We start from the raw sequence: 72,089 nt of genomic DNA, 5'->3' as shown, positions 1-72,089 counted from the left end.
TTATACCAAAGGAACATTTAAGCTCTGAAACATGGTCATCTTGTGTTCAGAGAAGTTTGCTTTTGAAATGCAGTAAGTGATGATTGTTGGGACAGATGGTTTAACTCTATCTTGGTTTCACTAAAGAATGATGATTGGTGTGTAGGGAAATGTGTTTTTGTTTTGTTTTGTTTTGTTTTTTTACTCAGTTGCTTACTGTGAGAATAAATACTAGTAATTTACTTCTATTCTACTTCTCTTCAGGTCTTGGCCCCGTGTTCTTGTATGGTATTGCTGTTTTATTTTACCATGCTAGCAAAAGTACCTGTCCTGGGGAATGTTTGTGGTGACTTCTGTGAACTGCATGGGATTTTTTTCCTGTTGAAAGATACCTTATCAACACAAAAGCTCCAGTGCAAAGCTAAAGCCTTGTAAATCCTTCTAAGCAACGGGAGCTTTGCAGGAACAACAGACATTTTAAAGGAAACTTGTAATTTCCCTTTGGCATTCGTCAGGGCGAATGTTAGCTTATGGCAGTGTGTAGGAAGGAACCCCTCTGCTTTCCATTCCTGTTAGACCATTTTGAAAATATGAAGTACCACTTGCTTCTGTTACGTTTCCTTTTCTTGATATTACTCTGGCTTCTGCAAGAGGTCCATTGAGGAGAACAAGCGCTGATTTTTCTGTAGAGCAAACACCAGTTTTAAGGGTTTGGGCAATTACTATTTGCAATTGGTGATGTAAATTTGAAGCATGTTTAATGAGTTAGAGGCAGTTCAGTTGAGCAATTGTCAAGGCAACAGAAGCCATAGGTGTCCTGCACACCTAACAAAGTCCTTTTGCTCTGGGAAAAATCCTCCAGAGGTAGTTATGCAACTGGAATACCCCTGGTTCAGGAAACTGTTACTTTTTTTTAAGCACTTTTTCACAGTCACATACCAGAACAAAATCCTTAATAGGTAAGCACTGAAAGCAGGTCAAGTAACCTGACCAACAGCATGGTTATGATGGCAAAGTTATAGCAAAAGTCACCATCCTACACTGGCAGCTGTGACATACTTAATTACCACTGATTATATTCTGTCCTGATTAGATTCATACTTTCTGCTTGCTGCTAATTCCATATTCTTTGTTTCCAGCTTTTAGTCCTTTTAAGGTGTTAGGTGCAGTGTTAAACAGTTTCTGCACTCACTTGGACACTGGCACTGTTCTGGTAATAGCCAATCGGTTTGCATAGTGTTATAAAGCACTTTCAGTCAGCTCCAGATAAACTAGGAAATTAGAAAATATAACCGTCAGGCCTGTGCTGTCTTGTGAAAGTTTTCCAGTACTCACAGGGATATCGTGTGAGTATATTTAAATACCCGTATTTAATTAGGCCAATCTTGCTGTGTCCCTGGAGGCTGCTCCAAAACAATCCTGCCACAGTCCCCAGCTTCTCAGTGCTTTATATGCAAACAAACTGATTGCACGTAGTTTTTGACAAATGAAAACACGCAGCACTTTGTGTAGGGGAGGCCAGAAAACAAAAGCACTGATACGAGAGGAAGTTTCCCACTTCAGGAGACAGAAGAGGCTGAACAGGTTGAAGGTCCAGGAGATGCTGCTGGAAGGGAACCGGGGCTGGAGAAGATTTATTTGGCAGATTTATGAAGACCCTGTTCCACCTGCATCCGGCTTCTTCCCATAGATCGGTCCTTCAAATGCAACAGATAAAATAGCTCCCTAATTTCTGCACACAGCCAGGAAGCGGAAAACTTCTCAGGAAAGCTGAAGGAGTTCCCCTCTGAAGGTGTTGCTAGTTGCAGGAGCAGAACATGAACTCCGGAAGTGTCAGGGCCTGTACAGTGAAGACAGAGTGCAGGGTCTGACCTGAAAGAAACAAATTTGTAGCAGCTGGAGCTGACATTCCAGCAATCCTTCCCTTCAGTCTCATATCCGTCCCAAGGATCTTTAATTAACTTTAAATTCACATTACAGAGCTGTGCAGCTTACCTCAGCTGCTCTCTGCAGGAGACAGGAGATACTGCTCGTGGTGCAATGGAGAAAATTCCCTTTAAAAAAACCAACAACCTGCAAGCCTCCTACCCACAGAGGGGCAAATGCACTTGTTCTGCCTTGCAAGAAAGATGAGAGAAAACCAGGCTTTCCTGGAGTAGGGGAGTGTGTGGGTGCTGCAGACCTGCCACCTCCCCTCCTCTCTTGTATGGTGCTCTTCAAACAAATTTTGCACTTATGGCAGTGGGGTTTATTCTGCTGTTTTGTCACAGAGAGACAAATGAAACTTCATATCCTTCCTGGGAGGCAACTGCTACCACAGGCATGGATGAAACTGTGGTGTGGAGAGGTTGAATAATACATTTAAGGACATGTGTACAGTAAGTGCAGTAAAGACAGTCACAGCACTCCTGCATTGGGTTTAATATGTGACATTTTAAAATAATTTCTGGTAGTGCTACCACTGGTGGGAGGCCACAGGGTAAGTTTTGTAAAGCAGAAACCTCAGAATCATATGGCTGAAATAAAATTTGAATACAGGGCTATAGAAGCAAAACACCCTTCCTTTGGAGACAGTAAGTCATGCTGAGTTAGTTTTTTATCAATCCCATCCATCAAAATGCTTGTGATAGGCCTGGTTCCTTACCAGAGTCCTCCCCTGTTTCCAGAGGCATGCCACCGTATGTGTCTGTCTGTCCTGTTTGTACTCCTAGTCCAGCTCAGTTTTGTGACTCTGGTTTCCATTTCCCTTGCTGCAGTCCCAGACAACTGTTGCACTTGACCTGAGATACACGGTATAGTTGTGGTAATACAAGTATACTCTGGTCAGGATAGACCTGCCAGCAAATGATTAGTACCGCATTAACTGCACGTCTTCCAAGTGGGGCCATATGTGTTTGAAATGTTTAAAGTTCAGCCCTTGTTCAAGACAGGAGAAAAAAAGGCATTTTAAACATCCTGGAAAAATACCTAATCTTGTTTCTTTGCACTTGTTGTGTAAATATAAGATAAGAGCGGTATTCCCAAGGTTACTGCAAACAGCCCATCACTACAGAGTACAAGCTAACATTTACTAAAATGCATGTTGACATAAAAAGCAGCATTGCTGCAGTCAACCATGGTAAACAAAACCACAGGGTTCTTTGCCTTTACAAGTCAAAAGTTTGGGATGTAACCTATTCAGACCTGCCCTCACAAAGAAAAATCCCTGCCCTGTTACAGCATCCACTGTATGTGCACAGTTGTTCTGGAGTCTTACCTGCTACTTTCTAAATATGGTATGGAAAGGTAGATGAAGGTCACCCTGGTTTCATCTCCAGGTTTCACCATGGGGAGATCAGCAGGCAAAGAAGTTAGTAATTGTGGATTAGCACAGCTGTAACTGATTGACTTTAAAACTGGAATTTACAAGAAAAGAGGTTGGATTATTTGTCATCATAGACCCTCAACAGAAAAGGATGAAATCCTTTTCAGGGGATATTTTCCTGAGAAGTTTTCCATTTCCTGGCCGTGTGCAGAAATTAGGGAGTTATTTCATCTGTTATATTTGAAGGCCTGATCTATCAGAAGAGGCTGGATGCAGGGGAAACAGGGATTTCATAAACCTGCCAAATAAATCTTCTCCAGCCCCAACTCCCTTCCAGCAGCATCTCCTGGACCTTCAACCTGTTCAGCCTCTTCTGTCCCCTGAAGTGGGAAACTTCCTCTCTTATCTCCCTTATCACAGCTATTTTTTTTTTTTCTGGCCTCCCTGTTTTATTCCAGCTTTGATCTGTTCATCATCTGCAAATAGCTTTAGTGTTAGCCTAGCCAGTGCAATTTCTGTGGACATGTATATCTCTACAGTGTGCACTGCCACCAGCTCAACCAGCTCTTAGCTCTGTCAAGTCTTACACACTCCTGCAGAAGAGAGGACATGGAAGACCCTGATATATCCCCAGTTTCTTCTCTAGTACAGTTAAAACCCCAGGGCCAGCTTTTGCAGGTAAAAACCCTCTTCAGACTATTTAAGGTGGTGGCCTTTACTTATGTATGTGGCTTTGTATGGAGGCATTTAATGTCACTGAGGGTAGGATGTCAAAGATCTGATGAATCAACCAGAAATTCTCCACACAGGCCATGACTGACTAGACCATTACTAACAACTGAGAAAATTATCTATTAATAATGTCAGTATTTTCTCCTCTGGGACTAGAAAGTTCAAACCCAATTCAGACAGATCAGAGGTCAGGATCTGTCTCAGCATTGTCTTCAGTGGGAATTATGGCAGACCATCTCCGCCGCTCATCTGCGCATTTTCATCTAAAAGTCCCTAGGACATTGGTGACGGCTGTAGTCTTCACCTGCTCTCTTCCTGATGCACGTTGTCATTTGTACATTTAGTCTTTTCCACGTTTCTAGCTGGCTGTTGGGATGTGTTCTGGGTCAACAGCATCTGCACTCTCCTCTTCCTCCTCCACTCTACGACCACATGAGCAGTTGTCCCTACCCACCTCACTTAATTGGATGCTCATCTGCCTTCACCACCATTGCCTCCCTATGCCCAAGGGCCCTTGGCTGAACTCAGGGTCTGTAGTCCAATTACTGGCCGCACCTGCAGAGTCTAGTGAAAAAGACAGTAGGAAGCAGGATGATGTGTTATCCTCTGGCGGGCTGTATCTAATCTGTGTGGGCTGCAGCCTGGTCAGATGTTGATAGTCTTTTCCCATGTGAGAAAAATTGAATCCCCAAACATTATTCACTGGCAAAGGTTCTCTTTACTGGTAACACCAGGAGAAACACTGCTACTTCAGGGATCTAATACCTGACATTTTTATAATGATTCTTTTATGGTAGTAGAGAAAAAGAAGTTTGCAGAAAAATACTTCCTTTTGTTTCTCTATTTTGTTGAAGATGAAAGCTGGTATATGTAGCGTACTCAGTCAGCCTAGCAGGTGTCCAGTCTGAGCTAAAAGTGCAACTCCATAGCTTTCATCTTCCATGCCTCATGATCTATTTCTCCCCTTTCTCAAAAGGTTTCCATACACATTCATGAAACCTGGGAGCCCTCCTGTGGTCAAAATCATGAGCTATTCTTCTGGTTGTTACCCCAAATCTGATGTAGTCAATCCAGTTTTAAACTTTATCCTTGGAGTATTCATTGAGAAAAGTTTCGATCAATTACAAAAAAAAAACCAAACCAACTTTAGATAGTTTCCTGGGTCTTTGTGGGGGGTGACCTCACTATACCTCACTCCCCTTGGCCATTATCTGATGCTGTCCAGATCTCTTTTCCAAGGTCTGGGCATTGCCTGACAACTGCCTATTACTTCATCTTTCTTTCCTCAATACTCCTCCTCCCTGTTTGCTGTCCTTTGTAGGCTTGTCCTGTTCTGCTCTGATCTGTCCAGGTTCTTATCAGTAGGCTGTCCAAGGACCTTCCAGTTGTGCATTAAATAATGTAATTAACATAAATTCCATGTTTATTGTCTCATTGTCTTCTGAGTTGGAGAAGTATGTGATTCAGAGGGCTTTGGTGTGCTTAGTTTTAATGGTGCGCTGAAGTTGGAGAAAAGGTTTTATGCTTCCTTGGGGACTTCATTTTGTGGTCTTTGTCCAGCTCCCAAGGGAAATTCTGTTTCCACATCGGCAATTGCTTGCTTTTTAACAGTGTTTCATCGTACACTAGAAGCAAAATTTCATCATCAATTGAGTAGGTCTCACAAGGCTAGCCTAGGATGGGGCAGAGTTTGGAGCTTTGCTTGTATCATAAGCATTACCTGACAGAGAAAGAAGTACCCCAAACTCTACAGTCTTAGAGGCTGCACTTCTGAATTTCACCCAAAACAGTGCACAAATACTTTCAGTAGTGAGACTTTTTCAGGTCATTGCATCCCAACTTGACACTGGAGGCAACTGGTCTAGGAAACCACTAGTAAGAACTGCAACAAACTGTAGCTCCAGCAGAGTTAAGCTGTTGGCCTCACTGCTCTAGCTGTAAGCTTGATCTGGAACAGTAATGATAAAAAATGACAAGCCTAAATGTGTTCATGGTCAGATTGTATCTTCCTATCCCTTTTGTGTCAACATCATTCTTATCTTAACAAGCTCGCCTTCCTCACTGGTATTTAAATAATCCACCCACTCTTTCCCAAAATGGTGGTGGTGGGGGGGGTTGTTTTGGTTTTTTTTTTTTTTTAGGCTGCAAGCACATCTCTTCTGAATAAGAAAAGAAACTGTTACAACTGATTCCTGGAAAAGAGGCTTGTTTAATTTTTGTATGTGTTTTATGGATTTAGATTTATGGAAGTACATACCTACATTTTATGCCCTGGGTTCCTTTGCTTAATTCTAGTTTTACAATATGGATGTCACAGAAAGGATTGTATTTTCCATTCTCATAATTAAATGTACACCAGCAAATAAAGCTCGCACAAAGATAATAATTCTCCAGCAGCCACTTAGTCCATCCCCACATAATTTAGTGTTGGTTTTTGCCTAAGGATATATTCTTGTGGGACTTTCTGGAATGGTTTAACAAGTCACCACCTCTAGCAGAAGGTTAAATTTCTTGGCGTTGCAGAAGCAGCTCATGTGATGTTCCTGGGCTTTGGACACGGACTCTTTCAGCAGCACTGAGCTGGCTGAAGAAATTATTGCCTCGTCTCCCTGCAAGGGTTATTGTTTCCTCCGTGCCTGCAGAATTGCTCCCCACTAACCCACTCCAGTTGGAGCAACACTGAACAGTTTAAAAGCTAGAGATCTACTCACGTGGCTCATTTTACTTGGAAATGGGTTGGGAAGCAACACAGGATATGCCTAGTTAGAAAACCAAAACGAGTGGTAATTAGTTATGAAGGATTGAGTTGATCTAGTGGGGACTATAGATATTTTCATCTGACACAGCTGGAATTAGGAGAGCTGATCCTTCACAGCCCTTGTCTGCTTCAGACACAAAGCAGCCCGATTATTTTAAATCACCTTTACTAATGGTTCAAACTAATTCAATTACGCATGTTGGTGCAGGCTTGTCCTGTGGTGCTACGAGGCAGCTGAGCCTGTTAAACAACACATTGCTTCCCAAAGGTAGGGCCTTACCAACCTTAAGCTCCTCCGTGCTCTCAGCTCAGTCCAGTCCATCTCCTGGCACCTCATCCTGGGGCTGCTCTCAAAAGCAATAACTGGGGGCTCAGCTGAGGGGCTGTCAGGTGTTAACGAAGTAAACTTCTACAGCTGTTCATGAAAAGTAAAAATGAGTATGCCTGTAGAGTATATCCATGTATCAAAGAGTATGTCCATACCTGCCGTGGGGCAGAGTTAAGCAACTTTTTTTTGCTATGCTTTCTTCTAACTAGCATGTCCCTGCTTGTTGTGGGGGGGGTGGACTAGATGACCTTTAAAGGTCCTTCCAACCCAAACCCTGCTGTGTTTCTATGATTCTATCTCTTCTTTAAGAGAACTTCAGTCCAAAGCATGAGGACTTTGCATGTGCTGAGGTCATTATTTTACAGTGTTTTAAGGCAGTTGCCTGTCTACTTATTTGCTCAGTTGGCCACGTGATTTTTAATGGTGCTGGCTGTTTCTATTGACTCCAGTAGGATTCCTTACTTGCTCATAAGCCCTGAAAATAAGGCCCTGACTTTGCTGAGCAATCTATTCAGCAAAGCATTTCAGGAGCTGGCTAAGTCCAGGTATGTGTCAGTGTTTGATGCAACTGCTGGGAATGCTCTGTGTGTGAAAAACACACTCCTCTCCAGAGTGCCAAGTATTTCTGGCCTGGTAATGTGATCACGCCATTTGTGTGATCTCCTCCTTTCAGCAACCTTCATCTCTGTGGACCTATTTCAACCCATATAACCACTGGGTAAAAGTCTGAAAAATCTGGGTCCAACAGGTGTCATAAATATGAATGATGGTCTACCCAGTGCTCTCCTTGGGAGGGGACCTTTGCAAATTAACATGCATAAACTGGTGGATTGCAGACCTGCTAGTCAGGAGGAAGCAGAAGATGCAAACACTGGGGTACGTTTTGGCATCTATTCACTCTTATTTGTCCTGTATAAGCCACTTTTCTGAAAGAAAACAACCAGCCATGAGGAGAGGTGGGTCTGATAGGATGCAATTTCAGCCTCTTCCACTGTTCCAGACACTATGCATGGAAAATCCCTGTTAGATGATCTTATTCTTGCCTGTGCAGTGTGTTCTCACTTCATTTCAAATGACCCAAGGGCTGGGGTTTAACCACTTCCCTGGCAGTCTGTTCCTCTTCCCCACAGGCCTCCTTCTTGGGATTTTTTTTCCTGCACCCAAGGTTTTCTTTGCTGTTTCACACCTTGCTTCCAGCTGACGATCCTCTCACTGAAACGTCCCAAGCCCGCTTTAGGCAATGCCATTTTTTTCTGTTCACTTTTTACCTTTTCAGTGGGTATATTTGCAAGGCTGAAAGAACAGGAGAAGCCATTTTGGCAGCACTTCACTGCAAGCATCAGTGTATGCAGGATCTCTTCTTCAAAATGTGCTTAACATTTGAATAAAAAAGCTCCTATTATTATCTGATTCATCTGTGTTTTCTTTGATACCCTCTATTTGCAATGTAAAGAGCAGTATTTCCCTCTGAAAGGTGCTTAATCTCTTTCTGCCTTTCATCCTGGTCTTATGCTGAACTATCTTTAGATCACAGCTCTCCACTGTGAATTATTTTTTGTCCTCCTTACCCAGGTAGAGCATTGCCAAGCCATTTATTAACCACATTTATTGAGGGAACAAGGAGATTAGTTTTACATTGGGTCCAACATGTGGTTAAAACTTGGGATTGTCCTGGTTACCCAAGCTGTACAAATTAGTAAATTTATAAGTTTAAAGCAGTTCCAAAAAGTTCCTATCCAACCAGAAGGGATTTCAGTGCTTCAGGCCTTTCTAGGAAAGATGAATATTTAATCCCACACAACATAATTTTTTGCAAGGACAGATGAACGCTGACTTACAGCAAAATAGATCAAATCATGTTAAATAACAGTTACTTCTTTCTGGCCTGGCCAGTTATTCAAAACTCTGCAGTCTCAAAGGCTGGTTAAGAGGAAGAACTGGTCATGGTCATGGTTCTTCTGATACTGTTCATTTCCAGGGTAGTCTATAATTTAGCCTGGGATTTGGGAAGATGGGTGCAGTGGGGGACAGACTGTCTATGGCACACCCAGAGCCTGCCTGGGACTCCTGGGTGCTCTGAACATGCCAAAGCCGTCAGCGCAGCACCCCGCTACATCCCAGGGCCCCAGATCAGTTGCAGAGGACGAGCACGACACATCTACTGTCTGCTGGGACCAGAGCTGCATCCAGAGCCTCTGAAAGCCACGACTGAGAGGCAGCAGTGACCAAGTCTTCAGTATGGAAGCTGTCTGAATAAACTTCCCAGCTGGAAAAAGAAGAGGTGCTGCAGGAAACATGGCCTTAAGGTAGCTCTAATTAAACTGAAATTTAAAAGTTGGTTTTTACTAGATAAAGCAGGATGCTAGCAAAGGAGAAAACTCTTCTCAATGTCTCTACTCTTTCCTCTTTTGTATAGACACCTACCCCTTCACAAAACTACTCCTGGGCAAAATACTGGGGTATTGTGCAATGGATATGTTGTACCATGTGACTGCCTTGGCTTTAAACATATGCCTGTAATTGGAATGTGAATTCAATCAGTCATATCAAATCTGTGTCAGTGTGTAACCCAGCAGGATACTTAAGTGTGTGCTTAGCTCACATCTGTATATGTAAATCCCTTTGATTTTTGAGGGCATTTAAGCACGTGTTTAAAGCTGTAAAGCATTTTTCTGCATTGGTTTTTACTTTGGGGGAGAAGTACATTTGGGTGTCGGAAAAAACCACTTATAAGCTGTATATCCTTTCATATCTTTTGGCTTGCCTGCTGTTTCTGCCTTCCCCTCTGCAAAGCAGAGTAATAATCTCATGTACTTTTTCTAGAGTGCAGTGAGGATTAGGCAGTGCTACACTGCACTTTTTAAGTGTAGAATGCTATGTCCTACTGTAGTTCCAGTGTAGGTCCCAGATCTGACTAAAGTCTGCTCAAGGATAATTCCTGTTACCGTGGTAATAGGAGGCTTTGTATTAAAATATGTTTGGTCTCTTACACCATGAATTATAGGACTGAACTCTTCTACATAGTGATACCAGCTGTGACTATGATACATGTTCCCTTTGGAAAGAAATCACAGTTTCCAGTTTTCCAAGTCTCTCTAATCGTGTCCTTGGCAAATCACTCAATCATTACTCCAGTTCCTAACCTGTACTAAAAATACTGTAGATTCATTTTCCAGAAATGGTAATGTTGAAAACAACCTTGATCTTTACAAGTAAGTACTATGTCTGTCATCTACATAAATTTACTTGCCCATTGCATTTCTGTATAAAACTTTTTCATGCTGGTATAGTAATTGTTTGCTCCATTAGCTTGAGTTTATTCCAAAATGCATGGGTTTAGGGGCTTCTTGTTTGTTTATTTTGTTGTTCTTTGAATATGCTGAACTGCAGTAAATTCTTATATTCACTGATGATGCAAAATAGCATATAAAAGGAAATTAAAAAATAATTATATATCTCTAACAGTGCCTGCAAAACAGCAGTGATTAAAAGGCTGATTAGTGTGCAGTGAGCTTAGTATTTCATGGCCTACCAGGTAGTGAGTTTTCAGTAAAAACAAACAAAGCAAGCAATCTTTGTCTGTTGATGAGATGTTTGGTATTATAAATTATTGAACAATGTAAAAATTGCTTTTTATTTTGGTTAGATAAAGTGCCTTGGCCTGAGGTTGTCCAGGAAGTTGAGAAAAGTGTTTCTGCAAAGTTTGGAGGGGGGGGGGGGGAAAGACAAAATAGATTTTGGCATTTTGACTGCTATCTCAATATGAGCCATTGACTACCCTGTAGTGTTTGTGCTGGTTCTGGTTTAGCTCACAAGTTTCAAAGCTTTATAAAGAATGTCTTTAACTCCTCTAAAAAACACATTTAACTTGCAAATGCCTTCCAAAATCTGTTTTTTCCCCTGTATTTTTAAGTGGTACATTCATCTCAGCTGATTTCTTCTCAGTATAGCTGAAACTTTAAATGTTGAACCATGGAAGATCTGTAAGCACTTAACACTCAAAATAGTTCTTAAATAATCTTTAATTGTTGAATTAAATTTTCTGTTTACAGTGAGGTAAAAGATAAAATACATGTGTAACAGGTATTAAAGTTGCAAAATGTTAAGTAGCATCTAGGCCAAAGATAGAAATATCAAGCTAGTATCTTTTCATATACCAATTAACCTGTTTCACATATACAGCTCAGTCTATTTTTGATCTGTTGTGTTTTAAGTCTGTTCAAATATATCAGTAAAGCTAATGTGTTAAGAAAGCAAGATGACCTCAAAACATGAAAAGTCAAGCAGCAGCTCATGGGGTTTTTTTCTTAGTGGGGAGGCTCAAATCAAGCCCAATTTTTTTCTCAGGTTAAAGGAGGAATTCAGAACACAAAAATCCTTATTTTTTTCTAAACTTTTTAGTAGAGCAAGTCTCCCAGCTAAAATTTTCTTAAGCAATGCAGGGCATAATTTAAGGTAGTAAATTTTCATGAAGCAATGTTCCTTGAAATAACTGCTAGAGTGAGAGAGAATTGTATGCCTAAATAGGACTTAAATCTGGGAGCATGTCTGAAAGGTTTCCAAAGAGATGCCCAACTACTTCGCTCCCCCATCTCGTTGTTCTTCTCTGGGAAATGCTGTTGCAGCCAGCTTGGCAAGGTAAGAGGGTAAGATGAGAGACCTCACAGAAGAGACCAGTCATCAAATAATCTAAGAAGGGAAGAAAATCCCGAGAGGTGAGGGAAGCCCCTGCAGCAGTCCCCACCAGCAGCATCACTCCTTGAAGCAACACAGTGGTTGCAAATAAAAGCTCAGCGAGTTTTTTCCCCAGTCTCTATTTCTGTGTAGAAATATATAGAAGTAGGGTTATATTTCCAGTCCCCCTTGTTTCTGGGTCTTGCGTGCCCCTCTGAGCAGTTTGCCCCACTGCCTTCCAAGGGTCCCCATGGGAGCTGGCTCATGTTCCCCCTCTGGGGTGACAGTGGCGGGAGCAGCCCTGGCTCCTGGACCAGCTGGGCACCAAGGCAAGGAGCAGGTGGATCAAGCCATGCTGGCATATGCATTTGCAATTTATTTCTACAGGTACTTGTACTATGGTTTGGGAATCCCATCTTGTATACAAAAGAAAAAAGGGACCTCGCATCCAACCTGTATGAAATCCACAGCTCCTGGCCAGGATTGCCCGAGGGTGTTTCCAGGGTGGAGAGCCAGGGCAGGGGCTCCAGCCAGCTGCAGCCTCAGCCGCAGCTCAGCCTGGCATTGCGGGGTCATAGAATCATAGAATTATTTAGGTTGGAAGACAGCTTTAAGATCATCGAGTCCAACATACTGGTCATTTCCCAGTAGCTCTTTTCTCTCTGGGCTGTCCCTTAAATGTGGCAGAAACAGGCAGCAAAGCCCTGTTTTGCAGAAATGTGTCTGTGGTTGCATTTCTTCCTTTTCTAGCCAGCAGCTATCTTAATAGTCCTTTGATTGTTCCTCTCTCTTTTTTTTTTTTTTTTTTTTTTTCGTTCCTGAGGAGGATGGGCCACGAAAATATTATTTTAAGGCTTCTCATAGAACTAGGCAATACTTACTTTTTTTTTTTTTTTTTCACTTTTGAGTAATATTCAATGCAAAAAACGTGTCTGGAGAGGGTGGAATTGTGGCAATGGTCTAAAAGCCCTCAATCTGGGTTTGAGCCTTGGCTCTGGGTGATGTTGGCTGTGAGAAGAGCAGGCGATACCCAGTGCTCTCTGCAGGGTCTGTGCCTTTTCCTGAGAGTGAGCACACTGGGACACCGGAGGAGCTTGTGAACTCCACAGCCAGGCTTGACTGGAAGAGAAGTTATGACAAGAAAGCTTCAAGGAAATTTGGGATTAAATTAAGAAGGTTTGTAAACAAAGCTTGTTCCTGCTCATTGTGTCCTTACAGACAGGTCCTTTCCTTCAAGCCTGGGCTTAGTCCTGCCACCTCATACTGGCTTCTCCAATTGCATCCAGCCCTCTCAGTCCCCTCTGGACATCTGGAAGAAGCACCTCACTGCATGTTCCACTTTCTGCTCTGTCAAAGGGCTCCCCCTTTGCCAAAGGAGGGACATTCCCTCTGCTCACCGCATACTCCCGTCTGACAGTTTTCTTCCCTTCCCAGGATTTTCAGGGAAGATGCCATCTCCCTTCCCCACAGATGACTCTGCCTGACCTGCAGCACAGCAGCCAGGATGAGGCAAACTGGTAGCATTTCTCTCTGTTGCTCAGCCAAATCCTTTCAAAAGAACGTAACGTATTCACATACAACCAGCTGTGAGCAAAACACATACCATCTGTCACAGCAATTTAAAACCACTGTTCTCATGGCCTGACTTCTTGGAAGTCATCATAAATGCCATGGATCAAGTTAGCATTGGAGTCTGGTCCTTACAGTCACTTTATGGATGCCTCTTGTAGAGCAGATGAGCATATTTCCAGGGAGCGCTAGCACTGACGTCAATAATCTTTCAAGGCTGGGGTGTCAGGCTGCATTAGAGGCTAAATGGACTGGCAGAAAGCCTATAAAACCCAAGAGATCATGTGCCTGTGTAAGGTCCCAGGCCCCGCCAAGTCAGAGACTGTGGGAGCTGGACATGAAGGGTGAAGGAGGCTTTGTGCTGGCCCCACTCATGCTGTCCACCTCTGCCTGATCCGCTGCTACCGGCTGTGGGGACCAGGCAATGGCATGCAATTCAGAGGCCTGGGGTCAGTGTTTAACACATACGGCCTTGGGTAGGTCATACTTAGATTGCTTTTGGGGCTCCCGAGGTACTCGGAGACCAGCTTGGTAATTAAGCACAGTCTGTGCTGCTGTGGGTATGGTGCATAAAGGTGGACAAATCTGCAGCATGGGAGAGGGTTCTCCTGCAGAACTTCTCCATCAGCCTGCACAGCTGAGTGATGTGGCCTTTTCCTCCTAACATGCATCCTCCGAATCCCCAGGGGCACTGTATGTCTGACTTGGCATCTGTGGTGGGACAGGGCTGTGTATGCAGCCAGAAAAGGTCCATCTTCACACCTTCCCTGCCGTGCACTGTCCCCTGGATCCTGCTGCCTCTCTCAGAGGCACTGAACAGTGCTCCTTTGGGCAGGCATTTCTGAACATATTTAACATGCAGCAAACAGAATTTCTACTGTTGCATTACTTTTCGCCCATTCTTCAGTTCTGAATCAAAATCTCCTTATGGAGGTTTAAGTACACAGTGACAACATTATGACCTTTATCAACAACATTCGTAACTTCAACAGAAAGAATATGTGTGTTTGTTTGAGAAGTTCTGTTTCTCATGTATCTATTGCCACTAACTGTGTTTGTTGCCTCCTCTTCACTCCCAGTTTTTTACTAACTCAGCCCCATCACAGTTATTCTGTTATTTTGCCTGTGCTCAGTGCCAGACAGATAAATCTGTAATTCCTTCAGTTGCCCTTGGTCACCTCCTCTGAAAACTGGCCGAACTTAAACCTTCTTACTGTCCTGTATGTTTCTCAATACTCTAACAAACTGAAAATGACTATTTAAAAACTTAACTCCTGGGTGAGACACTTGATTGAAAGTGATGTGGGTTTGCCACTTTATTTAGGTCTATTTTTTATACCCTTTTTTGTTATTGCATTTCACCAGCTCCCCAATCAGCACAGTACAGAACTAAAAATTTTCCTCCAAATGGAAAAAAAAAAAGAAAAAAATCCTAGAAGCATGATTCATATTTCTTCCACTTTTACCATCTAACAGTGAATAATTACTACTCTTAGGAGACCTTTTTCCTCTGATATAGCTAGTTAGGAGAAAAAGACCTTTCCTCCTGTCATTCCGATGGCCATACACCCCCCCTTTGTATTCTGTTTCTTCCCGTTCCCATCATCTACCTTTGCTGGTGTCTGATACACAGTTGTTATCAGCAGTTCCTTCCTTATTCATTAAGATATGTGTGGGTTTGGTTTGTTCAATACTGTGTTGCTGGGAGAATGGTGGAAGGGGATTGTTTGTGGAGGTTTTTACAAAAGCTGATTTAATTTCCTCTCTAAGCCAGCTTGTGCTTTTGTTTTGTTTTGTTTTGCTTTTGTTTTTAACTCCACTTGACCTCTTTTGTGCAATATGAGAATGTGCCTTTTGGGGCACTTAGTAAATTGTGTTTAAATAGTTCCCAATTATCACTCACATTTTTCCTGTTTAAATTCTTTCTCTGAAATAATTTGGCTCATAATTGTTTTCAGCTTTGCGTAATTTGACTTCTTGAAAGCACTAAGTATATAGAATTGCTGGTTTGGATTTCATTCTGGTTGCATGCAATTAATGTAAACCAGCCTCACAAATTCCCTCCTTTCTGACTGTCAAGACAAGTCTAATGCCAGTACTACCTCGAGTTGGGTGCCATATTTCTTATGTAAGAGTTTCTGTAGGTGGTGTTACATGTCCATTCCTGTAAGAACTGTGTGCTCTCTAGTCCTTCACATCATATTTTTCTACTTGTCCTTGGGGATTCCCCTTCTTCCTTCTCAAGCCGAAGGTGTTTTTTGATGCTCTCTACTATGATCAAGTGAGTAAGACATACCCTTCCGCCTGCCTTTTTTCCATTGCCAGTAAGCAGCACTGAGAGAAGAGTGGAAGATTTGTGATAAAAGCCAAATTAATATTTCTCATTGCCTTATTGTGGACTAAGTAGAAGAGGAATTGTGAATTTGTGACTCACTGCTTTTCGTAAGAGTGCTCCGGTTTTGCACAGCCCTTTGCTGCAGGAGAGCAGGGCCTGCCATGAGACTCACCAAAGTGATTATTATCATTATTCTTTAATCCACTAACTTAGTTTGATTTTGGGGCTGAACCTTCTCCCCACCCCCATTTTGAGCATCTATCACAAAGAGGAACCACAGAAAATGTGTTCTGGAAGGACACACCCCACGTGAGGCAGGAAAGGGGTTAGTATGGGAGCCTGTCCCCATGGATTGGTGGTGGAGACAACTGTAGAGGCTGTGATGACCCACATTCAGTTCACTCTTCCATTTGAGGAGGTCTGTACCTCCTCCGTATAGGTGCCTCTCTCCAGGCACATACACCAGCCCCCATGGTATGGGCAGACCACTGTGGGATGTCCCCTGTACTCCTGCTGATGCTGGTTCCCACTGCAGGTAATCCTACAGGATTCCTGCAGTGAGAGGAAGCAATAGTCATTCCTCAGCTTAGTAGCTGTGGCTACTTGGGTTCAAGACGTAGTGAATATTTCAGTAAAATAAATTGAACATGTTTTTAAAGAAAAGATGAGACCCCGTTCTAGAGCTCCATGTGGCTGCCTCTGAGTTAGAAGGGAATTTAAATCGGCACTGCTATGCCCATCTTGGGCTTATGGTCCTGAAGGCTAACACAACTTAACTTGTATCCAGCCACAAAATACTCATTTGCCTATTCTTTTTGCCAAGTGATTCAATTGTTTCTTGTGTGCTTTTAAACTTCTCTCCTCAGCCGTATTGCATTGCCAAGCATCCAGGATTTTAATTTAATGGTTCTAATTTGGTCCGTAAAAATCTGCATGTTTCATGGGAGAAAAATTTTATACCAAAAGGGCCACTAATGAAAGATGATAACAGCCTTGCACAATGAAAGGAGGTATGGTACAGAGTGAACAAAAAGCCCTTTTACAACCTTATATGGTTGCTCCCTTCTGTTTTGCTTAAGGCTCTATTCATTTTAAACTGAATGGTGTCTCTAATTCCACACTCTCTAATTTTTCCTCCTCCGTGAAGGCATTGATCAGTATCGTTGCCTGGGTCACCATGCTGGATCCCAAGCACTGCTACTGTTTACTCCTTCCCCAGAATGCTAACTTTGGTTTATTTACCTATCATTAGTAATCCCTGAGGTTTGGCTATTTTTTCCAAACCATATGATGAAAGTAATTTTCAGTCTGCTTGGAGTAAGAAGTCCACAATGTCTTTAAAAGCGCAGCTGCTGAAGCAATCTATCCTACATTTATTTGCACAGATGAATTTGTGTGGTTTAAACATCATTACACAGCACGGGCAATTGTCATAATAGTTGCAAGTTGGTCTGTCTCAGAGTTTGTTCTTGGTTTCAAGTTTCTGGACATAGCTGCCTCTGACAAGTAAAAATATATAACTCATTCGAGCACATGCTAGGGAAACCTTCAGTGCTTGCTAAACACAAATATCGGCAGCAGTAGCTTCTTAGAGAGTGGGTTAAATAATCAACAGCTAATATGAACCACGATAAAGGGAACTATGAAAAAAATCTGTGTGATTTAAGAAACGTCTCAGTTATGACTGTCTCTGTTTCAGAAAAAGCCTTTGGCTTCCAGTCACCAAATGTCCCCACGTCCTGATAAGGCTGGTGCAGATACGCAAAATCTGCTATGAGCTCTGATTTCCTCTTGCCCAGTTCACTCTGGTTTCAGGCAGGGGTGAGCTGAACCAATGTAAACTGTGGTTTCAAGCACATTTTCCTGTGTAATTAAGAAGATGATTTAACCACAGCAGCTGCAGGGGCTGAATCTTGGCTTTTGAGCTCCTGACTGGCCACCAAGCCACCCTGGCAGTAGCAGTAGCCGCTGAACTCTTCTGCCCGGCCCGGAGAGGCAGACCACTACTGCTATTTCTGGAGAAGGCATGGAGGGATGGGTCCTCTGTCGCACCCGGGGTCCTCCCCTGCTGCCTTGGGCTGCCGAGGCCCAAGGTGAGACGCAAGGTGAGGACAAACGCAAGGCAACGGGGGCAGCCTGGGGGCAACCTGCCCTGGAGCTGCTGCCCACGGCTTTGCTTGGTGGGCCCAGCCCGAGGGATGGTGACTCCCTGAGGTGGACGTTCAGCTGCAGCATCTCTCCTGGACACATGGGTTGAAGGGCATTTATGTAATTTAGCACACAGGAGGAGGTAAGTGTAAGCAAGGCCTGAGCAGTACGTGCGGCAAGGTGTTTTAACCTTGGTAGGTTTGCTTGGCTGTTTTGCATGGCTGGTGTGCCTCAGTCTGCCTTAAGTAAATCAGGAGAAAGGGTTGAAACTTTTCCAGCAAAAGGCTTTTCTCCATTTTTCCAAATTTCAAAATAAAAAATGTTCCCTGAGCACGTGACCATTTTGAAAAAGTTTTGCTTTGGGGAAATATAAATTCAGCCGTTGTTTAGATAAAGCTTGATATGTATTGCTTGACTTTCTTGGAAGGGAGCATTTCACTTTTTAGTTTAAAAAAGGCTGCTTTAACATTCATACCATGTTTTTAAAATGTGACATGCCATTATTAATTGAATGAAGCAAGGTGATTTTGTTGAAAAGAAGTATCTTATGGTTCCAGAATGACTTTTTAAAAATCTTTTTTTCATTTAAATATTGACTTTTTTTTTTAATAATACGGAAAGGAAACCTGTTTCCAGATGTCAAAACATTCCTTGGACTAGGCACTTCTTGACTTTACATGGCTGTACATTGCAGTTTACACTAATTCTCTTTAATTATTGTAATATCAGACTGTTTTTTCACATTTACCGTAACTTGTCTTCATAAGAGAAATGGCAAGACAGTAGTGCGTTGTTTTGATTCCATCCTCCTTGGGATTCTTTCCTTTTTTATTAGAAAAAATTCAGCTGAAGCTTACTGCTATTTCTCAGCAATTAATTGTTTTAGGCTTTTATTTTTTAGAACATTTTAGCCAAAACCCTCCTCTCTAAACCTCAAAATATTCAAACAAAATGTTTTTTTGAAGCAGCAGTTGATTTGAAGCCAATATGAAAATTCATGGATGGGAAAAAAACAGTAGTTTTAGCATGGGAAAAAGAGCCTTTCACTTTTAGGTCAGTGGTTCAGTTCCTGCAAAAACAGCCTGCCCTCAGCTCCAAGTCAATTAAATGAAGACTGATGATGCCTCACTTATTTGAGCCAGGTGCCTGGCCCTTATAGCATGTCATAGCCTGCCTTACATCATAACATATGATAATATGTTCTGGTCTGGTCTCTAGTCAGGTGTCACTGCATGCCGTTGCACTGCACAGGACTGCGGTTGTGAGGGCTCTAGCCTGATGAAGAAGACCACATTGCATGCCATCTTCAGCCTCCTGCCCTTCCACAGGCCTCATGTGTGACCCTCAGCACAACCGCTGAGGTTACAGCAAGCCGTGACAAGGCCAAGGGACTTGCCCAAGACTGACGAGGAAAACCCAAATGGGTGTTCAAGTGTGTCCCTCGTCAGTGGAGGGAGAGAGCAAATCACCTCCGGAGCTCGGTCCAAACGATGCATGGAGTGGGGGGCAGCCTTGAGCCAGCCCTTGAAGAGCAGAGCACCGTTCTGGGTCTGACACTAGGGGAGGCCTGTCTCCTGAACTGAGACTTGCAAGGTCGGTTTTTCTGTCCATTCAAACCTAGCATGCTGGTGGTGAACAGAGGTGACCTCAGTAAGTTGCTTTAGTTTTTAGGCTGATGTCAGGGTGACTGCTTTTTAGTAGGAGCTCTGGGTTTTCATCACTTCAGGTTGAGGAAGGTCTCCATACTCAGCTCCCACTTCCTGGACACATGCCTTGTCCTCTAGACAGAAAAGGTGGGTTGTGGTTGCACCCCATGAGGCAGCTGCTTCTTCAGAAAAAGTGGCTGTAGCAGCATTTTGTGAAAAACCTAATCCTGCTGGTGTGCATCAGAGCCCAGATGTCCCTGCTGAAGGGGCCTCAGAAAGAGCTGTCCCATCCAGGTGTTTGTGATTTTTGGCTCCTGGTAGGGTTTACATAGGAGCTCAGTGACGAGCAAGCAAGTCTGAGGTGCCAAGTGGCAGAGCGTGGGCAGCTCCCTCACCAAACAGGAAAACTGCTGACTTGAGTTACTCGAATTGGGATTTTGGACTTAAGGACAGAAATCTCTCTGCCTAGATGGGACAATTCTATGAGTACTCTCAAAGATGGCCTTTGCTTTTCAGTTGTCCTGTGGAGTGGGGGTTGGTATTTCCCTACTTCACAGGCATGCTGTGCCATAGGGAGCAGAGAGAGATGAGGACTCAGGACAGTATGCTGTTCCCTATATGAACATCTCATTGGTATTGTTCTTGTGTTAGAAGTAGGAGGTGTATCTGAAGACCCCTGGCTACACTGATGGGGACAGATAAGTCCCACAGAGGGACTTTAAAAAGAAGGTTCTTTGTTAGCTCCCCAGTGGAGTGAAAAATAACTGCACCTTGGGAGTTCAATATCTTTCTTCTTCTGAAATTAATTGATTTTTTTTTTCTGGATTAAAACTTATTCAAGAGGAAACTACTGTAAAAATTTGTGACAGGCTTCAGAGGCACTGGTCATGGGGGAGGAAGTGTGGGGAGACCCCACCGTACACTAAATCAGCTGCTGGGACAGGTTGGAGGAAAAAAACTCATTTTTTCCTGTGAAAGTATCTGCATTTGCGGACCACTTCTTAATCTGACTCCCTCCCTTTTTCAGCAGATGAACCTCCAGATGTGCTGTGACTGGATGGTGCCACTGCTATTTTATGGGCATATGACTTTCTAATGCACAAATAATGCAGCTTCAGATACACCCATTAAGTGCACTGGAACATGAGAAGTTTACATTAGAAAATGGGTAGAGATAACAGGCTTAGTGGATGGATGAAAACAACAGTGGGATCATTTGCTTTACGTTGTCAAGAACAAAATCAGTACCTTTTACTTGACTTCGGTAATTTGAAAAATAAGGGAATGGAAATTTATACTTTCTTTTGGAAAACAGAGTGAATGCTTGCATCCAAAACCTGCCCTGAAATGAGGAGATAAAGTCATAGAGCAAAAAACCAGTTTGTAAGTCTCCTTATCCTGAAAGGTCATGATGGGCATAGTCAGAGATGGAAGGAGTTACTGGTCAGGCAGCTGGGAAAAGTAAATAAGGAGAAGAATGCAAAGGGAGAGAGATGAACTAAATATGCACCACTTAGTGCCCTAACAAATGGCAAACATAGTTTATGTAGCTCTGTGAGTCATAAGACATCTGAGGAAACATCATCTCAGTGAGCAGTGCTGTGCAGTTGAGAAACATGTGTTTAGGGGAAACCCAAATAAAGCTGGATGTCTTTGTCTGTGGGTTTCTTCTCTTTTCTTTCTCTGTTTGTTTTTGGTTTTTTTCACAGGCTTTTTGAATTCCTCAAGGATCTTCCAGGATGAAATTAGATGAGATTAGGTCTGGTCTTCTTGCCGTACTTCCTCCAAGCAGAAGCTGAGGTATCATGAGAAAAACAGACTTTGGGTTATTTCAGACCCGTAAGCTCCCAGATTCCAAAAACAGTCTGTGAAAAACATGGAAAAAAAAAGTATAAATGCTAATTCACATGTATACCCCTGTCAGGAAGATAAGAACTGGCTATCTCCTCCCGGAGAGCTGCAAAGCTGCAGAAGGACACAGAGCCATTGCCTCCCTGGAAATTGAGCTGCCTTGCCTTCAGCTCCCCCGCAGAGGTGTGCCAGCCCAGCCTGCGGGAGCTGGCGAGCAGGCAGGCATGCTCCTGCGCTGTGCCACATGTGCTAACGCAGCTCCACGTCCACACGAGCAGCTTGCTGCAGGCTGGCTCCGAGCACGGGAAGCAGGGCTTGTGCACGCCTCTGAGCATCGTTAGGTTCACATGTGCTTGCACTGGAAGCAAAAGAAAAGAAATCCTCTTTTTTTCCAGAGCGGCTTAGGATTGTTTCATTAGATGTCACATTCATTTCTCAGTCACGGAGGCTGAGCAGTGTTGGAAGAGCACATCGTGGTGAGGTGCCATGGGCAATGGCAAGCATTAGCATCAGCACAGTGTTTGCATGAACCAAGTATATCTACACGATCTTCCTTGTATAAAAAAGCAAATCTCCATGGCCGTTCCATCTCATGAAGCCATGTGCTGCTGATATATTTTTTCCCAGAGTACAGCTTTGCCCAGCTCTACTTTCATTTTTTCCCCAATAAAAGGTCAGGGATAAAGAAGAATAAGGCAAGTTTCTGCTACAACCAAACAAAAATGAGTTGGTTTACTGGCTCAAGTGCATTCTTGAAGTAACTTTGTCTCTGTCCTTCACTAATGTTGCACAAGAGATAAATTTGTCTCCACAGGCTTGGCCTGGGAGAACTGCTGCTGTTTCCATGTGACAAACAGCTTTTTAAGGGTGGTATGCAACGTCTTCCTCTCTGCAATCTCTTTTCCAGAGTTTCTAATCTTACTCTTCTCTTGCTCCCTCCCTCTCTGTGTTTGTCTAAGTTAGAGACGCCTTTTGCAGCACTGGGATGCAGGCATAGGGTCAAGAGAACAGAACATGTAATCAGTGCTCCTCGCCTCGTTTTTTTGGCCCTGCCACTGATTTGCTGTGCAATTTAGAGCAACTGACCCAACCTTTCTGTATCCAAATGATAATGTGCCATTTGCTTCCCAAGCAGCCATAAATACTGTCCAAAGAGCCTTACCAAGTCCAAATCAGAAAGTGCCAAAGATGAATTTTACATAAAATGTCTTTTGAGCCTTTAAACGCATTTGCAAGTGTTCACCTTAGGGGTGGTCAAGGAGCTCCAAAGAGGCCCACTCACCCCTTCTGGCAGATTGAAATCCTCCTTTCTTGCCTCCTTGGACTTTGCATAATCTAAGCCTGTTGCTACCTGGGGACTATGCAGCTTCACGGTGCTTATTTACCTTTCCATGAGAGAGTAAGGGCTGAATGCGAATTTTCCTTTCCAAAGGCACCATGGAAGCCTCAAAGTGTGTTAATAGTAAAGAATATGTCACTTTTACAATATACCTACACTGCTCCATGGGGTCGTGGCAACACTATTTGTAGTATCTGAGTAAGCTTGTTTAGAGACAACTTGGTCTTCTCCACCTTGTGGTATCCACCGACACAAGAAACAAAAAGGCTGGCCTTTAAGGTCCACCGGGTTTCTGAGCACGGCTCTATGCAGTGCTGTGCAGTCCTCAGCAAGGTCATTTAGAGATAGTTAAGGCATTTCTGCACAACACCTCACTGTGTCCTGTAGATAAACCCTCTGTGTGTGTGTGTACGTGTGTGTACATGTATATTACAGCAGATTAAACAAGTATCTGCTATTCAAAGATCAATGTGTATTTAGAGTTTGGATGGACCTAAAAACATAAACCAAGAATTCAAGAATGCCCAAAACATATAAGAAAACTGTATTTGGGCAAGACTCAAAGTAGTCATTTGTGGCTAGAGATTTCTGGTTTGCACTGCTCCACCTCCTCTGTGTGAGGAGGAGAACCAGGCCTTAAAATACAGACCCACAAGACTCAGGGACTTTGAAAAAGCAGCTCAGGCCTGTAACTAGTTAAAGAATGAGGCAAACAAGAAGGAGCCCAATTAAACTATTTTATTAGATGTAGGAGAACCATCGATTGTGAAATTTACTGGTAGCCAAGTTTTCCTCTTTGCCCTACCACTTATAATTATGCCTTAATTGTAGCTACTGGCTGTGGCACAAAGCTCATGCGTATAAACAAGTCCCAGGATGTGCTGCAAAAAATACGCTGTATGGGAGGCATTAGCAAGAAGACAATCAGGAGCTGGAATTGCGTTCCCACATGGAAAGCTGCGGGTGGTATAAAGAGCTCTGTATCCATATGGTTAGTTATGTGTAATATCTTTGTAATGACATTAGTACCCCACCATTGCTTTTTCTGGCACATTTCTAGCCTTGAGTCACTTGGACCAATAGTTACCAAACTGTGGTTTGCAGACCACTGGTGGTCCACGAGCTTATGGTAAGTGGTCCACAGCTGGCCTGCAGAACCAAACTGAACAGCTTTCAGTCGTGTTTTCAATTAAAAGTTTGATGATACAGGGTACATGGTGGTCCACAAGAGGGTCTTAGCGTTAATGGTGGTCCCATTACCCCAAAAGTTTGGAAACACTGGCTTAAACAATCATGCAGATCAACAGTCTATATTTGTGTTATGTTGTTTGAAGTTAAATGTTACAGCATGTCCTCTCCTTTCATGTGTTAGGAGCTGCGTTGCCAGCTCTGCTTGTCAGTTTTAAAAATAAAAATATTATGAAGCAGTGGCAAATAATTCTTAGTGGTCTGGTCTTCCCAGTTTATGATTTATTTAGTTCTTAGTTCATCATTTCATATATATTACTGCAGTCACATATCAGAAGTATTTGCCCAAAACCCGGTAGTATTTTGGGAGGAAAACAAGAGAGGTGTTTTTCACGTTTCATTCACTGAAGTGGGAGTTGAGCAGATGTGGGGGGTAGAGCTGAGTAGCAGAGAGACTTTGAAGAGACAGTCATTGCAGTCTGTTCCCAGAGGTTAAGCTGAGATGAGTAAATAAGGAGATGAACCTTATTTTCTTTGGGAAGTTCTCTTGGTCCTTTTATTGCTTCCTTAGGTTAAAAACTGGGAAATTCTCTAAAAGGGAAAGTACCTCAGTTTAGCCTGGATATTTAAGATTAGGCAAAGGAAAGAATCTGTTCACAAGGTTTGTTTGATCTTTATAAGCTCTGGCTAGAGGCTTACAGCTCTTAAAGAAAGCTATTTACAGATTTGTCAGCTAGCAAATATTAGTAGCCTAAGGCTATACCTCCAGCAAAGGCTGGTTCCCCTCCCATACCTTGGTGGTTACAACATTTCTCCATCATTCAAAACCATGGCTCCCCTCAAACAGCAGCCTCTTAGTCACCAGCCCTAGACTATTCTGGACCGAGCAAGCTGCATTTGTCCTGGGGGAACTGCAGGGGAGAATTCAGGATGCATTGGAGGAGAGGAAGAGCACAAACATGACCTTTTAGTTCAGGGCAGAGGGCATTTAGCTGGGAAGGAAGTGGCCTGGCTTCTCCTTTCTGCTCCCGGAGCTGTTTTCATATCTTATCCAATGTCTGGTAATGTTACAGAGAGACTCCTGGGAGCAGGGATAGGACCTATGGTTTTTTCTGCCCACAGACTTCTGACCTCCTCTTGCCTCCTCTGTCTTGCTGAGCCATGTGGCACTTCTTGCCCATTGAACATGGGTCACAGTGAGTTTCTGCCAGGTCCATGTATCCTGCTTCCCAGACAAATGTTTTCACTGCTAAGATATAACACAGGGGAGAGCAGCACTCCTGCCATTGTCACCTGAAGGAAAGCAGAATTGCAATTGTGTGTGTATAGGTGGCTGATACTGCCAGCTGGCAGTCCCAGAGCAAAGCTGGTACCTCAGGCTGAACCTCTGAACTGGTTTAGGAGGTGCAAAAGACCAATTTTGGCTTCCCCGTTAAATTCAGGTGTCGATGAAGTGCCCAGCTGCTTCTGGTAAGACTGCATAGCCAGGACCATCCAATGTCTAGGTCTGTAAAGTAATCCAACCTCAACCTCAAGCTCTTTGCCACTGCAGTAAAACATGATTCAAATGAATTTAACAAGCACTGTCCTAGGAAATAAGTTGAGTTTTATGCTTTTTCCCTTCCTACTGGAATATGTTGCTGACTTTCTCCTTTACGAGCCCTTTTTAGATTTCCAGCCCAAACTTCTTCATTGCCACTCTGTGCTCATGTGTTCTTGGATGAGCTTTTCTAGTTTACTGTATTAGCTCTTTCCCTTCTCTGTTTTTGGTCTACTTTTCTGTGTTTATAGAGAGTAATCACAGTTTTTCTCCAAGAGCATTTGCTTCAGGCTAACCCAGACTCTTCTAATAGTGTCTTGTAAGGCAGGCATTCCCCTCCTCTGTTTCTTTCCTAGCTCCTCTAGCTTAAATTCACCTTTACTGAAAATGGGTATTTAAGAAAAAATGCATATTAAATAATGTTCCTCCAAAAAAATCCTTTACCTGTTCTGGGTAAATCCTGGAATATCAGTTATATTCTGTACTCACAGAAATACCTCTCCTTGTATACGCCATGACACATCCCTGGCTGCCCTACCCTGACAGCTAGGATACATGTCAGTCACTCTCCTCTGATATTCTCAAATCACAATCCCATGTTTTCTGTCAAATATTCTTATTAATTCCTGAAATCATAGAATCATAGAATATCTCAAGTTGGAAGGGACCCATAAGGATCGAGTCCAACTCCCTGCTCCTTGCAGGGCTACCTAAAACTAAATCACATGACTAAGAGCACCATTCAAATATTTTTTAAAAACTGTACAGATGCTTCTTTGTAACTTACCTCTTTTTATGACTAAATCCTTGCTCTGTAGGATTGTTGGTCTCTCTGTGAGATCAGAGAAGGCTGTCTTGGCACCTCAGGCCCATAGTGGTGGTGTTACCCCTTCCGAGATCACAGATGTAGGAGCAAAGATGTGTTTGGAGAGGGGCACACACTAGTATCTCAGAAAGCTGCCTGGAAATTTTTTTAAACTTTTTTTTGTCAGAAAATGTGTATTGGTCAAAACACATTAACATGAAAATGTATGAACTACTGGTCTGTGGCAATCTAGATGTCTTCTTCTTGGACTGCTTTTTTCACTAGAACTTAATTAATTTTATGGTTCTACAGAACTTTTTCTGATTAGTGTATTTTTTGTGTGCTTGTACCATAAAGTTTAATCCTGTTTCTGCTCCTCTAGCCCCCAGGTTCATCCAACTCTCCCTTGGTACTGCTTTGTTCTTCCTGTAGGCTGCTACCTCTGAGCCATCAGCCAGGCTCACTGGCACGCTCCCCATGAGCATCTGCACCTTACTGCGATAAAGAGTGACATGTCCTAAAAACACTAGCATTTGGGGATGGTAAAGCAAAGCCGTATGACATCACTTTATATGGACTCCCCATGCAGACCAATACCCTGTTTTAATTTGGCCCAAACCAGAATGCTTTTTGGTTAGCCAAGAAGGTGAAGGGTTGGCCAAAACACAGTGGTTATCTTGCTGGATCTGAATGGCTTTGCAACATTCAAACTCCCAGAGGTTGGATGGTTTCAGTTGTTGGTGGTTAGGCACAAGTGCTATCCCAGTTACAAGAGCTCCAGGTGTTTGTGTGGAGGTTAATTCCACATTTGATCTATTATTATTATAATTTATCATGATATATATTGCATCAGAGCTATAAGTACAAGCACTGTCATGCTAGGCACAGGTAATTAGGTTTGTTTCCAAGTGGTGACATAAATATTTGAAAAATACCTGGAGAAAGTTTATGCTGAGATTTTCATCTCTCTCTTATTCAGAAAGCTTTTTTTGTAAGTCTTCTTACAATTTTTGTTTCAGGTATGCACCTGCTTTATGTGTGCTGTCTGATACTGTTTCTTGACTCTGTCTGAAACAGTAAAATTCAGAACTGAGACAGTAAAACTCAGAGCCAAAATGGTTCAAAGTTTAGAATGTTCTACAATGTGGTCATCTTGGGCAATTTTCTTCTGGTGGCAACTTCACTGTAGTCTGTGAGATGCTGTGGAACTTTATTTTGGCTAAATCTTACAGGTACAATTTAAGAGAACACAGATTTTGTTGTTTTGTTTTGTTTTTTCATGCTGTTATCTTTATCTCTAACACAATTAAAATACTGACTTTTTCTATAAAGAAAAAATAATGTTTGTACAATTGGCTTTTATTCAGAGCTCTCAAGACCTACAGGAAGCAGATCAAAACAGTACTGCTCTGGAGAGAGATCGTAAGATGCAGTGACAGGGTTGTGCTCAGGCTGGCTTGCTACCCACAGCACTGTGTGGGCATCAGGAATCAGGTTTTACATTTCCTTTTGATGTAGGTCAGATTGAAAAACACAGTCTTTAGAGGCTGGGCCTGGGCTACATCACATTAGAGATGATTTCACAACCCTGTTTCTTCTTTATGTATGCAGTATGATTCTGGGACTTGGGAAGTGGATAGAAAGACTGCCTGGAAAAACAGTGTATTAAAACACATCTTGATACAATTTTCCTGTAATGATTTTCTGAATGCAAATATCAAACAACTTCAAAACCATGAAATCAAACAGTGGAAAACAGACCTGCAAACGGCACACAACAGAGAGAGCCCTGAAGGCTGGAGGACTGGTCCTCACTACATGTATGTCAGCTGCCAAAGTAATTTACAGGAAGTGTCCCCTATGCATACAGAACAATTTGTGAAGATTCCTGTGGTCCTTGGGATCCTTTCTGCTGGGTGATGACCCAGATGATACCTTATTTATACATTTCTATCACTTCTAGCTTCCCAGACTCCTATTCTTGAATTATGCTGTCCTGTTGTATTCCTAGAAGTGAAATGTAAATGACATCTTCATCTGAAACATAGAAACATCTAAAAATGACCTTGTGAAAGCAAAGGCCCCAGGCAGGCCCTATGAAGAGCTCATGTCAAAAAAAGCAAGAGGGTAAAAAGAGGCTCTGAGGGATCACAGGGGCTAAGATGTGACTGATGTTATAAGTACAGGAAAGCACTTCCTGTGACACAAGCCGTCAGACTACAATCCATATAACCACTGCCTATTTTAATGATTGTCAATCATTGCAAGTAATTTTGGCTATTTAAATGCAATAAAACTGTCTGAAGTTACTTAATTCATTCATTTTTCTAAAGGGACAAATTCAAGACTTAATTCATACTTCCATGAGAGAACGTATGTCTCAAAGCTGTAGACACTAAAAGCGCTTTGAACCAGGTAAGGTCCATGTATGAGTCCCGTGTTGAGGACGATGAGAACATTGTAAATGAGTTGTTCGCTCCCTTCCGTTAACCCTTCCTTTAAGGGTTAGTAGGAAGTAAAGACCTTGGAGATACAAAATGTGGATCTGGCAGAGAGAAAATGCCCAGAGGAATCAGGATGGTGTTCCTATGATCACTCAAAGTGGCTGTGGCGTCCACTGACCTTTCCCATATTTGGTCTGTAGTCAAGAAGGACATCTCCACTACAGCCATTCCATCTCCTGCCCGGCCGATTTCACCTTATTTCAGAGATAGCATAGATTGTTTGGCTCATATAGCTTACTTCCCTGCCTGTCTGCAAGGGAAAACCAGCTCCTACTGCCTTGGCCCTTGTCATCTTGGTTTGTCATCATGGAGCCTCCTCCAGTTGCTATACCCAGTACACCCAGTATCTTCAAAGGGGGCTCTTGGGTTTCACAGTAGTTGCTTTGCCCACAGATCCCAGGTAAGATGTGAGTTCCTGGTTACTTTCTGCTGTGGGGATTGTAAGATCAAGATTCAACTCTTAAAGCAAATAAGGGGTGAGACTGATGAGGGATCTTGTTTGAATCACACCTCACACAGGCAGTTTTATTAGTGGCATTCCTAGATTGGAAAGGCTTGAATTTGCAATAATGTTAATTGTTCTCTTTTAAAATGGGTTTAATTTTTAATACAGATACTTCCTTCTGTGGCAGTCATTTTTTTGCAGGCTGACTACCTGATGTCCTGTGCATTGGAGAGGCTCTGTTGACTTTCCTCCATGTGATTTGAAGTAAAGTTCAATCAGAATAAATCCCAGTGTTCTGCCGGGATCTAGCTCTCTGTTGTCCCATGTTCCTACATGCCATCTGCATGCCCTTTGCCCTTGGCCACAGCTCTCTTCCCACAGGCTTCCTGCAAATTCCTCTCTGTGTGGTTATGTATACCTCCATCAGAAATCGGGCTGGATGCGGGACTTTCATTTTGTGGTAATATGGGAAATGACTGTGCCTAATGGAATAAGACCTTGCCAAATGACATTATAGATCTGCACTAGGGTCTGAGAATTTCTTCCAGGATTTCTTTTCTATGAAATTGTGTTTACCCGAGGCCATGAGACACCATCTGTAAACTGTACAGATCACAGGGGGCATAAAATGTGCATTGTTTGGGGTTGGCTCTGCTGCGGATGGCGTCACGTAACTGCAGGGGTGAAGATACCTTTTCAGTGGTGACATATTACAAAGGTTACACAGTTGTTCCCCGTCATAGCTGCCATATGATATGGTCCCAGTTCTGTGTGGCTCAGCAGGCTGCTCCTACAGCTGCGGCTTGAGCAATTCATGGTCACTAATAGGTGGAAAACACAGTCAGGCAGCTCAGTGGGGTACTGAGGGAGCACAACCCCTTGTCCGACCCTGTTAGTGCCATGCTGTGCAACATGGCCTTGAGGTGCCAGGATGGGGTGCCGCTGTGCAGTCTCTCCTCACCATGTCGCTTGGCATGCAGGCACGCCAACCTCCTGCAATTATGGAGTGCCACATCTTCCAGCAATCACTTAATCCACCATCCATAGAGCGAGGCTGGTCTGAAAGCCATCCTTCTGTGCCAGGAATCCTAAGAACTCAAAAATATGTGATGGTGAACACCTAGAAACTAGCACTTTTGACAGTGGTTACCCCCCCCTTGACCTGGCAGGTGTGTGAGCAGCCCTGCTCTGGGCTTTGCAGCATCATCCTATGCTGCAGCACTGTTGCAATCCCTGATTTTTTATACTGTGGAAACTGAGGCAAACAAAGTCTGAGTAAGTAGACCAGTGCTACACAGCAAGCCTGTGGCAGAGCTGGGAACTGAACACAGACTTTCTGACTCCCGGTCCTGCTCTTTAGCTACCCACTGAGCTCTGACGTGGGATGAAGTGAATCTCACCAGAGACATCAGATAACCACAGTCTAATTTGGTTTCTCTGTGCTCTGTACCCTGGGGAGATAGCAGACCTCTGGCCACGAAAGGCAAGTTATTGAGAGATTTACTGTTAATTCCTCCTTATGAGGTCCATCTTGTTATGTTTGGAGTTGCCATAGGTTTCTGTTTGTTTTGTCTGTTTTTTTGCGTGTGGGGCTTGTGTATTTTATTAAGCCCTTGGCTAGTATCTTGCGCATGTTTAAGATTTTACAAGGGTTTCTTTCGAGGTTATTCATTATAGCTTTCAAAGGTGGCCTATTCTGCAGGCTTGCTATTGAATGCCAATCTTTGATAGACTCATGTCTCACACAGGGGAGAAGACCATTTCTCATACGCTCATAATTAGTGTTCCCAAATGGTTCCCTAGCTGCTTTTCATAGCTCTACATTCACGTTGACCTTGGACTTTGAATGCTCCATGGCTTGTTGAAGTACAGTCATCAGAGAGACCAACAGAGAAACCTCCTTTTATTTTTATCACTTAAAAAAGAAAAGTCATCCAAGAGATGCCTTGCTAATACCTCATACTTTTTGATCTTCCACGGATCTGCTGGAGTCCATGGGGAAGGGAGTTGACTTCTCTCTGCCTCATCTCACTTTTTTCCCTGCCTTGTCTGCTGGTGCTGTGGGCAGTGGAAGGCTTTTAGTGACCTTAGTTATTGCTCTAAGACTTTTCGTGTTCTAAGGTTTTGGTAGTTATGTCCTTAAAAATTCTGTTTCAGACACACAGCAAATTAATTAGGTTGGGGAACAGATTTGGAGTATGTAGAATATTCTATGAGAAAGAGAAAACAGCTGCTTTTTTAGTACAAGTATGTATTTTTTGATTCAATGTGTAGTATAACACACCTGAAATTTAGAAAGATTTTTTCTTTGATCTACTTCATATTAAACATGCAACATGCATTTGCTGGTTGGTTTAAATTCTGGAGAAACTATTTCTATTATTTCGCTCTATATATAGAAGCAAGAACATTGTCTCCATTAGCAGATTTCCTTCCTCTAGGAAATGCTGAATTTTATTCTAACTGCAATTAATACGATTTAAAAAAATAAACCTTACTTAAAAGGACGTGAATTGATAACAGCCATGAAAAGGTTAATATTTTCTCTAAGCTTGCAGACAGATTTGCTTGCACTCTTTTTGCAGATGTCCCTGTGTTTTTCACAAAAACCCCAGTTTTAAGAATGGGTGTCTGATAATTTTTCAGCTGCCTCCCCCTCGTGGTAAATCTGAAAAACCTGTTTTCATGGAAATACTGAAAAGCTGGGTAAAGCTCAGCACTTGCATTTCAACAGATTTTTTTTGTTTGGTTGGTTGTTTGTTTTTTTCCGGAGGCGGGGGGCTTTCAAATGCAGAACAAATGTGAATTAAGGCAAGAACATATCAGCTCTTTCCAGGAACCAAAAGCCCAAGTCAGCTTAAATAAAAGAGCACAGATACCTCAAAGAACTTGGTGTAACAGCTGCAACTGGCTTGAGGCTTTTTCTGTCTCTCAAAACCATGCTCTTGCCCTTCCCTCTCTCCTCCCACTTCAGGCAGGCCTGAAGGTTGCAGCAGAAACTTCTCCTCTCTTCTTTTTTTGTGTGCCAAGTGCTCGGGAAGCAGGGCAGGGACTCACTCCCCAGCCCTGGGGCTCCTGGTCTTCCATGTCTCTCTCCAGAGTCGTGGTTCTGCCGCTGTACATTAGCTGCAAAACCTGATCCCTAGGCTTTGTGGTTTTGTCACACTGATATGGAAACAAAAATATTCACTACAGCTTGGAAGAGGAAAGATTCAGCAACCATGTTGACTAATGGTCAGTGCAAGTGAGAGATGAGCATTTCCTCCACAAGCATCCCAAGGAAGAGAGATGCAAAGCCATACTCCACCAGGTAATGTGTAACCCAAAACATGGTGGTTTGCAATCAAATGAAGTAAGACTGTCAGAAAGCCGTCTCTTCATGATGGAGTGAATGGTCACCATTCCTTAGACCATCATTTTCCCTCAGCTCGTTCTCCTTCTAGTCTGTAAAGGTCTTATGTGGTGCCTGAGTCCCCTCCGGTTCTCTGAAAAGAAAGCATATTGCTTCATTTCCTCTGCAACATGATCCTCTGAAGTGCAGGATGGACTTGAAAGGGTAAAGCTAAAAGGAGGAGGACAGCTTTTGTGGTTAAGGCTGTAGATGGTGACTTAAGAGAAATAGCCTCATTTCCTGGTTTTACCACAAATTGTGTGTGGTGGGGAGGAAGCTGCTCATATATTCTGAGCTTTTAGTGCCTTGTGTGCTAACCAGAGGAAAGGGCCTCTCCTTCCCTTCATCCTTTGTGTTTTTCCCATTTAACTGGAAAGTCTCTGGGATGAGAAATTGTCTTCTGCATTGTATATCTACACCAAGCTAATAAGGTCCCCGATGGGGCTAGGGCCTGTCAAAATGCTAATAATAATTTGGATACATTTAAAAAATCATACACCTATCCAGGCTTCTGTCCTCCCTCCCTATTAATGTCCCCATAACCAGTGACAGTTGTCATAATTAACATCAGTTGGCCTCATCCTTCCAGATGCATCCCTACTTTCAGGAGCAGGCCCAAAGAAAGTTTATCATCCTTGACAAGACAAAATGGCCTGTAGCCACCAGGTGTCCCCCTGCTCCATGGTTTGGAGGAGAACTGGGCCCTCCCACAGAAACCCATATTTTATTGTAAATTTGAAGTGAAATGCTGCTTGTAATTCTGGCCCCAAGTGATGGGCTCTTTCGTCTTCCCTCTAAGCAATGCAGTGGTGGCAAAGGCAGGCCTTAGCATGGCCCTTGGCGTGGTCCTGGTACGAGAACGACGGAGCTCAATGTACAATCACAAACTCACATCCCACAGAGTGAGAACATTAGCTGCAGAATGCTAAAGGTATATATTTTCAAAGTGTTGAAAGTCTGATTCTTTTCCCCAAAGAGGTGTTTTTTATTTCTGAAGCAGACACCCTAATGTGTTACAGTCTGAAGATATAGTTTTTGCAAAGTGGTAAGGGTACAACTTTTCAAGTATTTCAGTGATTGTAGTTGTTTATGAAGGCAGTTCAGAGGATTTAATTCTGCCTCAATCTATGCAGGAATTTCTGGGATTTGCTTCTTTTTGCACAAAACCCAGCTTTCTATTGAAGTGCAATTCTTTAATTAAAAACAGAGGGGGAAAAAGACAAAACAACCCAAAATAGCAATCCTCCCACAAGGGCTAATGGGCTTATTTTTCCTGTCCTGATTGTCAGAGCACAGTCCTGGGTTATGTGCAGGCTCAAATCTCTGTTTGGCCTAATGGATAGATTCTTTCTTTCTGAATTTCTCTGAATCAGTCAACATGAGGTGCTGAGCCTGGATTTCTCATGAGCCAGACCTAGTGGTGCAGAAGAGTAAATCTTCCCCCCCGCCCCCATCTTTTCCTCTTTAGAATATCCTTTATTATATGCTTTAAAATATCCTTTATCCTTTACCTTCAGCAAAAAGACATTTGATATGCTTCAAAAGCTCTGATTATCTCCAAGTGAATGTTTTTGCAAAAGCAATGGACTTAACATGTCCCCTGAGACTGCAAGACTCATGGAGGAAGGGAGAAGGCAGGATGCACAGGGTGCATGGGGAAGGCGTCTGGCAATGGGATATGCATATTTATTTTACCATTTGGGGTAAATTACCATTTGGGGGCACTGTAGAAGTGGATAATAAGTGGGCTTTGAGAACTGGGATAAAAAGAGCATTTTGTGAAGGAAAGCATGGGAAAAAATATGGAAGAGGGTGGAAAACAGACTCAGCACATGCTGATAGAATGAGAGGCTAAAGAAGAGGAGAGACAACCTAGGAGACCAGAGATACAGGTCTCCCTGTATGAACTGAAATGCAATATTTGGGGGGCAATATTTTATTCTAACATTGAGAATAACAACAACCAGGTTAACATCCATGAACACTGAAGCATTTTAAGTCAGTGGGGCACATTATTTTAATGTGAAAATTTGCATGTCCAGGGCAGATAAATCTACTTCCTGGGATATAAACAAGTATTTTTTCCTGTTTGCTAATCTACAAATAGTTCAATTAAATCAATTGATCAGCAATGGCTATTCCCTACTGTTTCTCTGAGTGTGAGATTAATTTCATGTTGTTCTGGAAAGCTCACCAGCAGGCAATCTTCTGGGCTCCCTCTACAGTCCATGGAGAGAACATGAGGATTTAAAGGTGTGCTTAATCATAAAGAAACAGGCTGTTAGCTCTAACTACACATTTATAGGAGTAACAGTGTTAACTGCAGGGATTTAAACAAATATCAAACATCTTTGCAAGCAAACTGCTCCTCTCACAGCTGCATGGTAGGTCTCTTGACTGACATCAGTGTAGTATCTTGGGTCATAGAACAGGTGTTCATACCTGTGTAATGCATAAACTGGGATTGGTAATGGGAAAATCAGGGCAGAATTTTTCCTCAGGTCACACTAAATTTCGTGCCGGCACTAGACAGCTCATATTACAAAATTTAGCATGGTAGACATAACTAGAATGGCTTTTTGAAACAAGAGTTAATACAGAAAACTTTGGTATAAAAGAATTATTTTATTATTGCTTAAAAAAATTGAGAAGAAAAATAAATTCCAATGTAGTAAGTTGTCAGAGGAGAGAAATACAATCCTATTTCATGAAGTTCAGGTTTGTCCTAAGGTATAAATACTACAACTAGAAACAGTAACTAAATTTCTTCCCGTCCATCTCCCCACACAGCAATAAATTAATAAAAATAGAGTGAACACAAATTATAGCTTGGACTAGAAGGAAAAAAAATAGAGACAGTCCATTTTTCCTGAATTTTTTATTGTACTACTCCTGGAATTATACTGGAAAACAGAAAGGGTGAAACTGTGATCTTACTGAAATCAGCTGTAGAATTTTACTCACTGTGAGGTTTTCACTCTAGTGTCAGGCATCAGTTGAGAAGACTCACAGCTGGTCTCCTTACATAGTCAGTGAAGGCAAAAAAAAGACATATTTGCAATAAGTCTTTGCTGCGTTAGACAAATTCATAGCAGGTTAAATGCAGGAAGCATGTTGCTTTAATGAAGTCCTGCAGATGAAACAGTCCTAGAAGTAGCTACAAACACCTCTACTGGGTATATGTCCTGCAGGGCGTAACACTGGCTCTCATCAACATCACTTATTGAAGGTGCACTTAGCCTACCAGTTACTAACACTGAAAGCTGTTAAATTAAATGAATAAGTAAATAAAAAAAAGGTTTCCAACCAGCTTATTTTTGGGACAGTCCTCGACTGGTACTAACAAAGGAAAGGTAAATTTGTTCAGAGAGTATGGGAGGAACAAGTCAACCAGAATATTTTGTGCTTGTTCCATCAACATATCATGCTCAGTACATATCGCTGTACGGACCCATACATTGAATGTTGAGTGATGTTCCCTGAAACGCTCAGATGGAATCCTCAGAGATATGAAAATGAATTGCCGACATCTGAATAATTTAATTTTGCTTAATCTGAATAATTTAACTTTGCTTGTTTGGGAAAATCATAGCCCTAAACCAGAAACGTTCAGGATTTTGTCATTGGAGTTTACTTATACAAATGTCACAGGTTTGATACACCACTGTTGTGTTTTAATTATATCGGTGTCATGACCTTTTGCAGGAACAGGCTAAAATTGGCCCAAATACTAAGCTAGGAACTGTCCATATTAAAGTAAAACAAATTTAAATGAACGTAACAAAACTGATACCAGATGAAAAGCTGTATCAACTGGGTTGAGGTAAAAATAGCCACTGAATTGGTATTATGTATATAGTCTAAAAGACAGTGGAGAACTGGGTCAGATCTTTGGCTCCTTTTGTCCAGAGGAAACATTTGTGTTCCTTTCCAAAAGATTTTTTTCCTGCTGAAATGCTACAGCATTGTAAGAAGACATTGAGATTGCAATAGTTCCGGTGTTAATAAAGATAGCTAATAAGGATTTGAACACTGCAGCACTTTTCTTTCATGAAGGTTGTAGTGCTCATAACAATGCAGCTCCCTTCTCACAAAATGGGTTGAAGATGTGGAGATCATGTAGAGCAGCGTTAAGGAAGATTATAGGGAGCATTTTGGCCCTAGGTGTTCTGAAGTGGAGACCATAGTTTAAAGTGCTGGGGGAATGTCTACAGACAAAAGGAGTTACTCAAATTAGAATTGAACTCATGCCATAGTGCACATAATCCCCTGTTCAAAGGAAGTGATGGACGATCCACAAGAAGTGTGTTAGCAGGAAGCTGGGTTTATGCCTCTTCAAAAATATCAGAAAATAAACTCCTGCCTTTGGAGGAGAAAAACCCACAAACTTAAGAGTGGTGGATGATCTTAATGTACAAGGGGTTGCGGGTTCTTATCCCAGATGAGCTCTTCAACTTGCCTGCAAAGTGGAAGCTACTTATTGAACTGCTAGGGAGAAGCAGAGGGATAAAGGAGAAGCAATGCAACAATGATAAGCTGATGCACAGGTATAAATGACTTTGGGTGTGAAAGGGGCAGAGGAACTGTCAAAATAAAGTGACCGAGTGAACCATTTTACCTCTTAGGAAATCAGTGGTTGACTGCATTCCTCTCTAATTACTCCTGGCTCAGGATTTGCTGGGTTTTATTAACCCAAAGACTGTTTAAATTTGTCCAGACAGTAAAATGCTGCATTGCTTGGTAGTTGATGCGTCTCTTGCAAATTTGCAAGATGATCCTGAGAAATACGTGATAGCTTGTGTTATATTAGAAAAGCATTGCACAAACCAGCCTGACTCTCAGGGGGCACATAGAGATGTGGGGTGAAGGTAGTTTTCAGTAGTCCTTCCCCCTTTCCTAGATTCTAACCTGCTCCCTAACCACTCCTCAGCCACCTAGAGGAGTCCTGGCCTCATGCTCTCCAGCACTCAGCATTTCCTACCACATAAGGTGGCTGGGGTGCAAAACCAGGAAGAACTTTACAAACTCTCTACGTTAGAGAGACATGGACCTATCGGAGCAGGTCCAGGGAAGGGCCACAAAAATGATCAGCGGGATGGAACACCTCTCCTATGAAGAAAGGCTGAGAGAGTTGGCATTCTTCAGCCTAAAGAAGTGAAAGCTCCGGGGAGACCTTATGGCAGCCTTTCAATACTTAGAGGAGACTTATAAGAAAGATGGGGACAAATTTTTAGCAGGGCCTGTTGTGGTAGGACAAGGCGTAATGGTTTTAAACTACGAGAGGGTAGATTCAGACCAGATAGAAGGAAAAAAATTTTTTACAATGAGGGTGGTGAAACACTGGAACAGGTTGCCCAGAGCTCAGGCTGCACGGGGCTCTGAGCAACCTGATCTAGTTGAAGATGTCCCTGCTCATTGCAGTGGGGTTGGACTAGATGACCTTTAAAATCCCTTCCAACCCACACCATTCTATGATTCTAAGATCAGGCATTAATCAGTGCAGGGAGTGTGCATGTATGCATGTGCATGGTCCTGATGAGGGACAAGACTAGTCTTGTTCCAGGTGTTTGAACAGCGTAAGGCAGGGAGGGATGTGTTGGTAACAACAGCAATGACTACAAAGGAATTTATCACTGGCACAGTTAGTGGGGAAAGCCATGCAAGAGTCCAGGTCTATCCAGATAGACCCAAGATCGATCTAACCTTAACTGAACCAGTATGGATTTTAGCATCAGGGCCTCATACTTTCAAGGATGACTTAAAAGTTACTAAAAAACCTTCAGTCGTTGATGCTTACTCACAGTTAACTTTACTTTAGTCTTCATTGGCTAAACAGGCATTTAGATGTCTACTTGTAGACATCAGATTTAGGAGTCTTAACGGGCAGCTGAATTCCATCCTGTGTGTATCTATCTCAGGAATTGCCAGACTGGAGGTTGCTAGCTCCTCCAGAGAAGGAGGATGCTAGGCCAAACACACTAAGATTTGGCCTTCTGCCTTTTTTTCTCAAGAGAGAGTTGTTTCCTACCACATGGTTACAGAATGGTTGTGGCATAAGTACTGCTCTGGTATCTCTAACAGAGAGAGACACACACCTAGCTAAGCTTGGTCCCACAGTCTAGGCAGCTGAATGTCTGCACAACTGTACTTATGACCTATTTGCACTGTCCTGTTACATACATGATTTAACATACATGAAACTACCACCCTCAGGCTCTATATTCCTTGGGGATATTGCATACAATATCTAGGACAAGCAGGGTCACAGGCTGCTTTTGTGAGGCTGAAATGCTGCAAGACCCAATTAAATACTTTGTTAGTACTTCAGACCCAAACCCAAACTCCAAATCACATAATTATTCTTCACCACCACCACTGTGTTTCAGGGCACACCACATCCAAACCTAACTTTATTTACATCATCCTATCTCCCAGGCTAACTTACTCTGAAGGAAACCTCCATTCTAATGTGTGCCTCACAAATTATTCATCCTTTCCTGCACCAAGACACTGCATACCTGTTAGGGCAGCAATTAGGATGAGGTACTCTAAGAACATCACAAGATAGGGTCTTTCGATTTTAGGAGTCTGCAGACCCTTTTTCTTCCCATTGCTTTTAGCTGTTAAAAGTTGGTAGTTTAAGAAAAGCAACTTTAGGAAAAAATATTTTGAATCACATAAAGTTTATTTACTTAGTAAAGTTATATTACAATATATACAGTTTCTATTTACATATACACCTTTCTAAGAAATGAAGCACCATATGATACAGTTAGTATTTTAGAGGAATTTACAGAAATTTTATTTTTGCATCCAAATAGTTATATCTACAGACACACCTTGGTTAGAACCGAGTTCTCCTAAGACACTGACTTCAGTGGGTTTTGGATTAGACTGCTAGTGAAGTTACTAAAGAGAAATTTAATTGCTGTCAGTTATCAATCTGCTGTGCTTCAGGATAAGAGCTCTTAGCTATGTCATTGCAGGGGCTATATGTAAACTTACTCCTCAGAGAAAGTCAGAGGTATAGATAGAAAGTGTTTTGTAAGACAAAGAATGCAACAATTTCATCAGTAAGATTTTTACTGTCATCAGAAACAGAGTTTCATTAGAATGGAAAAAAACACTGCTTAAGCGTTTATATGCATTATGTAAAGTAAAGAACCTGGAAGCTTATGTAACATGGTATCACGCATTCCCCAAGGAATCCATTTACTCTTGAAGAGCCCAGTCTTACAGCTACTGAAACTCGTGGCATGATCCCCTTAACTCAAGGAGAAAGTCGAGCTGTTCGCTTTGTAATCTATGCCACTGTCAAGAAAAAAGAAGGCTCTGTCCAAGGTACAAAATTTCCTTCAAGTGAATAAAAGACATTTGGAGAGGGAAAATGTAAAGTGAGGTATTTAATAAGCTACAGGAAAAAAGAAAGCACCTAGACTGTTTTGAAAAACATCTTAGATATTTTACATAAGTAATTGTTACATTCACCTGATTGTGGGTCAAGTTTTGTATAAACTATTTATACCTTTCGCGCTACCTAATTTATGCTTTTCATATTTTTGCTTCGCTAGATGTCAGATCTAATGGCTGGAAGAAAGCATTGTTACTCTGAGGACAGTTGTTATGACAGACACAGGTGTTGATCAACATCATTGGCTTTTTTAGGACTTTGCCCTGAGGACAGCGAAACTCAACTTGAATCGTTTTGGTGTTATGTGGCGTACAGCATCGCCCATCATTGCAGACGCCACAGTAACGAGGTTTGTATGTCTGCACACTAGTGCAGTTCTTGTATTCAAAGCGAACAGCTTTCAGGGACTTCTTTGTTCGGATACATTTCTTCCCTTTCTAAGAGAAATATGAAGAGACATTAGATATATCATTGCATAAGACAAAGAAGTTAGAAATTGACATGCAAGGATATATATAGGTCTACTCTGAAAACTTAAATTTGTTGTCTTCGCTCATTCAACAGTGATAAGACTCTGCAACTACTTCAGCAGTTACTTACGGTAACTCCTGCAATATCTGCCCTTTGACACCAGTGTGTTATTAGGCCAGTAATAAATGACAAATAATTAAAGCCCACTCTTGTCATCTGAGACAAGCCAAACCAACATTAATTATGAAACTATACTCTATTGGAAAACTTCTCAGGCTAGTGCAGTTCCGTCAGAGAATCAGGAAGCCAAATGAGCAAGTTACAGGAATAGATTCAGGGGAAAAAAAAGAGGGCTAAAATGAACCTTAAAAAATCATAGCCCATTCTCGTGACCCAAAGCAGAACCAGCTTTATCCATGTTACTCTTAACAGATGGTTGTCTAACTTGTCCTTGGAACTCTTCAGTGACAGAGACTCCACATCTGCCCCAGACAATCCTAACAGTTCACTATTCTTACTGCTTGGAAGGTTTTCACTCATGTCTTAATTTTTATACAGTCTAAACTCACCATTTCTTGTTATATCCCCCATGGACTCAGAACACGCTGCAATATCTGAACACAGTTATGAGAATGCATCTCTGTTCTCTTGCATTCAGAAAAAGTTCAGTTCAATCAATTTTTCCCTAGCTGAACATGTTTTCTAGACCTCTCATCATTCCTGTTAGTCTCCCCAACTCTTCCCAAATGCTTCATATCCTTTTCAAAACACAGTATTTAAAACTGCGCAGAGTATTCAGCAAAGGCCTTAGCAATGCTTTTCAACACTCAGAACACTACATAAAGTGATGGTCCTCTTACCTAGCTAGACGTTACTGACAGTAACACTTGTATAATGTGTAGAAGCAGCAAAAAAGTCAGCTCCCTTAGATACACATTTATTGCACCTGAAGTATCAGTGTTGGATTTGCTTTTGGAAAAAGCATCATAAGGATTAAGATAAGGTTTCATCTACCCAAGCAGATTTTGCAGTGTTTCACATATTTCTCTGCAGTTCCAGATGCTCAACAGACTAGAAATCTGACATACCCATTCTGCATGATTGGAGCAGCTCTGAAGTACACATACAGGTAGTACAATGGCATTTGTGGGAGAAGTTAGACTGCATGAGCTGTCAAAATAGTCTGCACATGAAACACATCTGATCTGTTTGGGATGGCTCAAATTATCATAGACTTATAGAATGGTGTGGGTTGGAAGGGATTTTAAAGGTCATCTAGTCCAACCCCACTGCAATGAGCAGGGACATTTTCAACTAGATCAGGTTGCTCAGAGCCCCGTCCACCCTGAACTTGAATGTTTCCAGGGATGGGGCATCTACCACCTCTCCGGGCAACCTGTTCCAGTGTTTCACCACCCTCATTGTAAAAAATTTTCTTCCTTATATCTGGTCTGAATCTACCCTCTTGTAGTTTAAAACCATTACGCCTTGTCCTACCACAACAGGCCCTGCTAAAAAGTCTGTTCCCATCTTTCTTATAAGCCTCCTTTAAGTATTGAAAGGCTGCCATAAGGTCTCCCCAGAGCTTTCACTTCTTTAGGCTGAAGAATGCCAACTCTCTCAGCCTTTCCTTATAGGAGAGGTGTTCCGTGCCTCTGATCATTTTTGTGGCCCTTCCCTGGACCCGCTCCAACAGGTCCATGTCTTTCCTGTGCTGAGGACCCCAGAGCTGGACGCAGTACTCCAGGTGGGGTCTCAACAGAGCGGAGTAGAGGGGCAGAATCACCTTCCTCGGCCTGTTGAACGTGCAGCACAAAGCTACTAAGCAAACACAGCATGTCTAATGCTTTCCAAATACACTGGGCTTGCGGCACACATGCTAGAAAGTGTATTTACATACACTTGCATCTGGAGCATTCTAGACCATAATATCGTAACCTTGGAATTGCAGCTGAAGAGTCCCTGCTCCCCTGCCGCTCTTTGCAGCATACCTTATCAGATGGCTCTTCATTTTCACAAGGTCTTATCGTGCAAAGCCGTGTCTGCTTCACCATCTCACACTGTTGATTTCTGTTGGTAACACGGGTAGAGAAGCCCATTCCACAGCTTTTGGAACAAGCACTCCATTCTGTTGTCTGCTCAATACAATTGGCACTTGAATCCGACACATCGATCCCGAGTGTGGCCTCTTGTCTGTAGGCTGGAGACAAAACCCCACAGAACTTTATTACAAGAAAAAATCATGTGAAAACCCAGTATCTAACTGAACTCCACCAGTTCTGGGAAGAAACATGAGACAAAAAAAAAAGGTCCAAAATTCATGCTTTTGATAGGATTTACGAATTTTAAAAGCTTCCTTTTTAGGAGCCCTGGATGGCAACTTCCTACATCTAAAAATAACAGAAAGGTGCATATCAGTGGAATCAGCAAAGCATTTAGATTCAGTTCACTCAAGTCCACAGCTGGAAGAATTACTGCCAATTCCAGTTTAGAACTCTAATAACTCTTTATTCCTCACTCTTTCCAATGGAAATACATCACAAATCTCTTCTAAAGCTACGTCATAAAAATATTTGTAGCAGATGATATGATTTGAGAGAGGCTGAATGATTTATCTAAACTAATAAACAGCATGAAAGTAAAGTCCTTTACTCTGAGAGTCATAAAGTCACCCGATCTCGTCAATTATTGACATATTATAGCCAGGGTGATGGTGGGGAGAGAGGAAGGAAGTAATTTCCAGGAATTTTCACAGCTATTCAAAGCCATAGCCAACTCTGATCATTGTCCTTCCCTCATGGCAGTGTTAAGTTGTATTATGCAAATATTGCTAACTGTATAGTTTGGTTCAGCGGTTATCACAGGAGTAAACAGAATGAGGTAACACGACTGAGCTGTCAGTCACACCTCTTGCTGTGAAGCCCCTCTACAACAGCATTTTTGCCTTTTGCATGGTAAAGCTCTGAAGAGGTGGCCTCCCAAGAGGGATGGCCATTGCTAGAAAGAATGCAGATAATCCATCTGTAGGCATTTTACAGATTAGCCTGTCACCGTCAAGCAAATCAAAGAAAAGGAAAAATACTAGGAAGGTGGCAAGCTTTTTGTTTATACCTTATGTGCCTTACAACTGACTCTTCATAGCGCTCTGACAAGTTATTAGGACATTTCTTCCTGGATCCTTCCTTACTTGTTTTTTCAAATGGATTAGCCGAGTTTCAGCATAACTAACTGCTTAAGACCACAAAGAGCAATGACTGGAAGAGAATGCAGTGCCCTCAACTCTCAGTAAAAGTAGCTTATGAAAATTCATGTTGAACTAATAGTTTAATTTAAAAGGGATGGGGACATAATTCAGTAAGAAAACAGGGAAAATACTATGCAGCTTTATTTTTTTCAATTACAAAAGCAGTTTGAGTTCTGTATTTTGGAATGGGATTTTTTTTTTTTTCAAATCCACTCACTGTGTTTATAACCACTGCTTCTCCAAGTACTTTGTAATGCTTTTGATGCCAACAATAATGATGAGAGCTCTAGCACAGACGAGCAGGAATTTGTTGGCATTTTAGCTACCAGGCTGACCACTTGTAATAGCTGGGGAATTTAAGGGGGAAAAAAAGTCTCTTGTATACTAAGCTGTTAGAGTAGTATTTATGATGCAACATCTCCTTGCAGAGCAAGTAGCAAGACTGCAGCTTTGATCTGGGGGTGGAAATAATGTCTGGAGGATTACGAGCTTGCCCCTGTTTTGTTCCACTCACCGAACTACCCTGTACCAGATAAACAGCAATTTCAGAACTGGGAACCAACTCAGGTTAACCACCTTTTAAAACTGCTATGCGCATTCATCCTCTGAATATCTTTTGTTTTACCTATCGAGCTCTGCCTTTACTTGTAACCACTGCAGACTTGCTAGTGACTCTAGATGAGAAAAAAGAGCAGAACAAACCGACCGCACAAAGCAATGCATCTTAGCTTTGGCGACCCCATGGGTATTTCCAGCACGATACGACCTCCTCCTCCTCCTCACAATGACCGCGATAATTAGTTTGCATTTCCTCACCAGCCATAGCAAAACCTCCCAGAATCACTTCATCTTTAGGGTCACAGATCCACTTCTCACAGCACTCGCCAGGGACTTCGATTTTTCTGGGGAAAGGACAGTCGGGGCCGGGAAGCAGCAGGTCCAGGTTACAGCGGGGCAGACAGCCGATCTGTCCGTCCCGGCAGGTGCACTGGTACTTGCAGCTGGGCTGGAACGTCTCCCCGTTGCGATAAATCATCCCGTCAAACACGCAGTTGTCTCCCTCCAGCACTAGCGCGGAAAGCGAACGCGTTTCACTCACACAGAGAGCACTCGGCGCCCTCCCCCTGCCTCCCAAAACACCGCGGCGGAGCGGGCCACGCTTGCCCCCCCCCCCCCCCCCCCCCGCAGCAGCGGGAAAGCCCCCGGCCCGCCGCGGCGCAGGCAGTCCCGACGAAGGGGCGCTTGGCCCGAGGGCAGGCGGGGGGACAGCGGGGACGGGGACAGCGACAGCGCCAGCGGACGCCGCGGCGGGCCCCCGCCCGGGGAGGGTCGCCCCACCGCCCCGGGGAGGGCTGCCGCAGGCGGGGGACGCCCCGCCGGCCTCCCAGCCCCGGTGTCCCGTCCCCCCCCCCCGGGGGTGCCCGCCCGCCACCTACCCATGCAGATGCCGGCGGCCCCGCCGCCGTCCTCGGGGCCGCGGTCGCAGTAGAGGCCGCTGCTCTCGTCGCAGGGCAGCAGCGGGGAGCAGCTCTCGCCGCGCTGCCGGGCGCACACCAGGCAGCAGGAGCACCCGTCCAGCACGGCGGGCACCCCCGGGGCGCAGCGCGGCGGCTCGGCCGGGCAGCGCCCGCCGCAGGGCCGGGGACACGCCGGCTCCCGGCCGCTCACCTGCGGGGACAAAGCGGCCCCCAGGGCCGGGTCACGGGGCCGGCCCGGCCGCCGGCTCCCCCCCCGCCCGCCGGCCCCGCCGGGCGCCCCGCACTTGCCTCGCACAGCCGGAGGAGGAGGAGGAGCAGCAGGGCGGGCAGGCCCTGCCCGCCGCCCGTCGCCATGGTCCCGGCCGCCGCCTCCCCGCCGCACCGCTCGGCTCTGCCGGCAGAGCCATTGCGGCCGCTTATATAGAGGCCGTTGGGGACCCCCCCCCCCTCCGCCGCCACCCCCCCGCGGCGGGCAGCGCGGGCCGGAGGCGGGGAGCTGGAGCCGGGCCGGGCGCTGCGCTCCCCCCGCTCCTCCCGCCACCTGCCCCGGCGGCGCCGAGCCGCTGCCCCGGCCCCGCCGGGCCCGCACGACCCCGCGCAGGCCGCCTCCGGGCGGCACGGGCGGGAGCCCTCTCCCCGGAGGCGTTACGTGGAGAGGGGCCCGGAGCCCCGAGGGCAGAGCCGGCCCCTTCCCGGGCGTCGGGCCGGCCGAGCGCCTGAGGCGAGGGGCTCCCCCGGCCGGGGGCTGCCGCCCTCAACCCGTCCCCACGGCCGCCCCAACCCGCCCTGTTTGCCTGCAGGCGTCCCCCGCTGGAGCTATGCTGCCGGTCATAAACCGTGGGGAAGCGCGACGGTGCCTCTCTGCTGTCGAGGGGCAACGCCGCGGTCTCTGGCACGACCGATGCGGCTGGGCAGTGCTTGGCGTCCGAGACCGGCCGCCCCAAACGCAAGCACCTCTCAGGGCTACACCGCTTCTGGCCCCGGCGTGCGGCCTCTTCAGCTCTGCGGGCGTTCGGGAGGCTGCAGATTGACCCCGTGAAGATAAGGGGTTGTGGGGGTGACGTGTGCTCCTCAGTAAACTCCTCGGTTTCAAGTCACGGGCACTGTTCGTTACCAGAGGGGTGCGAGTATATCGGCTGGCAGGGAACAGAAGGTGTACGGGGAGGCCTGATGAGTTGAAACCGTAACAGATGCCCCAGTGCTCGCATGGCCTGGGAGATGCAGAACCGACGTGTCAGGCCTCGGGAATGCTTCGGAGAAGTAACTGCAGTGTTCCGTGCTGTGCGGTTATTTTAGTGTGTGCAGGGCGGATTTAGGCCAAGCATAACGGAGACTAAATCTGTTAACAGGTTTTACTTGTCAGGAATTGCCTTCTGCCCAAGGCAGGCCTTCTTGGGTCTTGCTAGGATACGGATATTCTCTATTCCTGGTTGTCTGGGGCAGATAATGTGCGCTGGATTCTGTTGTGGCTTGTCAAAGAGAAAATATTTGAAAAATAAACAAAAATTGTAGACAGACTAGTGAAAACAAGATGCCTTTTAAGCTTACGACATGATACAAGTGCTACTCATGAATTTACAAGGCTGCTGTAGCTCTATGCCAAAGCAATACTCAGCACAAAAACAGAAATCACCAAATACAAGTTTTGTTTTAGACAAAAGTCACCGTTCCTTTCTTGATGCTGAGTGGCAACAGCGGGGTTTCTGGAGAAGCCTGTCATTCTGGGGGAAGCAAACTTCACCAGCACAGAAACACGTAATCTCCGGTCACATAGTGGCCCTTTCGTTTTCTCATTCACAAACACCAGGACCAGCCAAGGGGAACATTGGAATGTTCAAACCTTATTAGCAGCTTGGGTATGGGTTTGAGGTTGTTTCAGTCATCCACGGCCTTACAGGTCATTTCACTTTCCTTGTCTCCTTTTTCTTTCTTTTTTTTTTTTCTTGCTTCTTTGCCTCTTGCCTCTGATTTAGGCAGTCAGTGCAAAGTCACTTTTTACACTACCTTGCTCGTGAACAGAATGACCAATGCTCTCGGCTAGGCGTTAAGACTTGCTAAAGAGAAGCAAGGCTGTTCCTGTAGTTTTCCCAGAAGCAGGGCTGTAAGCCAGAGGGGCACATACAAGATCTGTTTTTGCCTGTCCCTCCGTATGTGAATCTGATGAGGTTTTCAGTGCCAATAATCATTCACGGCCACTGAAAGTTACCTTCCCTTTCAATGAGGTTACTTCACACCACTCAAATATCTTCTGGTCTATAAAAAAGGTTTCACCGCATAAAACTGCAGAGAGAATCAAAGAAATGAATATTTACCAGCATACTTAATTTGGAAAAAAAATAACTGGTTTACATGCATTTAATAAATTTATTAAGGCCCTGTTTGTTTATAAAATACCAGTTATGAAAATAAGGTGATGCTGCAGTTTAGTACAATAGGGCCAAATACCTTTTCCCGGACATTTCAGTCCCTCCAAAGCATGCATAATTTGGAGTCCATAGGAACTACCAGTTCTAGGACGCTGCTTCATCTTCCTAACTGTGAATCTTTTTGTCTGTACTTGTTTTACAATTTTTTCAGGGGTGACATACTTTTCTTATCATGTGAAAGTATACTTTGTTACTCCTCATGGAGTAAAATAATGATCAGGTGGAGGGGTTTCATGCTGGCTCAGCTGGCAATGAATAGCATTTATTCATGATATAAAATTAGTAGGTACAAATAAATATTTTAGTTTCTCTGGGTTTGCTTTTATTAAAGAACTGTATTTAAGTGAGTTAATATTTGGGTCACCACCTTGGCTCTAGCTGTTGCAAAGAGTAACCCTTCCTAATATGTAAAGAAATTAACCTCTGCACTTCACTCTGCAGGGAGACACAGTTGGAGAACAGTGTCGAGAGGTGTAAGTTCAGGAACAGAGTCCAGCAGCAGAGTCCCATGATTAAGAATATACTTAAGGGCTTTCCTGCACCAGGGTTGCAGGCAAGGAAAGTGTCACATGGTACCCAGTAAGAGGAAAACAGGTCAGTAATCTGAAATTTCTGACCATTAGGGACATAACCTGTATAGGTATATAAAAGGCTTACTAGGGTCTGTGGAGGAGAACGAACACTGAAGTGTTCTCTAATTTTAGCTTTAAAATTCAGCTTCTAATTGCTGTGATTGCTTAAGGAAGCCAGGTAATTTGTCTCGTGCTGCAATTGAGCATTGTCAAGACACAAAGTGCTTTTCAGATACCTTTTCTTTCTGGAAGGGATGCAGCTTTGTACTTACTGCAGAGAGCGTATACCCAAAGTCAGCAGCAGCTGGTATGAGCTCCCACGTGGGCCAATATCAGCCTTTGCATTCAAAGATTTCGTACTCTGGATTTCCATAAGTCTGCCTCGGGCTAAATCCCTGGCATGGTTGTCTGGACATGATCTTTATTCAGATCTTTACCTCCATAGAGCTAATAACCCCAAATCTGTCACTTTTACCCATCCTGTTTACTTCCATACCACCAGATGAGTTATGTATGTTTTACCACCAAAACGCCGAAGGAAGCTCTATCTAAAAGATGGGAAGCAGAGGTTACAAATAAAACTGGCTTAAGTCTTAGAGAGTTTCTGGTTGTTGATCCTACTCCTATACAGAGGTGTCTAGGTATGTATCAAACATTACAAAAATTCAAGCATTCATGGCAACGTCCCTCTGTTTAAAGCCAGCCAGCCTCCTGTCCAGCCTCCCGTAAAGGCCACTGCTTCACAACAAGCAGCTCCACAGAATTCTCTTCCATTCTTTGTGTATGGCAAGTGGTGCAATTTTTAGAGAGTAAAATTGTCATAAATACCACATCCTTCTCTCTCTTTCTGCTCTTTTGTCCTACCATTTTTTACCGATACAGGTGTAAGGTGGATGATTCATCCCTTGCCCTGCACTGTCTCATAAATTTATGCCCTATCTGGTAGTCTACCTCACAAGTTGCAATATTTTTCTTGAAAATATTGTAATTGTGGATTTTTAGCTAGCCCTTCTCAGCCTAGATGACAGCTATAAATTCCTAACATCTTTTGGGGCTGTTAATGTTGCACATGACCTAAATATAGAACAAACAAAAATTATATAAACACCCCAGTAAATTGATACTATCAGTGATATTATCAGCTTTCCATACACATTGACATATCAATAGCCAGCCATCAGACTTAGTAACAAACTGCATTGGTTCCTCCCTCAACATATGGTAGCAGCATAAGAGGTTTTTCAGCCATAGATGAAATGGTTATAACTGAAACAGTCCTATCTGTCTGAGCTGGTAGAGACGCTAGAAGAAGGTTTGTGAAGTGTGAATTGTGTTGCTCACTTGGATGACTGGGTACATAAACTAATATTTAGGGTCATCCTGATGGTTATTCCCATCTAGCCTGAGCCATTCAAATCAACCCTCCCTGAGTACAGCATGCTTTGAGGTATATACCACAGTCACTGTGGTTCGGAAGAGATCTGTCCAAGGTTCAGGTGGATGCTCCTACATTTGTCTCTGCTTATATGACTAGTCTATAAGTACTGTGGAGTTTTGAAGTTGCTGTTTGGCTTCGTGAGGTTTTAGCCTTCTGCCTCCTTGACTTCCATACATGCTACAAGAAGAGCTAATCCAGACACGAACATTTAACTGGGCTTTTGAGTTCATCCTCAACATTTAGGGCTTTAATATTGATGAATGGTGTGATTAATCTTGAAAATGGTACCTGAACTACAAATAGGAGACTCAGATGCAGATGCTGGTGACATTACTTCTGATGTCAGTGTTAATGAACTAGTTTATTTCTCATCAAGCTATTGAGAAAAGAGGACAAGATTGCTTCCTATGAAGATCTATGCAAATTCATGAATGGTCCTGGCAGCTTTGGATCAAGACTCAGTGTTTCTTATTCATAGTAGGATGCCTGTTCCCATCAGGCAGCAGAACTGTGTTCATAGAGGAGGTTCTATATTTTGATGTATATCCTTTTCAGCAGGATCAGGTGGATAGCATCAATATCCAGAAGATACCCTGACTACCCCACTGGAAAGATTCTGAGAAGGAAAATCGTCCTGAACCAAAAAACCTAGTCTGTGTGAAAATTATCAAAGGAGCAACAGCAGTTCACCATGAGTAAGACAATCTGTTTCTGAAAAGATCTCTTCATGCTGAGACAGTTTACTGGTAATCCTGTTGCATTTACCACGGTAGGGATGATGAAGATATTGCTGGCCGTTGGAGATCAATGTGGTCATGTATGCTCTTGCCGAGTAAACCAGGTCAGTGAATTTTCCCCACTAGTGCATGCACTGAACCTAATGACTTCTCTCTTCAAAAGACATTCTGCTTCAGCTGAAAGTTGGATATTCCAGGAAAGCAGCTGGTTTGTTCAATGATTAAAACTGTTAACTGTGTCATTATTTTAAGTAGGATTTAAGGTGTAATTATTTTTTAATGGCAATATTATCAGAATCAATCCCCCAGACTTAATAATAGTTGCATTTTTGAGTTGAGATTAAAAATGAATTATCCTTTTGCCTATAGAAGAATTCTACTACTTTTTATTTCATACAGTGTTTTGTGTGGTGTTTTGCAATTCATTTGAGCCTATGCAATGATACTGTCATTTTTGCAATACTTAAGAGTTGTGCAAGTGACAGTGATTTGGATTTTTTTTTTTTTTGAGATATGCCTCCTGCGTCATCCAAAAAAGAACAGTTTTGGCAAATTAGAAATTTGGAAAAAAATGTGTTGGAAGCAAAATATTTTAGAGGGTTTTTTTAAAAAATATTTTTACATACAATTGAAGAAAACTTCGGAATGAAATAACATTTCATTTAAAATTGAAACATCATTTAGAAAATGTCTGAATGAATTATGTGGGGATGGGGAGTTGCATCATTACCTTTGACTTGGACAATTCTATGTGCTCAAAAGAAATTCACAAAATGTTCTGGTTTATTCCAATCTGCATGTTCCACCAAAAAAGTTCCATCGGTTTCTTTCTTCCAGACCTATTTCAGCTGTAGAGCCTCCTGGGAATACTTGCAGCACAAGTCACCAGGTGAAGGTACTACATAAGGCTTTGTTATTTTGGGGAACATAAGAGGAATTGTAGTTTTTTAAGAAAGCTTGGATTATTATTTACTCATTTATAATTGGTTCTAATGTCAAAATGCTATGGTGTGCAGCAAGAAAATTTGCCCTTTGCAGTCAGAAGAGTGCAGGTGGAAGTGTTTGCTGTGGTTTCGTGCAGGGTGAGATTTTTAGAAAAGAGAGCCAAGAAGCACGAACATGGGATCCATACTGTTACAAATAGTACAAATAGTAGGGTAGGAATTGCTCATGTCCACACTGCTTAGGGCTGTCATTCTTTAGAGCAGGTGCTCTGTACACACAAACTAGCTTTTAACTTTGTACCCTCTGGGATTCTCTGTACCCTTACGGCCGTAAAACAACTATTATTTTGGGGATGGTGGGATGACTGAACAAAGTGCTTAAAGTAACATAAGGGCTATGCTGCAGCCCACCAAAATGATGTTTTTATACAAGGAATCTGAGGGTAGGTGTTGCATGCCGTGGGATTTAGTATGGATGCCTGCTCCTGTTCAGGATGGCAGTAGGTATGTATATTCAGTAACATGTACTCACGTTCTGTACTACTGATTTCTACTATGTTGGGAAGCAAAGCAATAAGACTTGTGCCAGAAAAGGGTCATTAATATTTGCTCTCAAAACAAATGAGATGATAGTCTTTATTTGCTTATTTAATTTCATTTTAAAGTTTATTAACCCTAAATGTATAATTATGCTTTGTATCTGAAATTACCAGACTGACATTACTGAGGATCTAAGTTGGGTCTGTGTTACTGCACAAGGTGATAATGGATAAACAGAATTGGGGAAATTTTCTTTTCTTTATTCACTGAGTGAACTCATTTTGGTGCAGAGGGCCAATAAGGTCCTTGAGGAACGTATCACCTAATTTCTATTTCAAGAGCTTCAGTAAGAGATACATGGACAGGTCATGTGGAACATATGAGGTTTTTTGGCTCTTCCTGGATGAAACGCCTATTAAATGGTTGCCTCTCAGATTGCTTTTGAGAATAAGAATACCTGCGTGAGTAAGGGCTGGAAGAAGAGGCTGGCAATTTGAAGAACCTAATGGTGGTAAAATGGGTGTTCTGCAATCAGAAAGTTAGTTCAGCAGAGTGGGGTTTCCCCATCTTTTTTTATTCTCTAAAGAATAGCCGTTCTTTGGGCATATCTGATTGAAAGGGGTATGGCTAATGAGGTCCTAATTCAGCTAATTGACAGTTCCTGACTTTTCCAAGTAAGTGTTGTTACCAAATGGCATGATTTAGGGCTGTCCTTTGTGCCTGTTTCCCATATCCTCATTCGTCTCTGCCAAGTGCTGAATAATCTGGCCATAAGTAGTGAAAACATATTTTATAGTTTTCATTTCATTTTCCAATATGCTTTTGTCATATTCTTTTGCGGACATAACTGAAAAAGAAAAAGCTTGGGAGAATAAACAAAAACTTACAGGGTGTCCTGGGAACGAGCAGTTCCAGAGGTTTTGAATTGGGAGAGATCTGAATTAGAAACTGTAAACTACTGAGAATGCAAGGCAAGGAAAACAAATGAAGTAAAATTAAATTGGACCCTCTTAGCTTGAGCACTTTTTATAATCTCTATTGTTGCTTTGTGCCACAGGTGTAGAGGCAGTTTCAGAAGTAATTCTTATCATTTAAGGTTTTTAAGCGTAAAAGTAGCTTTTGCTCATAGAGCAAATGACTAGCCAGTAAAGACAGAGAAGTACAAGAGTAATACATTCCCTCCAAAGGAATACTCCATAACAAGCTCTGACCCATTGTGTAGCAGCTGCTGTGGGGGGTCTTAAGAATGCATGACAGCCATCATGTCTCAGAGTGAGAAGGGCAGGCACATTGAGTACACATAAAGAGGGTTGTATCAGGGATATACCTGGCATGAGGTGTTCCTTCTTCTAGCTGGAATAATTCTGAAGACCATTTCAGTTCAGATATATGATTGTGAGCATCTATCATTTATCTCAGTGTGCTGGTTTTGGCTGGGATAGAATTAATTTTCTTCATAGTAGCTGGTATGGGACTATGTTTTGGATTTGTGCTGAAAACAGTGTTGATAACACAGGGATGTTTTCATTATTGCTGAGCAGTGCTTACACAGAGCCAAGGCCTTTTCTGCTTCTCACCCCACCCCACCAGCGAGCAGGCTGGGGGTGCACAAGAAGTTGGGAGGGGACACAGCTGGGACAGCTGACCCCAACTGACCAAAGGGATATTCCAGACTATAGGACGTCATGCTCAACATATAAAGCTGAGGGAAGAAGAAGGAAGGGGGGACGTTCGGAGGGATGGCATTTGTCTTCCCAAGTAACCGTTACGCGTGATGGAGCCCTGCTTTCCTGGAGATGGCTGAACACCTGCCTGCCGATGGGAAGTGGTAAATGAATTCCTTGGTTTGCTTTGCTTGTGTGCAGCTTTTGCTTTACCTATTAAACTGTCTTTGTCTCAACCCACAATTTTTCTCACTTTTACTCTTCCACTTCTCTCCCCCATCCCACCGTGGGTGGAGTGAGTGAGCGGCTCTGCAGTGCTTGATTGCCAGCTGGGGTTAAACCACAACACTCAGTCAATAATACATCTGCATTTTCTCCATCATCTGTCCTGAGTTCCTGCATTGTTCACAGGCAACACATTTTGGGCTGGCAAGCTGGATGTCCTTCCAGGGAACCATTCCCATCCATAGTTCCTGGACCAATTGTCTGATCTTCCCAAAATCTCTGTGCTGTTTCCGTAAGTTAAGACTTAAAAATACTCATAAGGAAATACTGAAATTTTGGTCTTGTTGTGATAGCCAAGCCTTTACTGCTGGCACTCCAAAGAGATTTTTTTTCTCCTTTAGACGGCCATATGATATCAGCATAGCATACCATCTAACTGCATGTACTGATTCTTGCCAAAGGAAACATACTCAATTGAGCTTCACCCACCCGGAGGAGTCACAGAGTCCAAGCACTTTATCAGCCATCCAGCAAAGAAATCAAAGACATGAGAGATGGAAGAAATGATTGGTCATCTAATCTCTTTTTCTGTTTTTGCTGGTCTGGTTGCCAGGGAGATACTGTATTAAAAGGAGTGGTCCACATATTCGCTTTACTTATAAGCTGCCTCATTGTAAAAACAGCATTTAAAAATACAGTTTAAAAATACTTGCGGACTGAAAATGTTATTGTGTCATTGTTTAGCCAAGCTCAAATAATTTAATACTTTCAATATTCCTTGTAAACGATCTGTTCAGGCTTTTTTCTCTGTTTCTCTAAATTCTGTCCAGGTTTTCCTACTGAAATCCATAGAGCAGAAAAAGTCAATTCAGACCAGCATACCATTTTTTTCTAAATCAAAGTCAGGGGCTTGTTTATAGAGAGTGCTTTAACACAGTTAATTCCTTTTTCCCATTTTCCTTTCTTTGGTCCCTCTAAAAAGTTTCCAGGACAGACTCCCTTTGTTTTCCCTTTTGTGGAAATGGAAGCTGGATATGAATTCAAAGAACTTTCTTTTTTCACATACTTTCTCCTTGGGACACATGTGCTTGTTGATACATATGCTTCTAAATTGAAAATAAACTCAGTGCAAACATTCACTGAGGTTAGCATGACATTCACTTGCTCTGTAAATGTTACCGAATTCAAGAAATGGACAGAAGACAGAAGTCTATGGGTAAAATTTGGGATTACTTTTTAGTCTTCTCTTCAAAGAAGAGAATTGGGGAGGGATGCAGGAGGACCTTGAAAAGAAGTGGTCCTGCTCCATAGGAAAGGGAAGCTCCATTCCTGGATAGGGCTCAACCTTATAGTATGTACCATACACCATTACAGCTTGTGCAGCTGGGCAGCAGTTGCAAAGAGGATGGTATAGCTAGCAGGGAAAAATTTCAACCCAGCTGGTTATTTTATAAGTTCAGCTGTAGAGGTGGTGTGACAAGAAGCGCCAGGGCAGTGTTTCTAACTTCAAATTGCTCCTTCTGCCAAAGCTGTAGAGAGTACTGGAGGGAATTTACCAAGGTGAAAAGACTGGAGAGGTGGTAGCCACCTGATCTGGCACATCATTCTCTCGTAAGAATTTAACGACTTCTTCTAGCCTTGAAAGAAATTGATATCCTAACAGAGTAAGGGCTAGGCACACAAAACTCTCTGTTTTGGAACACTACAACCTCAAAATTTTTTGCAGAGGAGAAAGATATAACACTTCTGAAATCGAACATCATCCTATTTGCTTAATGAGTTTGTTAACAGATACCTATAAATAAAAGCAAATGTTAAGCAAATATGAATGTGAAATTTTCTAGATTATTACTGCATATAGATGTAAATTTTGCAATGTGCTGGATGTGTTACCAGCCATTATCTTCTGAGAGTCCACACAGCTGAAGTAGATTGAAAAGCATTCCTGATGATAGTGTAGTAAATGATTTCATCACTGACATTCACATTACCTCCTGCTTCATGATTTTTGAACGTTCCTGTGAAGTGTTGACAAGAAAATTTACAGAAAGCTGGAGCACCCTGCATTAGTAGTCATATATGTTTGTATTCATGGGTATCTGCACTATAATCATATCTTTCTGCCACACTGAAAAGGTCTCTTGACTAGTCCTGCAAAATACAAACCAACTAAAACTTTTATGGTGATGTGCAGATGACACTTCAAAAACTGCAAAACAGGAGTCTCATTGTGAATTTCGGTGATTGGCTGTTTAATGCCCAGATTATCACTAAATCTAGATTGCAAGCAAGGAAAAGGAGGAAATCTTCAAATAAATATTAGCAAGACAGTAATTTGATGACTTCATACACCTGTAATAGGTGAGATTGGGTTGAAGATCTTAGACCCATGACAACTACTGTACTGGACATCTGTGGCAGTTTTGCTGGAAGAAATTAGGGAGTCTAATGTGTAGATGGTGTCACAAGATCCAAGAATGGAAAATCATACCCTACATATCAAATCAGATTGTCAGTGACTGCTTTCTGTACCGTCCCACTGCCACAATGAAATAGTTGTTCAGAACTCAATCCACAGGGATGTAGTCATCAATCTGAATGTATATTTCCTTACTCTTAGAAAAGTGCGGAACTTCAGATCCACTAATGGATGATACTGCTTGTCCTTAATATCCATTGACTTTGGTGAATGATGGTTCTTCAAAAAACATAAAACTAGATAAAAGCCAAAATATTACAATGGCTGCAAGGGTGAAAAGTGAGAGGTGATGACAGGAGGGAACTGTACTTTGATGCCGCAGAGAACAGGGTACCTTCACAACTGATACTCAGGCTTCAATATGTGAAGTCTTTGTGTGGAGCTAGCGTAGCTGCTACTACTGGGTGCTACTACTGTGTAGCAGCAGCATGCTGTGAACACAGCTGAGTAGGAGTTAAGAAACCTCTGCCTAGTGAGGAAGACTGAAACATTTGATCAACAAATAGCTGTTCACTTGCTTGTTTAATGAAAGGAAGAGCACCTTCTTCCAGGCTGCTCGCCATCTGTGCACAACTGGATTTTCCTGTGTGGCAGACTGAAAAAAAAAAACAAAGGGGAGAGAGGAAGGGAGGATAGTAAAGCAAAGCAGAGCTGTGCTCTGATCCATTTCCTTTTGTTGGATTGCTCTGCTCTTTAATCTATGCAGCAGCTTATATAGGTGTTAACAAGACTGGCAAAGGCTGTTGGTGTGTCCTGCCTACTGACACCCGTTCATCCTTCAGTACCAATGCCAGGCAATTATAAATGGCTGTAAAGTTCTTTTAGTTCATAAAAATTTCCAGAAATATTTGCTTCAGTATAGCTTTTCAGTTGAAATGCTGTGCAGACAGCAGGCTAGGTATGTGAAATCCATGGCTACAGAAGTATGTTTTAAAGTCTCTAGGCCACAAGGTTGTTCCTCTTGCCAAGAAGAGAGGAAAAATTTTATAAACTGGAAACAGAAATAAAAGGAGGTCAGGGACAAACCAGGAGAAAGGAAAAGAGAAGCTATAGAAATACAGGCAGAAAAAGAGACATATATTATATTAATAATGCAACTTTTTAATCGGTTGTTATGGCATTCAAAACTTACCTCCAAAAATAGTCATGACAAAACTGGAGGTTAATACTTGGATCTTTGCAAGTTCATTAAAGCAAATTTTAAAACCTGGTGCTTGGCAGAAGTAATTCACTGATATGGTACATATAATAATTATTAATTAATAACTAAATAATATTTTTTTGTAATAGTTATTATTGTAGATTCCTAGAATACTATGTGGTAGTTACAATACAGATATAGAAAAAGACACAATCCCTGATCCTGACAGCTTTGAACATAAATAAAATTTACAAGCTTATTTCATCATAAGGACGTATGGATATTAGTGGAAGTTGAAAGCAGAAGTTATAGTATCTATGGTCATGCTAAATATTTTCTGCAATACATTTTTAAACTGATGTATTCATCACTCCAGGTTTCATAGCATAAGACAAAAAAATGTGTGTACTGCACCATCCAAATATTGTTCATTGAAACATTATCTCAGCAATATCAGCTTGTTTTAAACAAATGTGAGTTCTTTGTTGAGTAGATGATCTCTTTTCTTTTCCTCTTTTGGACAAAACTATACACCATCTTCCCTGTATAACATGATTTCTTACTTTTGCACTCTGACTCAGTTTTTGTGACTTAAGATATTTTCATTTGAGTAATTTGAGTACATCTCCTGTTAATGTAATTCAGGACATTTAATATACATGTAAGAGTGACAGTTTTTAATGTAAAGTCTAAATTAAACCTTTGAAACCTTTCTTGTGAACAGAAAGAAATTGGCAGCATTTTAAGAAGACGATACTTTTTCTCAAAAACATGTTTGTCAAAAACAGTCAAACTAGGCTCTAAAACATTTACTGAAGAGATAGCACTAGTTCCAGTGAGTAAGTGGAAGGGTAGTACCAGGCTGTATAAAAAGTTGTAGCCTAGATTATGTAAGTTTTGCATTAAAAGTTAACAAGCCAATTAATAACTTAAATGTCTTCTTTAGTAAATAAGGATTCTACTGGCAATTAAACAGATTAGTTGTAAAAAGGCTTAATGGAGCAGCAATTTGGAAGAAAAATGTGTAGTCATTTTTAGGTTGTTAATATTTAACAGAAAAATATAGGCATTAACTGTTTTACGTATGATTAGCAGATGTAATTCAAAACTGAGTTTTGGTCATGTCTGATGGTCTTGCTTAGCTGATTATAATGATTATGAAGGAATATACTATTTTGTAATGTAGAAAAACCTCTAGTTCAGTATCCATGGAACAAGTAATGATATCACAGATACCATTACAATAAATGGTATTACGACTAGCAGTGTCAGAACAGAGACCAGGGATCAAAGGAGTGGGAGGCAGCTGAAGGAGCTAAGTACATGGGCTGAGTAGCAGTGAAAATTCTGTACTCTCTCTGATACAGTGATTATTCAGGAACATTCAAATTATGACTTATAAAAAAGGAAGGGGGAGAAGCTCCTCTCATGGATTCTCTTGTGTACTCATGTTTTTTAATACAAGGTATTAAAAACTTTGAAAGCAAAGTATTAAAATATTTATGAACATGTTAAATTTGAATGGAGAAACATCGTCAACCAATAAGGAGTTTGTCTTGCAGAAGGAGTGAAAAACAGCTCCCCAGAGTGGTTCAAAACCAGTGGCTTGCTTAATCTGTTTCACACTTCAGCTCAACTTTCAGCCATGGACATGAGAAAGAAGGTGTGTGTTCATCTGTGTGTTTTCATAGTGAGTAAGCTCAGTGCTCTTTCATCCAGATGTTTCTGTACTATAGTATGGGTGGAAAGTTGACAAGGTCCACCAGGCTTCAAAGATCCACAGCTTAATATGAGCAACCCACTAGCTGAAGTGTTAACCTGCTATAACACCACTTGATCTCCTTGGTGAAATTTTTCTTGCTATTAGATTTTGCTGAATATAGTCCTTCTTGGTTTTCTTGGTCTTTAGCACCTAGAAAGAAAGCTTTGAATATGTTAAAGAAACAATTAGAGGAGACAAGACAGTCGGGGAAGAAAGTAGTGCAGGCAAAGCCTGAAAATGCCTGTCCAGATTTCAGCAGTTCACTATACTGAAAAGATGCTTTTTGTTTAGTAAAGACACCTTGTTTCATCACCGGAATGAGGTGAACTTGCACTTAGAGACAAAGAGAAGATACTGGAGGATATAGGTTTCTAGTCCTTATATACACTCAATGCAATATAAGGTTTGTATGTAAGGTTCATATAATTTATTGAATAAAAGCCCTCCTTAGATTGAGATAGGTGTCACAAATCTACTTCAAAGTGTACTCTCTTATCTCATGTACTTTAGGTGATTTTTCTGCATTAAAATGCCATCAAAAAGAAAGAATCTGATTTTGCTTGGCTTTGCTATAATATGATGAAGAGCAAGGCCTGGAGTGGTAAATTTGGACTAGGTTTTAGGGCAGAAACCTTGGTAACCTGTCTCCATCTCCCCAAATCTAGCAGAATGGGTTAGGACACTGATGGTGCATGGCTTTCTTTAAACATACGCAGTGTTCCAAAACTAGACCCATCTAAGGATTTTCACTGCCCCAGAGGTGGTAATGCCCTGGCTGCCCAGCTGTCTAGGAATTCCAGGAACAAGAGACAGGATTTCCCATAAATATTCTTTTATTCAGGGAATTTTTATTTGATAATGTTATGCAATTACGTGATCAGTGTCTTAGTTCTATTCTGTCAGCTCAGTTTTTGATTCTGCATTGAGTAGAGCCCAAAAACATTGTGGGTTTTTTTTTTTCTCCAAGTAAACATATGCTTTTTTCTCACACAAAGTATGTGATGGCTTGAATATTTTGATAGCTTTTTGAAATGCCAGTGCTTGATTTCATACAAGAGAAAAATCTTTCTGTGAAATTAAAGAACCTGCTTTTCAAGTAGCAGGATTTTGATGAAGCTGTATTGACTTAAAATTGAACTGGCTTTAAAGTATCCTGTTTTATAACAACTGCCAGTTTTAACAGTCTCAAGAGCAAAAATAATACACCATGCTTGAAATTTCTTCTGTAGCATGCAGTTATTGGGGGAAATATTTTTCTTTTTAATTGATATTAATTTCTAATTTTTCCCATATAATTTCCAAAACCCAGAATACTCTACTTTAAAGACCAGTGGTTTTAAGGTCCTCACATTGTAGGTTTCCAAATTAACCAAGATTTTTCACAACCTATTTTGTTCTTTGTACTTTTCAGGTTTTAACTTTACCCAAAAAGACATTTTTCTCAGAGTACTTCTGTTCAAGTAGCTTCATGGGGGAAGAATGGATAAAGTATTATTATATCTTACTGTGAATGTTTTGGTTATCCAAATCTCACTCTAAGTTTCAAAGCTGCTGGAAAATTTTAGATATGGAAATCCTCTATAGCTGTCCCGTGGATTTAACGCTGCTCCCAATGAAATCAGTACTGGTCCTGTTCCCAATTTCAGTGTGAGTGCTTCAGCCAATACATCCAGAATTAATTACCCTAACCTGTGGAACTTAACATCTTGGTCACCCACATTAACAAGGAGATCTCTGCATCAAAGGGAGAGACAGGCTTTTTTGAAAACAAAAGGATGAGATACTTGAGCCTGGAGGAAGGAGGAGGAGGAAAGTAAGGAAAAAGATGTTAAAAATAAGGGAGGACAAAAAGAAGGGCAGCAAGGAGAATTAACCCAGTTCATCAGTTGTTTTGCTTATGTGCAAATACTTGGGTGCAGCTGGGAAGTCCTTTCCTGGAGTCAGCATGAAAACTAACTCCAGCACAGGGCTCCATCGAGCATGTCCCTCGGCTGGCTGACTCGCTTCTGTGTGAGCCAAACCACTGAAGTGTAGATGAGGGAAAGAGATGGAAATGCCAAATATTGGGATGCAGCTGTCTGAGTTTTCCATATAAAAGTCAGCAAAATAGAGATCTACATATTTCATAAAACTCAATCCCGTTTCCAAAAGAAGGTCATAGAATTAAAAAAAAAACATCCCAAAACATTTACAAATAATGAGTGGATTGGGCTTTGAGGTTCTTTCTTACCTGACAGACGGCAAGCCCAGCACACTTGCTGATCTGGGGAAAATCAGCCTCTCTCCCCACCAACTGTGGAGAGTATAGTTCATACTCTGTAACCACATTTCTTAATTAAGTACTTTAAGGTAATTAAGCCTACAAATCTCTTCATTAGTTTTTTTACTTCTCAAGATTCAATAATTTTGTAATTCTTTGATTAACTTTATGACCTCTCTTCATGTTTTCCTTTCTCTTTCCTAACTGACATTTCAGGTATATTTCATTCAAAAATATTGCTTTCCTAAATTCTTTGAGTTTCTACTTTTTCTGCTTCATAGCAGTCCTGTCTCCACTCCTACTCTGAGTCTTATCCAATACCTGTTGATATTAATAGAAAAAAATTCCATCAAAATCAGCGGATTTGTGGCAGGCTTGTTCTCTAGGGCATTAAATAACAGCAAGTAGGAGGCACATGTGTCAGGCACAAGTATTAGACTAAGGGGAAAATCCTGACTTTTCTAGACTTCCTGTGATTCTAAGCAAATCACTTAAAATCTTGGCACCCTGAGATCCTCCAGCTCTCATACTAATGATACCAGTATAAAGCAATTAAGATCCTACAAATAAAAACAGTTATACAACTTGTGGGCAATATTATTCCTCCTGAGGATAGTCCCATAGCATGGCCTAGGAAAGTGGAAGTTTCTCAACTCTTATGTTGAGTCTTCTGACCACAGAAGACTTTTTAAAAGTTGCTGCACTGTGTTGCTTTTCAGATTAGTCATTATACAATACTTAGCTGAGGTCCAAGTTGGTGGCCTTCCAAAACTTCAAGAGCCTCTGCTCTAGGGGAAAGCAGTCTGATATCAGTGAGGGGAAGGGAGTGAAAGGTAATGCTGACAGATGGCCCAGGGTAATATCAGATACCAAATTAGGCAGAACATGAAGACAAAAAAAGGTTGTTAGTGATTTAGAGGCAAGTTATGCAGCAATTTCAGGTAAGAAATCAAGGAGTTGTTACTCTTTTCCCGATGGAGGTGATGGTGGTATAGAGGTGTATCACACCATAGCTTACAGGGCTGCACAGACCTCCCCAGGATAGCTCTGGAGCTGGAAGGAGTTGATGGAGTTGATTTCTGGATCAATCCACTTTTCAATCTGCTGGAGCTTCCATATAAACCTAGCACCAACCCCTTGTTTTCCCCAGCAAAATTATCTGAATTCAATGAGAAAGCCCCTCAGGGACCTTTGGGTGTCCAATTGTTCAGAACAGGGGACCATTCTATAATGATATTATCAGAAGGTGGCAAAAGAAAAAAGCAAGTCTTTGACAAGAAAATGCCAAAATCCATTTGCTGCTCAAAAGACGTCATTGGAGTCCAGGTATCCATTGCAATGCTTTTCCAATAGGATGCCTGGTCTGGGGAAAAATAGGTAAAGAGACTCTCAGCAGGACAGTAAAGTTCTTTTTATTTTCTTTCCCTTTTTTCTTCAGAATGGTTTCTTTCTGTAAGAATGCAAAGTAAAGCCAAAAGTCTCTAAGGTATCTTTTCAACAGACTTCCAATCTGTAATGATGGCTCCAATTGCCAAAATATTTAAAAGGCCTCTAAAAGTCAGACAGTGCAGATATAAAACCCTTTCTCAGGCCTGAAGAACTAGATTATAGTATTTTTATGGAAACCTTTAGAGTAGGACCATAAAAAAAGGCAGGGATGAAATCCTGCCTCTTTTTCTGCTAAATAATCCCTTTCAGGAAGTCCATTGCAAGTTGCATTTAAAGCTATTTTGGCACCTGCCTATAGCATTTATCTAATTTTCCTTCAAGTTGCTTCTGTCAGTTGAAAGAAGACTTTCTGGTAGATGAAAGTGTGCTAGATTCATTAACCTCTGCATTAATGCAAAACCGAAGTTTTTGAAGACCCTTCCTCCTACCTCAGCTTTTTAGTGGATCTAACTGAGAATTTTGGGGGGTCATTCAATCTCAAACTGTATTATGTGGATAGCAGAGTGAAGCCAGCATAGGGTTACTCTTTTCCTTTTAGGGGAACAGGTTTGCAGAGACCTGTTTGATAAAGAGGGTAAGAATATAAATAAGCCAGTGTACTAATAGGAGGAGGGAAATGTGTTTCTCTTATTGCTTCCCTCATTGCCAAACCTAGGCTGTGGACCTGGATGGTGCTACTCATCTGCTTTGGTTTGTGTGCACATCTCATCCATGCCTTGGCTACGTGTAGGAATGACACTTTTCTCCCTTTTTCTTTTGTTTCTAGTGGGAGAAAGTCCAGGCTTCTGGGCCAGAAGCTTAGTGTACTTCAGCAAACCCCTTGGCTTGAATGGTCCAGAGACCTGATCTACCCTGTGGTATTCACCTGACTTGGAATTTAGACAAAGACTATGAGGTTAATGCTAACTCTCCTTTCAGGGAGAGAAGACCAAAAATACCTTTTCTACCTCTCTTATCTCTTTAGCCTCTTAGGTGACCTCTCTATTGACTGTGCTCTTCCCCTTCTTTGCCAGTCTGATCCCAGCACTGTCAAACCCATTTTAATGAAAGGGGGAAGAAGAGCTTGAACCTGATAAAAGTGAGAGATTGGAAGCCACTGAAGATGAGGATGTAGTTAGGTAAGGCTGAAGATGTAGTCTTCGCTTTTGGAATGTTGCTGTTAAAGTCCAGCATATGCTTATGCCAGCCTGTTAGAGGTTGGGGTTTTTTAATATGGCTTGGCATTTTTTAATATGGCTATTTCCTGTAGAAATTTTCCTGTCAAGTCTTCACTTTGTTTGTCCTAGTCTTTTTTCTTTAAAAATTAAGCTGGTGTAAAAAACAGCGGAAACACCACTTTTGGCAAAGAATTAAAAGAAATGAGAACTGGTTCCACTTTGTTAAAACTGATCCCATTTTAAAAGACTTTCAAAGGACAAATCAACGCTTGGTAGGAAGCGTTGATTAGACAGATAAAACAGATATTATATTGTTTTAATGCCATTGTTTAAAAAATTCAAGAACAGACAAGCAATCCTGAACGTTAGAGTATAAATACAATATCTATACAATTACAGCTATATCAGAGTGTCACCTTTTACTATTATGTCTGTTGTCTGACATTTTAGTACACACAGGTGGAGTGGATAGTTAACTAGACTAGACATTCCCACTAACGGTTCTATAGAAAAGAGTGGAATTTTAGCATTATGATATCTATAGTTAACAACTGTTTTAAAAAGTAGGTTCTCATGACAGAAGGGAATTAAATCATCCATAGGAGATGCTCTTCTGGTTTTGATTCTAATCAAAAGGAGAGGAGCTGGTTATGAATGCGAAGGAGAAAGGCAACAAGCATGGCAAAGAGCTAGTGAGTTCCCTGCTCTTAGGAAAAGGAGAGGCTTCCTGAGTGCAGGAATCAATAAACTCAGGATTCGTAGGTAAGACTTCATAAAGATATAACCCAAGGTAAGGGGAGTTAAGGAGATACAGGAAGTCTTCAAAGAAAATGCTCTAAAGGAACAAGCACAAACTGTCAAAACATTGTGAAAGCGTAAAAAGTTTAAAGAGGTTCTGGATAAATGTTTAGCCCTTCACTGACATTTAACTCTAGAAGGAAGCACATAGGAAATGGGATATAATTTGGATTGGATATAAATTAATTATAAATCAATAGCACTAGCCAAAGTGCAAAACCCAATATGCTTGGCTAGGGACAACAGAGTAACAAGAAGACATTCTATTATAAGTTAATATTGTATTATACATTAATAGTAATTTATATATGTGCACACTAATACTAACAGGAAGCACAATGGCATTTCTAGTTTGCTGTTCATTAGAGAGAAGGAGAGCTAGCAAAATATGATATTCAGAAGATTCAAATGTTTTCTGCATCTATTAAAATTTAAAAGATCAGCTGGTAACTAATTCAATACTGGATAAGGCCTCAGTCTAGAACAAACTTAAAACAAATTAGAGAATCCTTAGATGACCTTGGTGTTTTGAAATCATCTGAACTTGACAAAATTCATCCATGGGTGCCTAAAGAACTTGCTGAAGTAAGCTCAGAAAAAATTAGCAGTTATCTTTGAGAATCTGTGGATATCAAGTTTAATACTGGATATGTGAAAACAGCAAATACAGCAGTTATCTTGGAAAGTAAAGAGCTGGGAAATTCTAGTTAAGCTAAAGTGTTCTAGAACAAATGGACAATTAAAGAAACCATCTGTAGGCATTTGGAAGATTACAAGAGGATGAGCAATGTGTTTTTTCAAGGAGGGTTCATATCAAGCTCATCAAATTTCCTTCTACAATGAAGAAGTCGTTCTAGATGAGTGAAGCAAAAGATAACATAGGTTAACTCTGAGACAATTTGAATTGCATTAATGACAAGCAAACTAGAAAGGCGTAATCTTGCTGAAACTGTTATGCCCACATACAGGACAGAGTTGGAACCCAAAGAGAAGGTATCAATATGTTGAGTGAAATCTTCAATACTGGAATAAATGACTTGAGTGATGGAGCAGAGAACTGTAGTATTAAGCTTGCCAAAGATAAGCAGCTGGGAGAGACTTCAGGAATGCTGGAGGACAGGATAAAGATTCAAAGAAATTGTGAAAAATTCGAGAAATCATAAAATGGTGATCTGAAATTCAATTGAATCAGTGTAGATCATCACCAGGAACAACCAATTGCATGAGTCCAGAATAGGAAGAGCTGGATAAGGTGGCTGATCTTTAAAAAAGGAACAGAGGTTCAAAGTGAACATGACCCAAAAGTGTCATGATGTTGGGAGAAGGCAAACCTCATTCTGAGATGTACAAACAAGGGTGTGGCCTCCAAAATGTAATAATCCAGGTACTCCGTTAAGCAAGGGGCATACAGTGTCTAGTGTTGGGCACTGCCTTTGAAGAAACGTAGAGATAACTGGAGGAAGCTCAGCGTAGCAAGAATCTATCAGGGGGCTAGAAACAAAGATGTATGAGGATAGGATGACTTATTTGGGATTCTTTAACTGAAGACAGACAAGGCTGAGCATGGAGGTAAGTTAACAGTCTTCCAAGTATGTAAAAGTTAGTTCCAAAGACTAAAGTAGTAGCACTAGTGAATAGGGCAAGAAATGATCAGCCTAAATCACAGCATGAAAGATTCTGGCTTAACATTGGTATAAACCTTTTAACAGGAAGGATTGTGAAGCATTGGGACAGATTGCCTGAGTAAACTATGCAATTGCAGTCAGTGGTGGTCTTTAGAAACAAGCTATAATAGGCATTTATCTCCTCAGGCCTTTCCTCCCTGTGCTCAGACACTGCCTTCCTTACAGCTTGATCATATTTTTGAAGTTGTAACCAGGGAAAGAATTTCTCATTCACTGCAATAAATTCTTAAACAGTTGTGGCAGGTTAAGTGCAGAAATAAAATAGAAAGTAAAGTGGAGAAACACAGGGAAATCAAATAAGGATAAATATTAGGTTATTGCATATCTTCTAACACCTTTAATGCCCAAAGCATGAAAGACTAAAGGAGAGAGGATCTGTAACATCACTGCAGTGAGAGTCCAGGAAAAGAAATCTGCCTCTCACACAGAGCACTGATCCATGCCCTCAATTTTTGCAGTCCCTGCTTCTCTCCCCAGGTTTGGCCAAATGCTGCCTGTTGAATAACTTCATCCTCAATGCTGTATATGCTGTAGATCTTATTCAGTGTTGGATGAAAGCAAAGAGAGTGTATTCTTTTGAAGAATTTCATGCTAGGCTTGTCTGTTCTCAGTATTGTGATAGATGACAGAGCCAATGCCTGTTTGAGGGCATATTTATGAGAATTCTCATCACATGAATACGCTAATTGAATTCAAAGGATGTTTCTGCTCACTGCTTCTTCTGATCCATCCACAAGCTGGAAGGAGCAAGACAGAGACAGTTTCTTCTGTGTTTGTACAACTCTGAGAATGCTTACATTATATATTATACATAACTAAGAACTTTAAAAGCCTAGTACCTCAAATTGATCTCTAAGCTAGGTTTTTCTCAGTTGTTTTATAATTAATGTATTAAAACCTGTCTTCTGATATAACCGACAGATAAATCTTGTACATTTTTTCTGCCTTGCCTGCCAGATGTCTCTCTAGCAACAGCTGTACTTATAGGTGTGCTGCTGCTGATACAATTCTAATGTTATTACATGAATATTATGAATAGCAGACGTTGTTTTCCTGGGAAACCTACTTCTGCAAAGGTATTGGCTTCAGTGCATAGTAACTTCTGCGAAACAGTTTCATTACACTTTGGTTATAGAATTATGATAACAGAAACCATGACAGTGAAATAAGAATCTTAGTGTTGAAGATATGTGTAATTAAAGATGCTAAGGTTGCATATTTTTAGCTGCTTCCATAGCACTGCTTATCAATATCAGACATAATCTTTTTCTTGGAATTTTTATTTATTACAATTTACCATTTAGCAAATTCTAGTGAGAAATCCAGTGCTAAATAACTTTACATCAATAATTTAATCAAAATCACTTCCTGCTATATGTTTATATTTTAGTTCTGAGTATTGAATCTCTAGATATGCATAATCTGTAAAGAGAGGGGGGCACAAGGTACTTGTAATTTAAGGCCATAGCAGCCAATGCATGTGAGGTGCTTCTGGTGAGATCCAGAAACAGAGGCAGGTAATGTACAGGACGCAAACTCAGTTGCAAAGTACTGAAAGCAAACTATGCTTTACCAACTTTATCTTGACAAGCTGTACAAGACAGAGAAATAATAACTACAATAATTTTCTTTTAGTAATATGACTAATCTTGGTTGGTTTAGATTTCATTTCCCTGCTTTTTATTTCAAAGATTGATTAAAGGATTGAAAGAAAAAGGGAATAAGTCTTGAATTAAGATAAAACAAAAGAAATTAAGATAAAACAAAAGATGATCTTACTGTCTTGTAAGTCTTTTTTTTTTCTTTTTCTGATTTTAACATTTTTTTCCTGATGTTCTGACTAGCAAAATGCCACTACCAGTTTGAAGAGAGACAAACTCATTCCATATGACACAGCAGCTATGACAACCTCTTTTATTGTTGCTTAATGGTGTGTTCAAGAATGTCAAAACAACTTGCAAATATTTCTGGTTTTGCTGTTTCAGGGACATGAAAACAGCAGCTTCAATTGTATTGAAATATTATTTAGAACAGCTTAATACTTTGGGAGCATTTCTTGGCATCAGTGTGCTTGCCCATATTTCTAGCGATAAATTGTCCACTAGTCTTTGAAAAGTTAGTTTAAAACTCTTTTAATACAGTCAAGTAAGCTATAATCAATAAAACAGAAGTGCCATTTAATTGGATGTGGAGCCTGAAGACTTGGTGGCGACTATTTAAATTTTCATTTCTCATTCATAAAAATCAGAGAATAGCCCAGCTCATCATGACCTGTGGTTTCCATTTGAAATGACTGTATGATTGCCTGCTTTGATATGAAAAGGCTTCTGAATGGTTTTTGTGAAAATGGTGCCAAATCATAAAAATCACCCTAATAAATGACACATTTATCAGCAAATTTCAGCAGTTAGAGGAAGGAATTTGCTGGACGCGGTAGGTGAAATTTGTTTCTGGAAATAGAGTTTAAAAAGATTAGGCAAAACTTTTATCTGCTCTCTCAAACGTATAGTTTGGGAAAAATGTAATAAATCATAGGATCATAGGAAAATTCAAGTTGGAAGGGAACTCAGGAGGTCTCTATCCCAACCTCCTGCTCAAAGCAGGGTCAGCTTTGAGGTCAGACTGGATTGCTGAAGGCTTTGAGCAAGCCCAGTTGGGGTTGAACACCCCCCCCCCCCCAAGATGGAGACCGCACAGCCTCTGGGTCATCTGCTCCAGTGCCTGACTGCCCTCAGTGGGGAAAAGTCCAGAGGTCTGAACCTCTCCTCCTTCAGCTTATGCCCAGAGCCTCTCATCCACCCACCAGGCACAGCTGTGAAGAGCTTGGCTCCCAATGTTCTTGATGGCCTCCTCATGGGCACTGGCTGGGGGCTGCTGTTACATCCCCCCAAAGCCACCCCTTTTCCACACTGAACCATCCCAGCTCCCTCAGCCCCTCCTCAGGGACAAGTGCTCCTGCCTTAAGCATCTTGGTGGCTCTCAACTGAACTTGCTCCAGTTTGCCAATGTCTTTCTTGTGTTGGGGGCCCCAAAATTGGATCTTGGTAATATATGTATCAAACTCAGAATATTATTTCTGTCTTCATCTTACCCACTGTAGAACAGCAGCTCATGAAGTCACCCTCTGGAACTTCCATAATGCAAACCAGGTCCCAGGTAGGGTAGCACAGGCTTTGATCCTAGGTCTACAGTAATTATTTCCTTTTATTCCCACACTGCTGTTTCTTTTTCAGTTCTTATTTTCACACAGTTTTTTCCCCCCAGGCCTGTATGACAAAACCAGTTCAGATTTCTGTCTACCAGTGGTACTGCAAACATACATTTTCAATTTTCTTTTCATTAACCTGCACCTCTGATCCAAATGTAAGTCTTGCTCTGCATCAACTAAGCTTGAAAATGGGAGATACGGCAACAGCCAAACAATATTGCTTTGCTTCCAGACTGTCTGCGGGGGAATAGGACCTTTATTCTGTTGCCAGAACTCAGTGTTCATTATCCTAGTGCTGGCCTGACTTTTGCTGTCTTCACAGGTAGTAGAGGGTAGAAGGAAAGAAAATTACTTTGAGCAAGACTTATTTAATCAGAACTACTTGAGGATGTTAAGAAACAATCAGCAGGAGTAACACTATCATGACTGTTTCAAAAAAAAGCAGTCCAAATTTGTCCACTTTTTAGGTGCTGTGCCTCCAAAACATGCTTATTTCAGAGTCATTCTTTACTTCTCAGTGTTTCAATGTCAGAAAAAACCCAAAACAACTATGTAAGGTTGCTAATTGCATTGGCTGACTCTATGCGGCAGAGAGCATGCTGAGTTCTGTAGCCGGACAGGCCAGACCTGTCCCTGACCTGCTGAAGTGGCTTGGCACACGCTGCCTGGACTTGCTTTCCCCAGGCCATGTGAAGGGAGAAGATGTGCCTTCAAAAAGCTGTAGGAGAGAGGGCAGATCCCAAACTCTCAGCAGGAAAGGGCAAGCAGCTTGCAATGGGCATTGTGGAAAAGGCAGCCAAGGACAGAAAACGTCTCTGAAATCAATAGGACTTGAGGGAGCCCAAAATTTCACCTGTGAGGGAAGGGGCTGGGTACACCATGAGGCTCTGTCGCAGCACTGACCCCTGTCATGCTGTCTCAAGCCATCCTAATTTGGCCCTCTGTATTACAGAAGGACCCTCAAGAAGGGTTGGCTTTACTAAGAGGAGGTAAAGGCAATACAATCTAGGCCACTGATTTTGTTGTTGTCTTTTTAAGCTGCAGAGGAGCATTATTTTCTACTGATCTGGCCTCCTGAATAGCCTGAGGGAGAAAAACTGACTGAAAACTGTGCAACGCTAGTCTGAGAGGTGAGAAGCGACCGCTCTTCACCAGGTCTACGCAAATTGAACCTGAACCTTTTCACATTCGTCCATGACTACCATAATTAATATTTTGTAACTTGCTATTTTTTCAAAGCAAACTAGAAATAGAAGGGCTGTGGGAGAAGCTCAGTGTATGCCCCACAGGTGACTAAGGCAGCTGCACTTTTTTCATCTGGCCATGCTGCCAGTCCACTGTCCATAGCTCTACAGTAAAGAGGTTTCTTTTCTCAGCCCCCACAAGGGTGGTTTACCCTGCAGGATTTTCCTGATTTTGATGCATTTATAGTCATAGAAGTGGAAAATAAATTCTCTGAAAAGGGAAAGGGGAATATTATTTCATATTGAGCTGCAAATCATAAAGTTTCCTATCTGCTTATATATAGCAATGATAATCTTTGCATGAACAGGGAAAATGGCTCTTATTTTTAAAGACCTGTGGAAAAACAACTTTCTACATATGCCAGCAGTTTACAGCTGTTATATTTTTATTAGCACTCTGGTATAAGTGCATTTCCTCCCCACCCCAAAATTGTTTACAACTAAAGGTTTGAATCTGAACCTTTTTCCATTCACACAGAGGTTTTCGGAGGATCCTGAGCTTGGACTCCCACACAATTCCCATTTCCATCTGACACTGTGTGCTGGAGAGAGGCTGGGATGAAGAGTGTGCTGTGGAGATTCAGGGCTGCCATCCTCTAGACTTAAATTATAAGTAATCACAATCCATACACCATCAACCATGTAAGTGGCTTTTGAATTGTCACTAGAAAATGTGTTTATTCATTGCCTCCTTATCCTTATGTCTTTTAGATTCACATTTTCACTTGATCATACTGGTTAGCAAAAGATCCAGGAATGCAGCTGTTCCAGAAACTGTGCCTTTGGGGGAAAGAAGCAAGTGAGGGAGATCAGTGACAAAACTGCGTTTGCCTACAGCTCTGGAGCGAGGATGCCATTCGTGCGGTCCTGGACTCCTGGTGCGGAGGGAGAGTGAACCTGCTGCCTCTCCTCCAGCGTGGGCACTTTGGCTTCCATATCCTGGAATTGAGGTGGGGGGATGGACATGTGAACCCAGGTCTCATCCTGGCACAGAATGGAGTCATGGCCAGGTTGAACATATGGCCTCAGAAGTGAGTCGGAGTCTTGAGAAAGATATCATCTAGGAGCAGGAACTCGTCACTTGAGTTCAGGTGACATGTATAGAGTTAGGAAACAAAGGTTATGTGATGGACTGCAGTAAAATTATTTTCAGGTTCTGTTTTGGATATGGCTGCAGGCTCATCACAGTTCTCAGTGAGATTTTGGCACAGTAGGAGCAT

The 72,089-nt window shown here is 42.0% G+C and overlaps 1 protein-coding gene across 1 annotated transcript; it reads right to left on the bottom strand.

Annotated features, from left to right (window-relative positions):
- Positions 1 to 39,200: 39,200 nt before the first annotated feature.
- Positions 39,201 to 45,549, bottom strand: CCN3 (cellular communication network factor 3). The gene is made up of 5 exons (XM_052788458.1): positions 45,429 to 45,549; positions 45,099 to 45,330; positions 44,479 to 44,730; positions 42,410 to 42,618; positions 39,201 to 40,384 (listed from the first exon to the last, which is right to left on the bottom strand). The coding sequence occupies exons 1-5, from the start codon at positions 45,492 to 45,494 to the stop codon at positions 40,088 to 40,090; spliced, it is 1,056 nt and encodes a 351-aa protein (XP_052644418.1). The 5' UTR covers positions 45,495 to 45,549; the 3' UTR covers positions 39,201 to 40,087.
- Between the last annotated feature and the right edge of the window lie 26,540 nt (positions 45,550 to 72,089).

This window comes from Harpia harpyja, chromosome 5, assembly GCF_026419915.1.
Source record: "Harpia harpyja isolate bHarHar1 chromosome 5, bHarHar1 primary haplotype, whole genome shotgun sequence".
NCBI classification, from domain to species: Eukaryota; Metazoa; Chordata; class Aves; order Accipitriformes; family Accipitridae; genus Harpia; species Harpia harpyja.
The sequence above is the reverse complement of the archived record's forward strand: the minus strand, read 5'-3'. Positions and strand labels throughout refer to the sequence as shown.

Coding starts and splice junctions, on each gene's coding strand:
- CCN3 (XM_052788458.1), bottom strand. CDS start 45,494: ATGGCGACGGGCGGCGGGCAGGGCCTGCCCGCCCTGCTGCTCCTCCTC. Junction 45,331..45,428: donor TCCTCCTCCGGCTGTGCGAG/GCAAGTGCGGGG, acceptor TTGTCCCCGCAG/GTGAGCGGCCGGGAGCCGGC. Junction 40,385..42,409: donor ATGAAGAGCCATCTGATAAG/GTATGCTGCAAA, acceptor TATTTCTCTTAG/AAAGGGAAGAAATGTATCCG.